The 71,553-nt window shown below is 44.4% G+C and overlaps 1 protein-coding gene and 1 long non-coding RNA gene across 2 annotated transcripts in view; one reads left to right on the top strand and one right to left on the bottom strand.

Moving 5' to 3' along the window:
- The window catches only part of LOC138159041 (uncharacterized), a 26,942-nt gene extending 4,046 nt beyond the window's left edge, over positions 1-22,896 (bottom strand). The window contains exons 1-2 of the long non-coding RNA XR_011167780.1: positions 22,619-22,896; positions 22,217-22,340 (exon numbers count right to left, since the gene is read on the bottom strand). This is a non-coding gene — a long non-coding RNA (uncharacterized lncRNA). The remainder of the gene's footprint in view (positions 1-22,216; positions 22,341-22,618) is intronic.
- A 2,918-nt stretch (positions 22,897-25,814) lies between these two features.
- On the top strand, positions 25,815-51,869 carry LFNG (LFNG O-fucosylpeptide 3-beta-N-acetylglucosaminyltransferase). The gene is made up of 8 exons (XM_069084786.1): positions 25,815-26,590; positions 42,608-42,656; positions 44,284-44,383; positions 44,852-45,005; positions 45,538-45,623; positions 46,542-46,707; positions 48,363-48,448; positions 49,702-51,869. Exons 1-8 carry the CDS (start codon positions 26,099-26,101, stop codon positions 49,766-49,768), a joined length of 1,200 nt encoding a protein of 399 aa, XP_068940887.1. The 5' UTR covers positions 25,815-26,098; the 3' UTR covers positions 49,769-51,869.
- Positions 51,870-71,553: the final 19,684 nt, after the last annotated feature.

Genomic DNA, 71,553 nt, shown 5'->3' with positions numbered 1-71,553 from the left:
AAACACTCAACCCCGCGCCCCCTCAAACCCATTCCTAATTATGTGGGGAAAATACATTCACTCATTCATTCATCACCTGATCCAATCAGTCAGCAACACAAGCATTTATTAAGGACCTACTAAGTGCCAGGCATTGAGCTAAAATCTAGGGATTGTTATTTGTCCTTCATTCTTGAAGAGGACCGTGACATCAGGAAGGTGATGCCATGACATGCAGATAAATTGTATATAAGTGAGGCAGTGCTGTGCAAGGTCAGTAGCCTCACTTTCTCCTCCAGAACCATCTGGGTCCAGTGACAAGATGTGGATCAGGACAACTGGAAACAGCCCTGGAGCGCTGTGCGTGAAATATCAGAAAGAGTGCACATTCTGCCTCAGAAGCTTCCTGGACGAGCCTATGCCTCAGTTTCCTCATCTGTAAAATAAGGGGGTTAGATCAGATGCCCTGGAGGATGCAAACTGGGAATACAAAGAAAGGTAAAATCCACAATCTCTGTCCTCAAGGACCTAACGTTGCGATGGGGAAGACGACATGCCCACAGCTATGCATGTACAGGATCATGTACAATGAAAACGGGAAGGAAGATACTGTAAGCTTGGGGCTTAGGAGGGGGACTGGGAAAGTCCTCTTGCAGAAGGCAGGATTTGAGGTAAGTCTTGAAGGAAGCCTGGGAAACCAGGAGGCAGAGGTGAAAAGGGAGAGAAGACAGAAAAGAGACACAGAATTCAATAGTTAGATCAATAGATGGGAGATGGAGTTTGTCAGCCTTGAAGAATAAGGATAATTGACCTATCCATGATCAAATCAATTCTGCCAGTTTTTCCTAGAAGAGGTGTGTCAGTCCATTCAGCTATTTATCCATGGCCCCACTCACTGTCCCCATAACTTTCCAAACCAAAGTACCATCTCTACCTTATATCTGTTACTTCCCCCATTTGAATATAAGATCCCTGAGGGCAGGAATGGTCTTTGCTTTTATATTTGTATCCCCCAGCACTTGGCACCCAGTTTTTAATAGATGCTTTTTCATTCTTTCTTTCATTTGGACCTTAGCACTATGGGGTATTCAAAGAAGACTAGCCCCTCTAGTGAGAGGGCTGGCCAAGCCCTTTTCAGGGCTGCCCATCCACCTTTGGTGTCCACCTTCCAACTCTCACCTGTGACTCCAAGAAGCTGTAGAATGAGGCTACACCTCAGCAAACAATCTCTGCAGATAGGCTAAATCAGGTTGAGGGTAACAGATAGGCCTCAAACCTGTTGGTGAGTTGGGGGGGGGGGGGGGGGTGTCTATCCCAAGCATGTAAAGACTTCCACAGTGGGTTGGGAGGATGAGAACAATTTGTTCCAATGGCCAAGAAGGCAACTGAAGCAGGGACCTAGAGTTTGGTCGGACATTGAAAATGCCAAGATCTTCCACTGCATCCTGGGCCATCACCAATTGTCTTGACTTTTGTCCTGCCACTGGACTTAGATGACTCAGGAAGAATAAGTGATGTCATTTTGGTTCTGTTTGAGGATGAAGGCCAACAGCCAACTAACCAATCTTTTCCACGCAAATAGCATGGAAGATAAATCATCCTCTTTCCTCAGCTATTAAAGCTTTCACCCAACTTCTTGAAGGTGAGCAATGAGAGCCAGGGTAGTTGGATCAATGGAAATAGATTTCTTTTTTTTTTCCCCCCCTTTGGAGGCAATTGGAGTTAAGTGACTTGCCCAAGGTCACCCAGCTAGTAAGTGTCTATGGCTGGATTTGAATTCAGGTCCTCCTGGGAAGGTACTCTATCTGCTGTGCCACCTAGCTGCCCCTGGAAACAGATTTCTAAAACTCCTTGAGTGTGTTTGTGCAACTCTGACTCACTTAAATCCAATTGACCTATGAGTCAAGACATCATGCCATGATATCATTGGTCCTCTTTGAGGACCACAGGGTATGTTTCATCTGGGTGAGGAAAAGTCTTGGGGGAGGGACAGTTTAAGTACCTAAAGGGCTGTTATGTGGAACATCCCCTGTTCCCTGAAATGGCCCTCCGATGGAATGCTTTCAAAACCCTTTTCCATCCTGGGACGTCTTCTTGCCTATCAGTATCCTTTCTCCAAGTGAGCCGAGTGTGATCTGTGTTTAACAACTGGCTCTCTCCAAAAGAAAATAAGTAAGTTTGACACACTTTAAAGTCTAAACTGCATTTAGATTTCCTCCATCACTTCCTTAATTTTAGAAAACCAACAAAACAATAAATCAAGCCCAGATTTGTATCATTCACTGACTTAGAAGACATAAATGTGCATTGGATTTGTTCTTATTGGTATCGAAAAGCAGAACAAGAATTAATGGATATAAACTGATATAAGCGACTGAGGCAAATATAGATTCAAAGTAAAGAAAAACTTACTTTAACACTTAGAACTAGGCAAAAATGTACTGGGCTTCCTTGGGAAGGAGTGGGAGCCCCCTCACTAGAGATCTCCAGACAAAGGCTGGAGGACTTCCAGTTGGGTGTGTTGTTCAGTAGAAGACATTCCCTTGCAGGTCTGGGTTGAACTGGATAGAACGCTGAGGTCCCTTCCACCTATAAGATTCTGGGATTCTGTGAGGAGTAAATCAGTTTGAGTCTTTCAGAGCCCTCATCATCAGATACCAATCATCCCCCCAAAGGTGTTACCAATGAGGGCTGGGATGTTTTTCTACCCATCCTTCAAGGCTCAGCGAGGGCCCCCATTCTCAGCAATGCTCCAGCCCACAGTAACTTCTGTAGTCGTGATCCTCTGTCTTTCTCTAGTAGTTACCTCTTCTTTGACACTTAGACTATGCCAAGTCCTATTATTAAGTATCATCTTAGGTGCATGTACTGTTTCTCAAACTAGAATGGCAGATCCTTGAGTACAGGCCTGGTCACTTTAGGTCTTTCTTTGTTCTGTATCAAAGACTCAACCAAAGAGCATTCAGTATGCATTTGCTGTTTGCACCAGGCACTTTGCTAAGCACTGAAAATAGGCACAAGCATCCTCTGCCAATACCGAGGTTACGTGCTAGTGTGGGAGAGGTGTAAATAATGTATACAGAATCGATGGAAGATAGCACACCCAAATATTTATTGGTGATACAATATACATACTTACAACAGTTATTAGACACACAGGATTCTTATCTGATGTGTCATTGTATTTGTTTTTATGTATCTTTCATGCATAGCTGTCCTGTCTCCATGAATAGATTATACATACCTCAAAATCAGGAGCTATGTATTTACCTTGCTGTCATTGCAATTATACACATTGTGTTTTTCCTAAATGTTGAACCATCTCTGAAGTGACTGACCTCAGGACAGAAGATGTTGCATACAATTAACTCCTCCTTGTCTAATATCACTAACTCTGGGATGGGCCATCCATTGTAGCATAATCCTTGTCCAGAGGTTCTAAAATAGCTCTAAATAGCTGAGCACCCAAACCCTTTCAGAGAGAGCTTCAGTGGAAACTGTCCTTACTGATTTAGAGTCTGAGAATTTGTGTTTGAATTTTGACACTACCTCTTAGCTGTGTGACTCTAGACAACACTTAACCTGTCTGCATCTCAATTTCCTCATCTGTAAAATGAGGGGGTCAGACTAGATTCCAGCTCTAAATCTATGCTTCGATGAACCCACGATCTAGCACTCAATTATATTCTATTTGGATTATTTCTTTTGGGTTTCTCCAACTAGACTAAAGTCCTTAGGAGTTTGGTCCTCTCCGTATATCTCAGAACACTGAGCTCACAGCTAATAAACAGTTTAAGTGCTTAGCAGATATCAAATATTTATTTATTTGGGGAAAATAGTATTTTATTTTTTCCAATTATATGTAAAAATATTTTTTCAACATTCATTTTAAATAAAATTTTTAGTTCTAAATTTTTTCTTTCTCCCTCCCTTGCCCTTCCCCCTCGCCAAGACAGCAAACAATCTGATATGTTATACATGTGCAATCATGTAAACATATTTCACATTAATCATTTAGTGAAAGAAGAAACAGAACAAAAGGCAAAAGCCATGAAAAAAAAATTGAAAATAGTATGCTTCAATCTGTGTTCAGACTCCATAGTTCTTTCTCTGGCTGTGGATAGATAGCATTTTCAATCATGACTCCTTTGGAATTGTCTTGGATCATTGCATTGCTACCCAATATTAGCAAATATTTGTTCATTCAATTCAACAAACATTTGTTAAATACCTACTATGTGCCAGGCACTGGGGGACCCACAAAGACAGAAATTATGGTAGATAATCTGCCATTTTGGTAGCCTGGTTTAGCAAAGCCAGGTGGGAGCTGGTTTGGGAGTCTGGAGAGACTTGGATTTAAATCCCAGCCCTGACTCTTAGTAGTTGTGTGACATCAAGGAAGTCCTTTCATCTCTCTGAGCCTCAGTTTCTTCATCTGAAAAGTGGTGAATAATAGTACTGAATGAATAATAATAGAATAATAATAGAAGTGTTATTATGAAGGAAGCATTTTTCAAACTTTTTTGTTGTACAAAATTTTTATACATTCCTCAAATTGTTGTTTGTTGTTTTTCAGTCATTTTTGACTCTGTTACTCCATTTGAGGTTTTCTGGAGTGGTGTGCCATTTCCTCCTCCAGCTCATTTGACAGATGAGGAAACTGAGACAAACAAGGTTAAGTGACTTGCTCAGGGTCACACAACTATATAATAAGTTATTAGAACTAAAGGGCACCTAAGAGGTCATCTTGTCCAATCTCATTCCATCCTTTTTTTTTTTTTTTACAGATAAGGAACCCAAGGTACAACAAGAAGTGACTTGTCCAAGACATACAGGCTATAGCAGAGTCAATGTTTGAACCCAGATCCTCTAATTCCAAATCTAGTGCTCTTCCTCTGAACCCCCCTGCCTTCCTTTTAAGTCAACTGGTATTAAAGAGGTCAAGGTCACAGGTCTATCTGTGTGTGTGATCCAATTGACTTTGACCCATGGCTACAGATCATAACTTCACCCTAAACAACCATTTTGTAAATATATGTCTAGCCTTGATTCTGCCACTAATTTGCTGTGTCTTTGTGCCAGTCACTTCTTTGGAACTCTGCTTCCTGCTTAGGGGAACCAGTGTGAGTGACTCTTTGTAACTTTGCATCACTACCAGAAAAACAACTCAAAAACATTCATCCTCCCTTCTATGCATGGGTCCCTAAGTGTCTTGGTAAACAGAGGCTGGGTTGTTAGCCTCAAAGTTGTTTTTATGGATGGACTTTGCAATCTCTTCAAGACCTTTAAGAAACTTTCTTTTGGTTTACAGGTGTTTCCTGGTTGATTCTCAGGTGTAGTTTGGACCTTAGTAACCATGCCTCCCAGGTTACACCAGACCCATCCAACTTTATCCTTTATTCCAAATAGACTGGTAAGAAAATTCTCCCATAGGGCCTTGCAGGGCAGAGGCAAAAAAGGTCACCTAATACAATCCTATTATCTGAGGGTACCTGTCCCCAAACTCTTCCGCCAGTCTGAGGTGTCCTTCTGTGGGACTTGCAGTGTCCTCCAAGGTACCTGTTAAAATACAATACCTGAAAAGGGGTCTCCTATGAAGACTTCAGGAGAAAATTTGCCAGATCCATCAGCCAGTAACTGTACTTTAAACACATTGGTGTTCAAGACCAGTTCAAAATCTTAGAGGGGATGGTACACAGGTTGGGGATTTTTTTCTCTTAAATATTAGGGAGGAGGTAGGGCAGGAAGTGGTAGTTTAAGGTCCTGGACAGAAGGCTGTTTCAGTGTGTATGTGTGTGTGTGTGAATGTATACATATGTATACATACACATATGTGTACACAGAAAGAGATACATGTGTTTTAAGTGTGTGTATACTATTCTTTTAACCAAAACATTTGAATGAGTTTGTATCTGTGGGTTGACTCATCTCATTAATACCTTTCATACTACAAATAATGAATCATTACCATGGGGGGAGGGGGAGTGGGGAAGTCTGGGCAGCTGAACTCTGGGGGCAGGGAAGTAGCAATTTATTTCCACATATAATTTATTCAGTACCTACTATATGTAAGATATTTTGCTAGGGAATACAAAGATAACTAAAACCTAATCTCTGTCTTCAAGAAGCTTACATGCTACAATGAGCAATAGTTCTAAGGAATGTATGAGTTTCTCCCTTATCCTAAAGGTAGATAAAGGCAGGGAAACCATCATTACGGGGTTTGCTTTACTTTATGTTCTTATTATATCCTTTTTCCTGTCCCAGATCTCACTCCCTTAGACCCAGGCTTCATCTCCCAAGGGTATAATTGAATAATTTGATCTATTTATTATACTCACAGTTTAATGGCTGAAGGCAACAAACATTTCTTAGCATCTTCCTTTTAGGTCCTAGGTTTCCCTCGAGCATTATCATAAGGGCTTTCAAAAGTCAGTATTGTTTCATTATTCTATTGTATTTTTATTAGTTTTCATTTGATATTTAGATCATCTGAGATCTTTGTGATCTGCCTTCCTCTTCTAGTGCAGAGGGTGGATAGGCGGCAGCTAGATGGTACAGTCGACAGAACTCTGGGCTTGGAATCAGGAAGACTCATCTTCATGAATTCAAATCCAGCCTCAGACATAGCTACATGACCCTGGGCAAGTCACTTAACCCTGTTTGCCCCAGTTTCCTCATCTGTAAAATAAGCTGTAGAAGGAAATGGCAATATCTTCACCAAGAAAACCCCAAATGTGATCATGGAGAGTCAGACATGACTGAAACAAGTTAATAATTAGTGCAAAGGCCAACCCGTCTTCTCCTCATCCTATGAGATTCCTGATAACATGTTTCCTGAAAATCCTCCAGAGAGGATTCAGCCAATATCCAGGAGATCTTCTCCTATTTCATTCCATATTACATGCCAAAGAAACACTCAGGGTGTTCATCTGTATTATCAGTCAGTTAATAAACATCCTTTAAGTACACACTATGTGCTAGGCACTGTGCTAAGTGCTGGCAAAACAAAAAGGGCAAAAGATGCCTGCTCACAGTCTGATGGGGAAGACAACATGAAACAACTATGTACAAATATATAGACAGGATGAACTGGTGATAATCAATAGAGAAAAGGTACTGTTGACTTGGTGGTGGGTTTCATTCTTCTTTTTGTTTTTGGTACTATTAACTTATATAAATTAAATAAGGCTAGGAAAGAGAATGGACCTGTGATTTCACTGATATAGGAACTCCCAAATAAGAAAACTCCAAGATAAGTAAAATGATAAAAAATATATAAACTCATGCAAATCAGGTTGACATAAAGTCAATCATAAACATTTAGATGTATCATTTAGAGTCTGAAGAAATATGAAAGTTGTCTATTCCAACCCTGTCATTATATAGATAAGGAAACTAAGGACTAGAGGAAGTCACTGCTCAAGGTCAAACAACTAAGAAGTAATGGAGTCCAGGTCTTCTGACTCCAACATTTTGTCCACAGTTTCTGGCATCATACAGGGCACCATAAGACACATACTGTCTCTGAAGTTGAGGATTTATTAAGAGCAATGGAGAGGTATATGGTGTATGTCAACTGGTAGCAATACATTAAAGACAAAAAGCAATGATAATCCAGATAAAAAAGAAGATAGACATTAAATTTTTGCATCTATTCATCTATATCTTTTCCTTTTTGTTTGTTTGTCCATTGGATTTGTTGAGCTCTGAAATAGAAACATTAAAGTCCTCTATAATTATCATAGTAAAAAGTAAAAGAATAGAAGATGAGCTGTGAAAGGGAGAGGTAACCAATGGACAGTTGCATACTCCACTGATATTCTCTATGTAACAATAACAACTGCTACTGGGTTCAGGGTACTGTAGAAAACACCTTCTTCATTTCTACTATCAGACCCCTCTCAGTTCTGAATCCACATATGGTAGACTGGGTTTAGTCCTAGGGGAAGCTGACTCCAAAAAAAATATGATTACACTTTTTCTTAAATTATTTTTGTCTATTTACATTGCTATCTCAGGTCCCCAAGAAGAATCACTCAAAGCTTAGGTTTGGCTCATGTTTAGAATCTCTCCAAAGTGAAGGAATAGAAAGGAACCCCTATAAAATATAAATGGTATAGGTGTAGGTCAGCTATTTATTTCCTCCACACAAAAGAAATGTTTTCCTGACACAAATACACATTAACAAAGACTTAAATAAGGAGCAGGAACTTATTTATAACTACTTATATTTTCTCCTAGGAATATGAGACTTAAACATCAAATACAATAGTTTGCAGGACTCTTGAATAGGCATTTTGAAACCTATAACTCTGTACTGTCTTCTTCTAGGTTTATGTCTTCCATCAAGCTATGCCAGGGTTTGAGCTCATCTTCCTGATAGTGGTCATATTCTTCCTTTTTTTCTTTTAAATAGTATTTTATTTTTTCCAATTACATCTAAAGACAATTTTAACTTTTTGCAATAAAGTTTTGAGTTCCTTTTTTTCTTTCTCCTTCTCTCCTCTCCCTCTTCCCTAAGAGGGTAAGCAACTGGATATAGGTTACATAGGTGCAATCATGTAAAATGTATTTCCACATTAGTCATGTAGCATAAGAAGAAACTGAGCAAAAGGAAAAGACCACTCCAAAAAGTGAAAATAGTATGCTTCAATCTGCATTCAGACTCCATCAGTTTTTTCTCTGGATATAGATAGCATTTTCCATAACAAGTCTTTTGGAATTGTCTTGGATCATTGTATTGCTGAGAAGAGCTAGGTCATTTATAGTTGATCATTGCACAATGTTTCTGTTACTGTGCACAATGTTCTCCTGGTTCTGATCACTTCACTTTACATCAGTTCATGTAAGTCTTTCCAGGTTTTTCTGAAATCCATCTGCTTGTCAGTTCTTATTATAGCACAATAGTATTCCATTATATTCATATACCACAACTTGTTCAATCATTCCCCAGTTGATGGACATCCCTTCAATATCCAATTCTTTGCAGTGGTCATCTGCATAAGCAATGTAGGAATTGCTGGGGGCTCCAAATGAAGTATAACAAGCATCATTGAAAAATCCAATAACTCTCAAGGTAACTTCTCTTTTTTTTTTAAATGGTAGCTACTCTTGAAATACCCATCTGAGCATCTCTGTTCTATCACATGTGATTAGGGAAAGAAACACATTATAGGAGAGGCAGACAGACACTTGCCTTTCCAAGGCCTTGCTCTTAGGAATAGTGACCCTTTCTGATGCCCACTCCTCCAAGAAGAGGCTCAAAGTATCCTAACTTGAAGGACAGAGAGAAGGGGTGAGTGAGAAGGAGGGAAATTTGTCTCTCTTTTTAAATTGATGCAGTGCCCTCCAAAGGACCACTCAGGGTATACTGCATCATTCCAAACCACCAATTACTTCAACACTGAGCCATAGGTATCCCCATAAATTGCCATGGGAGCTTTGCAGACCTCCACTGAATGACTGTTGCAGTTTCAGCTCCAAACATGTTCCATGGGATGCTCTCCAATATAACCCCTGCTACCTCTAAATACCAAGAGAAGTAGTAGAAGGCCCCATGAACATTGAGTGGACCTCTTGAGGCAAACTTATGGAAGGGCATGGACAAGAGTCCTACAAGATGAATAGGCATAGATGGGTTATAAGCAGCATCATTGGAAGGAATACACAACTTAGTGAGATCACAGATGCAGCAGAGTATTATGAATGCAACTTTCAAAAAAATGTTCTAAGTATTATTACAAATGACTCTGCAATCTCTAAAAATATCACAGGTTGGGAAAGGTCCAGATCATGGAGCACTACTGAGGAGGTAGTTATGGGGGCGAGGGAACGGGTGGTCACAGGAGGTTACCATGGCAACAAGGGCTATTTGAAGATGGGAAAGGCTAAAGATGAGTACTTCCTACTTTACCATTTTGCCAACTTCTGTCCCATTTAACCATAGACTCAATACCTGTTTTTGCAGGTGCATGAAGACAACTAACTGGTCAGTCATGGTAAAACAGCTATTTCAGAGGAAAAGGTGCTGACCCAGAGACCAAAAGACAAGGTGTGTCATCATGACCTTGCCACTACTTCTGTGTATGATTTGAGTAAGTTCCCTCTGGTTTCTGGGCCTCAGTTTCCTCATCTGTGAAATGAAGAAGTTGGTCCTGAGGTTCCTTCTAGAAGATTGCCCACCCAGTTGGGCGATTCTTTATTTAGCAAGAGCCATCCCCAGAACCCTCCCCACCACTTCCCTCCCCTCCTTTCCCTTCCTCTGGGCACACTGAATCCAGGCCTCAGAACAATGAACTGGAGCAGCCCCAAAACCAGTCCTGCCAAAAGTTTTGGTTCTGAAACTCCCTTTACTTACTCTCTCTCTCTCTCTCTCTCTCTCTCTCTCTCTCTCTCTCTCTCTCTCTCTGCCTCTCTCTCTGTCTCTTGCTGTCTCTCTGTCTCTCTCTGCCTCTCTCCTTACAAGAAACTTTCCTAGCCCTATCTCACACACTCTTCCCCACCATCAAAAATACAGAGAACAAAATAAAGACACAGAGATACACATAAAGATCTATATGCACACAAGCACTAAAAGATATAAACACATACAATATACATATACACAAATACAGACAGTGACATGATTATGGGAATTTACATTTACAAACACAAACAAAAATACAGGAATACACACATATACATAAAGGGACACCCTCTCCACCCACCCACCCCACACAGACACACATATGCCATACAAGGGGAAGGGTAAGAATTAAAGCAGCATCCTTAGGAGCAGATCATAATAATAACTAGTGTTTACATATTGCCTTAAGGGTTTACAAAGTACTTTCCTCACAACTGTGTAAGGTAAAAGTATTATTAGCAACTCATTTTATAGATGAGGAAATTTAGGAATCTGAAAAGTAAGGAACTCACCAAGGGCCACACAGCTTTCAGGGCTGGCATTTGAACCCAGGCCTGTAAACAAATACAGGGCTCATCGCACTATACTACAGCTGCCTTGCTGAGATTAGCGACATCAGGTATGCAGGACAGACCCATGTGGATTCAGTTCTTCCCAAGTATCTTTCCTCCCAATTTCTACTGCATAGATTCCCTTGCAAGGAAGTTTTCCAGCAAATTTCCCAGTCTCATCCCTTGGTCAAACCTAAGATTCTCCTCCCTTGTAGATTCTCTTTGGCCATAGTAGCCATCCCCTATGTAACCTTTGAAGGGGACCGTGTTAACAGGAGCTGACCATCCCATGGCTTTTAAGTAATCCATGAAACATACAGTGCTTTAAAGAATAGGAATGGTTATTCCCATTTGACAGATGAGGAAGCTGAGGCCCAGAAGGTGAATAAATGAAAAAGTATTTATTAAGCTTTTAGTATGTATCAAGCACTGTGTTAAGCCCTGATGCTACAAATAAAACATTAAGACAGTCCCTGCTCTCAAGGGTTATGATTGAGGGAGACAACACATATGGGAGGGGGCAGACCAAGGGCAGGGGGAAACACCTGGGGATCCTCGAGGCACAGCAGAAGAGCAGAGGGTGGGCAGCTAGGTAGCACAGTGAATAGAGCACTGGCCCTGGAGTCAGGAGGACCTGAGTTCAAATATGGCCTCAGACACTTAACACTTGCTAGCTGTGTGACCTTGGGCAAGTCACTAAACCCCAATTGCCCTGCCTTACCCCTCCAAAAAAAAGGCAAAAAAAAAAAAGTATAAAAAAAGGGGCAGCTAGGTGGCACAGTGAATAGAGTACTAACCCTGGAATCTGGAGGACCTGAGTTCAAGTCCAGCCTCAGGCACTTAACACTTACTAGCTGTGTGATCGTGGGCAAGTCACTTAACCCCAATTGCCCTTGACTTCCCCCCTCAAAAAAAAAAAGAGCAGAGGGTAAGGCACGGCCACCACTCCTGCTTGGAATGCTTGCCCTCCTCATCTCTGCCTCGTGGCTTCCTTGGAACCTCAGCTAAAATCTCACCATCTGCCAAAAGCCCTGCCCAATCTCCCTTGGTGCTAGTGCCTTTTCTCTGAGGTAACCTCCAGTTTATCCTATATGTATCTTGTCTGTACACAGTTATGTGCAAGTTTCCTTCCCCCTTTAGAATGGAAACTCCTTGAGGTCAGGAACCATTTTTGCCTTTCTTTGTATGCCTGATACTTAGTACAGTGTCTGGCACATTGTAGGGGATTCACAAATGCTTGTTGGCTTGACTTGGGGTTGGGAGGAGAGGGTGTAATAGTAAGGCATGTGACAAGGCCCAAGGGTCCTCAAGTTTCAGTGGTAGGACAGATGGCAGGGCCTGGTGGTCTTCCATCTTTACGAAAAGATTGTGGACAGTGATATCTTCGGTGAGTAGCCATGCCTGCCATGCAGCCAGGGACAGCTGGGACTTAGTCATTAGCCATGGGAAGTGGGGAGTGGGCCCATGGCCAGAGTGGAGTGGGTACTTAAGGCTGCCTCCTTCAGGGGATAGGGATGGGGAAGGGGATGGCATCTAGCTGAGGAAATGGAAGAGGGCATTAGCAGGAAGGATGGGGAGAAGGAGAGATCCTGGGGCTGAAGGGGGTACAGATTCTATACAATGGATAAGTGAACCAGAGAAATTCAATTATTTGCCCAGGGTCAAAAACAAATAATCAGCAAAGTGAGAGGTATAGGCGTGGTGGCTTCACTTTCAGCCTGGTACTCTTTTCACCATTCTGAATAATAGAAATGTTTTCCCTTCTCTTTTATTCCCATCCACAAGATCTCCAAGTCTCTTTTCTAGGCTGAATCAGTGGCCTGATCCCAATCTTGATCCTACACCACAGCCCCTGGGAATGGGGAAGGGGGCGGGCAGGGAAGGGAAGAGGGGAAGCTGCTATCTCACCATCAGCTCAGCATTTCCTGCTGTCTCTTGTGGAGAAACAGCTCACCAGCACACAGGGTAGGAGCCAGAGCCAGAGATGACCTCTCATCCCAGACCTGCTGAGGCCTCTCAGGACTAAAGTACTGAGGCCTCTCCCCCTAGAAGGAGGATATAGCTTGTCCTCTACCTTCTGATCTCAGCCTTCCCTAGCTGGGCTTGTTCCTGATTCCCTGACCTTGAATCCAGGATCATTTCCCTTCTGACAAGACTGGGCATCCAGTTGGGCATTCCAAGGCTACTAATATTCTGGGAGGGGGATTAGGTAAGGCATGGTTTTATTGCATCATCAGACCGTAACCTCTCTCTCCAACCTTATTAAGCAGCATTGATGTCATCCGTGCTATAGTCAGAGACACCTATAGAAAGACACCCTTTGGGATATATCCGAATCAATTCCAAATTTTCCCCATTCTGTTACTTGCTATCTACATGACCTCGGGCAAGTCAATTTTCTTCTCTGGGCTTGTTTCCTCTGCTATAAAACAAGGGATTGAGCAAATGGCTTTTAGTTTTAGGACATTTCTACAGTGATTTAAGGTTTGCAAAGTGGTCAATTCTCAGCCAACCGGTAAGGTAGGTAGTACAAAGTGCAATTTTACAATTTTTAATATTAAATAACTAATAGTTGTTATACTGAATTTCCTCCTGTACTGTATTACTGCTCCTCCTCGCCTTCTTGTAATTCACTACTCTCTGGGCCCCACTTTTCCTCATCCATAAAGGTCAGGGATTGCTAACCTTTTCTGTGTCCGGGATGCCTTATTAGAAAAACATTTTTAAATATATAAGATAAAATACAGATGATTACAAAGGAAACCAAAGGTCAGTAAAAATAAGGATGTCTTTTTTCCCATATGTGTGCACAGACTCCAAATTAAGAACTCCTAGTCCAGTGGTGGATGGGGCTTTTTGACTGAGGCCAAGTTTTACAGAACAAATCCTTTTATTAAGGGGATTTGTTCTGTGAAGTTTGGATTCAGTCAAAGGGCCACACTTGAGGACCTGGAGGGCCACATGTGGCATTGAGGCAACAGGTTTCCCACCCCTGCCTTGGTCTATGAACTCCCTAAAGTCCTCTCCATCTCTAATGAAACCCGAGCAAAACAGCCTCAGAAGTGGGGTGCTCTGGAAGCCACAAAAAAATAGAAGTGTCCATATCTGACTAACCTCTTGGCTTTTCTTCCCATTCTTCCACTGATTCCTTTGTTTCCCCAAATCCTTACATAGCAATCTCCTGCTCTAGTCCCCTGTCTGGGGCCAGGCATCTGCACTGGATCTCTGCATCCCCTCATTTCCTATTCTCTTTCTCTTCCCACCAGGATAACCCTCAACTCTCTACAATGGAATTTCAGAACTGGAAGAGATCATCTAGTCCCCCCCCACCCCATTTTAGAGAAGATAAAACTGAGCCCAAAAGAGAAATGACTTGTTCCAGGTCATACAGATATGGGGATTTCTAGCAGCAGATTGGGGATTTCTAACTCCAGATGCAAGACTGATTCCACTATACCTCCAATGGTATCAAATGTCAGTGTCTCTGGCTGGAACAGAGCTCATTGAGGGGGGGGAAGCAATGTGGCATCTAATTGGAGGGGCCAGGGGATATGACCAAAGCTTATTCTCCACCTCCTACTCACCCCCTCCCCTTTTAAATTCTTAGACCTCAAGGAGTCACCACGGAATTCCATTCTCCTGACAGCAAAGAAATCAAATCGTTCTCGCCAGAACCCAGTTTCCCCACAAGAATGTTTGGTTGGCCTTTGTCATTGCAGAAAGAGCGGGGCTGATCCATTAACGGGTTTAACTCATTTATTGTCAGGACCCTATGCTTCCCACCACCCACCATCCTCCCAGACTCTGTTCCTGCCACTCAAGCTATTTCATCCCCCTTCATTCCCTCCCACTCTCCTCGTCTTTGCTGTTAAGCCTCCTTGGCCATGACTTTTCCTAACACTCACCTGTCCACTACTTCTCCACAGGCAGCTGAGTCTGAAAAGACCGTGGGAGAGGAGAGACACAGGTTATCCTGACGATATCTCTGTGGCACCTTGGGCAAATCTCTTGACCTCTCTGAGTATCAGCTGCTTCATCTATGAAATGGAGGTAGTCACACATCCTCCAAACAGTCACAAAGGTTGTTTCTGGAGGATAGTCTTGAGAAAATATTATGATAGCTCACATTTACAGAGAGGCTGAAACTCTACAAAGCACCTTAAAACAATACTGAGGTTGTTTATTTTCCCCATTTTACAGATAAAGAAACTGAAGAGAGAGGTTCAGTAACATCAGATCATGGGACTGTTGAGTTGGAAGGAATCTTAAGGGCCATCTAGTCCAGCCTTTTTACATCATGGCCCCCTCTCATTAGCTATTTCTGCCATTTTAAGGAAAGTGACCAGGCCATTCATATTAACTCCTTTATTTCTCCCTGAGCTCTGTATCTAACTCTCCAAGTGGCCCACAAAAGTACATTCTCCCCCTCTCACTTTTTGATAGCTTCTTTTATGAGTTGCATAGAATATGTGTGTGTCTGTATCTATCTATTGAGAGAGAGAGAGAGGAGAGAGAGAGAGAGAGAAGAGAGAGAGAGAGGAGAGAGAAGAGAGAGAGAAGAGAGAGAAGAGAGAGAGAGGAGAGAGAAGAGAGACAGAGAGAGAGAAAAAGAGACAGAGAGAGAGAGAGAGGAGAGAGAGAGGAGAGAGAGAAGAGAGGAGAGAGAGGAGAGAGAGAGAGAGAGAGAGAGAGAGAGAAAGAAAGAGCGAGAGAGAGAGAGAGAGAGAGAGAGAGAGAGAGAGAGTGCAAGAGCGCTTCTTCAGGGCAAGGATTATCTTCTTGCTTCTATTGGTAGCCCTAGTGCTTAGTACAATGCCTGACTCATGGTAGACATTTAACAAATGCTTGTTGACTGATTAGCATGCAGTAGTTGCTTAATAAAAGTTTGTTGATGGACTAACTAGATAGACAGCATCCTTCTTATTAGCACATCCACAGGCTGGGTCAGTAACACTCAGTGGGAACCTGGCTTCTAATTGAATTCTGCCACTGACTTCCTGTTGAGAACTTCAGCAAGTCATTTCATTCTTTTCCACAGTTTCCTCTCCTGTAAGACAGAGGTGCTAATAATACTTGTATTTCTCAAGGTTGTTTCTAAGAAGAGTATTTTGTAAATGTTTAAGGCAGCTAATAAACATATGTTTTATTATCACCTGCCTAACTCCTGAAGACTTTGACTATACCACTTAATTTCTAGCCTCTCTTTCTTCATCTGTGAAATGGGAATAATTATACTATTCTCTGCTTACCTCACGGGGTAAGGATCTGAGAGAATGAATTTGTTCACTCAACAAACACTCATTAAGTACCTAATATGTTCATGTAGTGAGTTTAGTGCTGAAGGAGAAAAAAAAAGTTTAGGCAAAACATGATCCATGCCCTCATGAAAACTGTAGACTGATGTAAGTGGAATAAGACACAAATGCAGATAATTATAACATACAGCTTTTGTTATTGTTGTTTAGTTGTTTTTTTCAGCTGTGTCTGACTCTTTGTGACCCTTTTTGGGGGGTTTCTTGGCAAAGATGCTGGAGAGGTTTGGCATTTCCTTCTCCAGCTCACTATACAGATAAGGAAACTGAGGCAAAGAAGGTTAAGTGATTTGCCCAGGGTCAGTCTCAGGCTGGATTTGAACTCAGGTCTTCCTGAATGCAAGCCCATCACTCTATCCACTGTGCCATCTACCTCTTAAGTGTATTAGATAGGTATAAACAAAGTATTATGTGAAATGCAAAGGTGAAGATCATTCCTAACTGGGGAGATCAGGGAAGGCTTCATGAAGGAAGTGGCATTGTGAGCTGGGCTTCGAAGAACAAGCAAGTATTCAACAGGTGAAGGAGGAGAGAGGGATGACATTCTTGGCTAGGGAATGCCACAAACAAAGACATGGAGGTGGGAAGGCTTATAGTGGAGGGACCAAAAGTTTGGATGGAGTACACAGAGGGCAGTAACATGAACAAAGTCTTCAAGTCTGGAAGGGTAGGGCAGGACCAGTTTGTGGAGGACTTTGGATACCCCAGCCAGACCTTGAACTTACTCAGGAGGCAGTAGGGACCCACTGAATACTTTTGAGCAGAGGATCAACATAACCAGACCCAGGAATATTTTTAATTGACAACTTGAAAAATGATTTCAAGGGGAGAGAAAATGGAGACCGGAAGACTTGTTAGGAAGCTAAGCTATTTCAATAATAAGAACAACAGAAGCTAGCATTTTATATGATGCTTGTTATATGCCAGGCCCTGTGCTGAGGACTTTACAAATATTATCTTGTTTGGTCTTTATAACAGCCCTGAGAGGGAGATGCTATTATGATCCTCACTTTGCAGAAAAGGAAGCTGAGGTTAGGGGGCATGCCCAAATTCACTAAGATAAGTATCTGAGGCTAGATTTGAACTTCAGTCTTCCTGCATTTATCCACTGAGATGCCCAATTACTATTAAGTCCTAATTAGGGCTCTTATTACAATAGTGTCAGTGGTGTTTGTGAGGGGTTGTTAATGTTAGTGTTATTAGGGTTCCAATGGGACAATGTATATGACCTTGGACAAATCATTTCAAGTCCCTGGACCTTGGTCTCCTAGGTTTACATCTATAAGATGACAGGGTTGGGTTTGATGGCCTCTGAGAGCCTTTCTAGTTCTTGATTCTATGACCTTGTGATTCTATGAATTGGTGGATCTGACTTTGAAATCTACCAGATGTAAGTCTTGGATCTCTAGGTCCTAGGGTGAGAATGTTGGCAGAGGTGTAGGGGGCGGGGTAGGGCGATACCTCCAAAATCAGCACCTAGCTGGTTCCCAGGATGGCTCCTCCTCTCCCATCTCCTCCTTCCTCCTTCTCCTCATCTCTTCTGTCTGCCTCTGAATCCTCCTCCCGTCCCTGCAGCTTGCCTGGAGTTGGGCTCAGAAAGAAATGGAAATGGAGCATCAGTAAGGTCTTGCCCCTTTTATTAGTAGTCTTCCGACGAGATTTGGGGGTGGTTGGTATATTTGGTTCCAGTGTGGCTGGAAGATTAGCTATGGTTTTGAGTTACTCAGACTCCTCCAAGTCTGCCTACAATGGGGATAATACTGAAAAAAACCAGCCCCTATGGAGAGAAGTGGAGGCGGATTTATTGCAGGAGGTGAGGTCATGAGAGATTTCTCACTTTGGGTCTGAGGATAGGGCCATCTGCTCTGTGATCCGCCTGCCTGGTGCTGGGGGGGGGCCTCTGCCTGCAATTAACTCTCAGCTATCCACATGCAATTTTCCACTGAAGGAGGGAAGCCAAGAAATGCTTTTTTAAATAAAAAAAAAGTGAGTGACCCCCATACTTCATCCTCCTACCCCAGAGGATTAATTGACTGTCTAGCTGCTCCAAGGCCCAAAATCTGATCTTAATAATAGCTAGCTTTTTATAGTACTTTAAGGTTTTTGAAGCATTTTACATGTTATCTCATTTTATCCTCAAAACAGGTCAGTGAGGTAGATTCTGCTGCCATCTCCATTTTACGGATGAGGAAACTGAGGCTGAAAGACATTAAGTAACTTGCCCAGCAATACCTAGTAAGTCACTGCAGCGGGAGCACTCTGGTCTTTTTGACTGCAACTTCTGTATTCTTTCTACTCCACCACTACCTAGCTGACCTTTGACTATTTAGGCAAAAGGAATTGACTTCCTTCCCTTAGGCTGGCTCCCACCATTGAGCAGCACTCTCTTTCCCCTCTGCAGGGCTGTGGGGTAAGCATTAAGATAGGCTTAAGTGAATTCTTTTCCCAGACTAGACCAACCTAGCCCATCCTGCTGCCCTGGGAAACCCCCAAATACCTACTCATTATTTCTGATGCCTCTCCCTGGAGAAACCACCTGGGGCTAAGAGTTTTTTCCCCTCCACAATACTCTGAGTAAAAAGATAAGAATTTTTAGAAGTGAAACCTTTAATTCACACACGAACCTATGGGAAGGGTCAGTAGCCAGCCCTAGGGCCCTGACCCTTCATCTTCTCACAGGTCTCTGGGCGTTGCCAAGTAGACCACTTCACCTGTTTCCTCTGAAGCAATGTACAAATTGTCTTTTTCTCTCCACTAGCTCCTTCTGTGACTAAAGAGGAAACAGGCCTCAGATGCACCCTCTACTGGTATCTCCCTCCTGCCCACAAGCTCTCACTTTCCTCCTTTGGCCTGCATCTGACAAGAGACAGAGGAAGTATGGGAACCTTTTAGGTAGAATCATTTCATTCATTGTCTGCACGACACTGTGCTAAGCACCAGGCAGGCAGGTAGGGTGACCTGGAGTTCGTGAACTGGTATTATAGAAAATTAAAGAGTACATGGTCCTTGCCTTCAGAAATCGTCTGATCAAAAGAGGAAAGATGGACTGATCAGACATGGAAACAAAGACGCTTAGAAAACATTATTTCACCAAATGCAATTAAATATAATTTAATTATTTTTTTAGTTAACAAGCATTCTTTTTTCCACTTTTCCCTTACTTGCAATTGGAGAGAGAGAGAGAGAGAGAAACAAATCAAGTTCAGCAAACATTTATTAGATGCTTATTTGAAAATCAGGCATTATGCTAAGCACTGGGAATACAAATATAAATAAAGATAGTCCCTGCACTCACAACATACTTATATGCTATGAAGATACATGTAAAAAAAGGAAAGTAAGGAGAAAGTGATTTCATGGCATCATGATGAAAAAAGAAGTCCAGAGAGTCAAGCAAAGCTCAGAGAAGAATAAAAAAGTGAATGTGGGCTTGGGCTTGTTCCTTACAGTAGAGGTTCTATGAGGGACTGAACAATTAGGAGAAGGGTCCCAAAGAAGAGGAGGGATCTTCCAAGGTGAGAAAGAGGCTGGGGCAGGGTGGTTAAGGCAGAAATCTTGCAGAATGAGGTGAAAGTCAAATAAAATCATCCTAACAAATATTTGTAGTCAAGCAGAGCAAATTCCCACATTTGCTGTGCCCAAAAAAAGACATCTCATTCAATGCAATTAAATATAAAGCCAACCATATCCATGAATATGAGTAACTGAGGGATCAGAGTTGGTAGGGGTAGATCTGGGAAAACTTCCTAGAGTTCAGGGCCAGGTTTTGTAGTAAGGCAAGTGGCCATGTGGTATGTCAGAAAAATGGCTAAACTCGAGTTAGGAGACCTGGCTTTAAATCTTGGCTCTGATCAAGGACTCCGAGATCAAGGACAAATTTCAAATTTCTGTTTCCTTGCCTATAACATAGGGGGTAATGAGGTTTAAAGTCCCTGTCTCTCAAGGTTATTGAGAAGGAAGTGCTTTGTAAACATTCAAGTGCTGCCACATGTATGTGAGGAGTGATTATCCCAGGTGGGAGAACCACAGACTGGTGACCAAAAGGAGGGAGCCAAAATCAGTACAGTTGATAAGAAGGGCCTCCTCCCACCTAGTTCCTTCTCCATGGCCACTTCATCTCTATGAGTGATTTCATGCTTTGCTGCCTCCCTGAATTCCCTGGGTTCAGTATGATTCTATACTGAATCATAGAATCACTGGGCTGGAAAGTACCCAAGAGATCATCTCATCCAACCCCCTCATTTTACAGGTGAGGAAACTGAAGCCTCAATAGGGGAAGTGACCTAAGAGGCGGCATGATATAATATAGAGAGGCTTAAGCTTGGAGTTATAACTGAGTTCAAATTCAGGATGTGATGTTTAACCAACTTCGTGGTCATGGACAACTTAGCCTTTTTGAATCTCTGTTCCCTAATCTATAAAATGGAAGTGATATGTGTAGGACTTAACTAACATAGTTACTGTAAAGAAAATACTACATAAATGTCATAAGATCATGGGTTCAGACCTAAGAGGGACCATAAAGGTCATCTATCCTAACCCCCTCATTTTAAAGATAAGGAAACTGAGTCCCAAGGATCACTGACCAAGCTAGGCAGGCAGAAAAGCTAGTCTTGCTGAAACAGCCAAGTCACCCCAAGGAAGCAAAAGGAATCAGCAAGGGCAAGGTAAGTCAAACTATTGCCACTACCTTGGCTACCTAGCAATAGCTCAGGAGCTCAACAGCCCCAGGAATAGCAGCCCCTCCCCCCATAGCCATGGATCAAGGGAGCAAGTTTTTTTGTGGAGACGAAACCTAGCAACTTCCTCTCTAGATGCTACAGCAGCACTCTACCCCCAACTCTGGAAAATAAACTTCTAGCCAATCAGCTACTTGGCACCCTCAGATGGGTCTTCTTCAGAAACAGATATGGTTTTGTCAATACAAATTTCATTTTAAAAAGACACATAACCCGCTGCTTCGGACCTTGGGATCTTTCCATCTGACTTGCAATTGAAATATACATACATGTTATCACCCCCTCAGAATATGAGTTCCCTTGAGACCTTGTACCCCCATTGCTTAGCAATCCTCTGCCCAGAGAGGATCTCAATAAATGTTTTTTTTTATCCATTCATTCATCAAATCGTAGGATCACAGATCTCAAACTTCAAGGGATCTCAGAGACCACCTAGTTCAAACCACCTCATTTTACAAGTGAGGAAACTGAGGCTTAGAGAGATTTAAGTGAATGGTAAGGAGCAGAACTAGGATTTGAGGCCAGCCTACCTTCCACAATTAGAGGAGCTTCTGCTAACCCAACCCAGTGCTATATCCATTATATCAAGAACACTCTCTTTCCCATAAATTCCTGCTATAAAGTCTGCATTATACAATCTGACATTTGTTCCTATGCTGTGCCTTCTGTTCTTCTCTAATTATTACCTCTGCATTATTCTTGCCTTTCCAAATAGACTATAAAATCTTAAAGGGCAGAGCCTGTCTAATGTTTGCCTTGTTCCCCCTGTAATATCTATTATAGTTCTGGGTACACTGCCATGAGTAGTCCAAGAAAGCTTCACGAAGGAGGAGGGGCTTCAGCTGGGCTTGGAAGGGTGGAGAGACTTTCCAAAGGTGCATTTGTATACACTTCTAAGGTTGTCTTGGCACTGAGTGGCCTGGGTCTGGGAAATTCTGTTTTGTATACAGCTATAGTCTAATTCTTGAAATCCACCCATCCCTCAGGTCCCAGGTCTTCAAGAAACAGAACTTAGAAATCTAGCCCTGGTTTCTTGGGCTTGTGAGTCCTGGGGCCAGAAATCTGCTTCCCCTTAATATTCATTCTGGACTCCACAGGACACAGATTTGCCATTTCATTGCTGCAGGTCCTGGCATAGGGAAGAGAATGCCAAGTAGGTAACACCTGAACTAACCCTGGCCCTCTCAGTCACACTACACAGCTGGCTACTCCTCTCCATCCACTTACCTCTTGGTTATTTCCAAGACTTAGAGTGGGTACAGGCAGTGAAGGCCAGACTACCCACTAGCAAAAACTTGTAAGCTCTTCTTAGAAAAAGGTTCTCTCTTCTTCCCCATATTGAGAGGTAGGACTGAGAAAAAAGGAAGAAAAAGAAAACATAGATGATGGGTTCTGGCAGCAGAAGGGAGAAACCCCATGAGGCAAAGGTCCCACACATCCTTGGGCCATATGGGGGCAGCCTGACCAGTTTTACTTAGTTTGGTTTCAATAAGGTTGCTTTTGTTTCCCACCCTCTGGACAGAAGGCAAACCCTAACTAAATGCCTTCCCTCTTTCTCCCCCATCCAGCTGTTTTCCACACATTCCTATCAGAGACACACTCTGAGAGCTGGCCTGTCAGACTTCTCACCTAAGCCTCCTCTGGCCAGTCCCCTCCTCAGCCCCAGCACCTTTCAGGTCCTGTTTCAAAGCTCCATTCTGCCTGCCCTGCCCCCCCAGGACAAATGTCCCCCACACCAAGAAGTAGGAAAGGGAACATGGGAGGTGGGGCACACTTCACAGCAGGGGAACTCATTCTGTGTTCTGACACCCAGTTGAGAGGAGGGGCTGAGAATTACTGTTCCCTCAGCATCTGGCCCCACAGCTGCCACACATCAGGAAGAAAAAGAGGGAAGCTAATGGGAAGAGGAGAGAAGGGTCATTTAACTTGAGAGCCACTAATATTGCTATATCATCAGTATTGATATTATTGATTGTTGTCATAACAGTTACTGATAGCATACAAAAATGCCTTCTGTCTGATAGAATAAGTGGGTCCCAAGAATTTCAAGAACTTAAAGGGAGAAAAGAAAGCCTTATTCTCAGCATTTCATTATTTAGTGGAAAGACTACAAATTTGGGCTCCAGTCCTGGTGTTGTCAATTACTAACTGTGTGATTTTAAGGAAAAAAAAGTCAACCAATTGATAGATAAGAATTTACTGAGTTAGGTGCAAGGGGAAGAGGAAGAGGAGGAGGAGGAGGAATAAGAAGGAGGAGGAGGAGGAGAAGGAAAAGGAGAAGAAGAAAAGGAGGATGAGAAGGAGAAGGAGGGGAAGGGGAAGGAGAAGGAGAAGGAGGAAAGAAGGAAGGAAGGAAGGAAGGAAGGAAGGAAAGAAGGAAGGAAGGAAGGAAGGAAGGAAGGAAGGAAGGAAGGAAGGGAGGGAGGAAGGGAGGAAGGGAAGGAGAAAGGAAGGAAGAAAGAAAAAAAGCTGAAGGAGGTTAGAGAATCTAAGAAGCAGAAAGGAAGAGAGATTACATTCCAGGAATAGGAGACAATCTGTGCAAACACAGAAATAGAAGATGGTCCAGTCTGGATGGACTATAGAGTTCATGAAGGTAGTAATGTACAATTAAGTCTGGGCAGGTAGACTGGAGCCAGGTTGTGAAGGGCTTTAAATGCCAAATAGAAAAGTTTGTATTTGATCCTAGAGGCAATAATGAGACAAGTTCTGAGCAAGAGACCATAGAATCAAATTTCTAGCAACAGTGACACTCCTGAGTTGGAACCAGATAAAAATGTTATTTGGAAATATTTGACAAAATAAAAATACAATAAAACAGCTAAAATCAGTATGTGGTTTTCTAGGTCAATATGTGGTAGGCATATATGTGTTTGATGTCACTGCTCTAGAGAACCTCAGATCTCCTTCATTTTACATATGAGGAAACTGAGACCTAAGGAAGTAAAATGACTTTTTTAAGGTCAAATGAGAGCAGAGGTCAGAAGCAAGAGTGACATAGACAGACCTGTGCTTTAGGAATTTCACTTGGGCAGTTGGGTAGAGCATGGATTGGAGAGGAGAGAAACTGAAAAGGGAAAAAGCCATTTTATTTCTGTGAGATTCAGTTTCTTCATCTGTAAAATGGGGGTAATAATCCTTTTCTCATCAACTTCAAAGGATAACTGAGGAAAGAGTGATATAAATGTAAGTTGTGATTATCACTGATATTTTTAGTCAGGTGGAAAGGGTTAGGAAATGAGCAAAGGCTGAAGCCAAGGTTAGGTTCCTTGTAGCCACTCAGTTCTCAAGGTCTAAGGCAATCATATTTTGCAAACCAGAAGGAGAAGGAGGAGGTCTGACCAAAACAAAGAAAACAACAGCAGATGCATATGCCTGTTGCAAAGCCCCATTAAAAGTACACTTTATTTTTCTTTGGGATTGGGACTTCCAATTTCCCAAGGCTCTAGATTCAGCTAAGCAGGCATGGAATTGTGAGTCCAGAGATCTAGCCAGGGGTGAAGAGAGGGGATCTACAGGATAGTTCTCTAGCCCCCCGATGAGGGAGGGAGGAGAGAGGGCTCAACATTAAGAATCCCTAGAAGAAAGAGGAGTGGAAAAGGAGCTGGAGAATTCATCTGGAATGTAAAACCAGAGGCTTGAGTTTTATTCCCTGTGCCGCTATTTGTTCTCAATCACTTTCCCCATGGGAGTCTTCTTCCTCGTGTCTCTGTGTTTCCTATCTACTATATGTTGTTTTCCCCATAGAAGCCAATCTCCCTGAAAGCAAGGAATATTGCCATTTTTACTCTGTATGCCAACGCCGCACAAGGCTATTGTATGCACTCAGGAAGCAATATGAAGGTGTCAGGTTAATTTGTAAAAGTGTCTCTCTTTGTCCGAGCCCGGGGAGGCCATCAACCTAAGGTGTTTTGCCGCGTCCGAAGGTCAACTCCTACTTTTTCTATCCTTGTCCGAGACGCTGGTGTTTAACGGCTCGGGGCAGCTGTGATGTAAGAGTACCACAGTTGAAGTCAGAAGCCTGGAGTTCCTTGTCCTGCCTCTCCTTTCCAACTGTGTTACCTTCTTGAGCTACCATTTCCTCATCTGTGAGATGGTGCCAACTAACATTTCTGATATCGTGTCACCCTCATATGGGGTGTCCTGAGGATCCAATAAGGTCACCTGTGGAAAGCCAGCGTTCTGTAAATGTGGATCCTTGTCCTCGTTTTCCCATTGAATCTGAGAATCTCATGGTTGGAAGGAACTCTAGGCTGGGTCGTTTTGCCCAGTTTGAGCCGGAATCTCCTCTACACCACTAGGGACGTAAAAGGGTGCAGAAAGGAGAAGCTGTGTGTGCTCCAGCTGGGGAAAGGGCGATGGCGCAGAACACGAACTCTGTCCACTTCTCAATTCTGTCTCCTGTAACAAGTCAGAGAATGAGGCTCTTAGATTCCGAGACAGAAGACCGACAGAGGTGGGAAGGGGGAGGAGGGAAAGGGGAAGGAGGAACAGTGGGAGGGGAAGAAAAGGGGAGAAAAAAAGAGAGTGTGTGTGAAAAAGCGTGCGTGTGTGTATGGTGTGCAAAGAGGGCGGGAGGCACCGGGGGCCACACAGCTGCTCCAGCCGCTTCTCCCAGACCCCTGCTGAGGACCCACGTGGGACGGGGGGGGGGGGGGGGGTGGAGGAGGGAGGGACCGAACTCGACCTGGGGGCGGAGCCCCAGCGATGCGCCCCACACACCCCAGCAGACGCAGTGTTGGCTTTGCTGGGAAAGAGGCGGGACCCAAGCCATAGCCCACCACTCCCCCGAGAGGCGGAGCCAGAGGAGAGGAAGTATTAAATAAGGGGGTTCTGCCTGCGGCTGGCGGCTAAATAAGCTGCTGCAGACGAGGCCAGAGGCTGAGACAGCTAGGGCTAGGCGCTGGCCAGGGAAGCTAAGGTAGGGATCCTAGAGCTGGAGGACAGGCGTTCCGGCAGTCCCTGAGAGGCTCCCTGCGTTGTCATCGCCCCATCCCCTCCTTCTGCCAAGCTACAGCGGAGACTGGGGAACTAGATCGCCCTCGGGGAGCCCCTCCAGTTGTGTGCGCACACCAAGCCAGCTGTGTACTGAGCGGAGGCGGCTGGAAGATGCTCAAGGGCTGCGGCCGCCGCTTGCTCCTGTCCTTGGTCGGAGCCCTGCTCGCCTGCCTCTTGGTGTTGACGGTGGATCAGAGGCAGCAGCTGCGGCAGCGGTTGCCGCCGACAACGGCGGAGGAGCTCCCGGGGGGCGAAATAGGGCGTCGAGCCCTGCAGAGCCTGGCTGGTCCCGGCGAACACAAGGGGCAGGGACCACCGCCCCCGCCTCAGCCTCAGGAGGAGCCGGCCGCCTCGAGGGCGGGGGCGTCTGGCCCCTCCGGCGATGTCCGCAGCTTCTCTGAGTATTTCGGCCAGCTGAGCCGAGCTAGGAGGGACTTGGGGCCCCTGCCTGGGGCAGCCCCGGCGCGCGACAGCGTCCCCAGGCCCCAGATGGAGCAGCTCTTCCCTAGAGACGTCTTCATCGCAGTCAAGACCACCAAGAAGTTCCACAGATCCCGACTGGACCTGCTGATGGACACCTGGATCTCCAGGAATAAAGAGATGGTGAGTTGGACAAGAGAGATTCCGGCACTTTCCTTGGACCCCCAAACATCTGAATAAGGGCACCACACCCTCCAATCATTCTCCCCCATCCCCAAAGAAAAACATCTGGTAGAAGAGCGCCATGCTCTCTCTTCATTGCTCAAAGTGCAGGAAGCGGGGAAACACCTTGTTCAAAGCAAGGGGAAATCTTGCCTCTCCCAAACACCTAAACATCCAAGGGAAGCAATTTGATTCCATTTTTCTTCTTATGGGAGTCATATTTTTCTTTTCTCCCCTCTCCATTCCCTACCAAAAAAAAAAAAAAAAGACTAAAAGGGAATAGTTTTCTCCCCTCTCCACAAAATCTGTAGCCCAGGGTTGGTGTATCAAATCTCCCTTCAACATCCCCTATCTCAGGCATGAGGGACGATATGAGGCCCCAGAGGCATAAGGCCCGGCCTTCCGTCTGGCAAAGGTAAACGGGCCTCAGTGCCAAACTATGCCAGGGATGCGCCGAGTCAAGTGCCGGGACCTGTTGGCGAGTGTCTGCCCGCCCGCCCGCAGGGCCCGTCTCCTTCCCCGCTCCACCCCCGGACACCGCCCCCCCCCCCTTCCAGCCAGACACACTTCAAGCCTCTGCCGCCCGCCCCCGCCGCTGCTGCACCCGGCTAGTGTGTCTCCCTAATTCCTTGGGGAGGGAGTCCTGGCGTTAGTGCTGCTGAGGGGTTTGAATGAGATGCAATCTCGGGAGCACAGCTTTTCTCTTGGTAGAGGGGGATGTTGGCGCAGAGGGGTGGCTCTCACCTCAAGCGACCGCCCACGCACATGGGAGATAGTGCTTTTATCGCAGGTGGTTTTGTTGATGCCGTTTGTCTTCCCCCCGGGCTTTTGCCCCAATATCTACCCCGACACTGATGGAAAAACAGAGGGCCTTCCCCAAGGACCCCAGCTAATAGGCTTGGAGGAAAATCTGGTCCTCCACCCCACCAACTTAGCCTTCCCCCGACTCTGCCTCACCCTCAGGGTGGCCCGAGTGCCCTGAGGAAGGTCAGCTTAGTCCCCAGACTTGGAAACTGCCGGCAGGCAGCCAAGACAGCGGAATGAATGAAGAGCTGGAAGACCTCAGCCACCTCTTCCCACCCCCTAGAGGCCGCATAAGGGAGGGCAAGACAAAAGCCCCAGCGAACCCTTTTCCTTTGGTCGCCTAGGGGCACCTCAGGCGTGGATGGGGAGTCCCATTTGGGCAAAGTGATCATAGCCCGGGCCTAGATTCTTGTTCATCGCTTCCCCTACCCCTAAGAGTGCACTTGAGTTCCATGAATCGTGTGTGTGTGTGTGTGTGTGTGTGTGTGTGTGTGTGGAAATTCGTACTGCCTGAGCTTAAAGATTCCCCCCCCCCCCCGCTTTTTTTTCATTCTCTTGAAGTAAAGCCTCAAACCTATGATTGAGCTTGTAAATTGTTCTCTAACGGCTGGAAATCTGGCAGAGTTTGTCATGATTCGCTTGGGGGCGGGGGGCGGGGGGCGGGGGCCGAGACAGCAGAGTATAAGCCAGGGTCTGAGTACTGGACCTGAGTCTGATGTGTCGATGCACTTGCCAGGTATATAACCATGGTTAAGTAGCTTCACTTTTCTCCGTTCTCAATTGCCTCCTCTATAAAATGGTGATAATCATACCTGCCCTTTCTACTGTGCTGGCCTGCTTTCACAAATATACTGAGACGTTAGAGAAAGGCTTCCTAATGTTAGCACTGTGTAAATTTTAGCTATTGTTAGTGTTTCTCTTGGTACTCTGTCTCGGCTATTGAGAGCTTTGAATTGGGTCCTAAAAACCCCCAGGGGACTGTCTCTCTCTTTGGCAGATGAGGATGGGGCTCACAACCCTAAGATTTCTGGTGACCCCAGGACAGACTCCTTGCCCCCTGTGACAGCCCACCAGGGTGGGGAGCAGAACCAGGCCCTGGTGGCAAAATAACATCCACCTAACTGCTGCTGCCACAGGGCCATTAATTAAGCTGTGTGACCCTGGACACATCTTTTGGCTTCTTTAGGCCTTCAAGTCAAGTCCCTTCCAAAGCTGAAATTTCTAAACTCTAGCCACAATGGTGGGTTGGGGTGTTTGTGTGTGTGTGTGTGTGGGGGGGGGAGGGATTCAGTGGTCCTGTCAAAGTTTGATACACTCATTTCTACATGAGCAAATCAGGACCAGAGAACAGGAGTGACTTTGAGTAGGTTGCAGCACCAAGATTTGAACTCCACATACCTCTTTGAGAGAAATCAGTTAAAGAAGTAGAGGAATGGTGATGGGACAAATCACAGAATTACACAATTTAAAAGATGGAAGTCTTATCTCCTATAACAACCAACCAGGGGCTTCTAGCCCTTGCTCGGAGAACCTCAAAAAGAGTCAGTTCCCCCCCCCTTTGGGGATGGCAGACCCTGAATGGTCTGACTTAGCCTTTCTTACAGTGCCATAGCTGTCATTTTCCCACCAGAGCTTTCCTTGGGAGAGTCAGGAGTCCCCCAGCTCTCCACACCAGAAGAGGACAAACTACTGCCTCTTCCCTTTCCCCTTCTCCTAAACTAAAATAGATTGACAGATGGGAATAGTGGCATCAGAACACGGCTTTCCAGAAAGTATCGTTTGTGTCAATTAGCATGTACTAGGAAGAGTGGGAGAGGGTGACCTGGAGCCTGGTCATGTGTGTATGTGTCTATATTTTTAAACGTGCATATTATTTCTGAACCATCCCTCAGCCCCTGTTGCTTCATCCCCTGAAATGGGCTTAGGATGGGGAAAAGGGAAGGGTTTATGAACACAGCCTTCACTCCTGTGGGCACTTAGTGCCTAGTCTTTGGTCATCCTGAGAATGCCTTGGTCCCTTTTCTCAAGGACTGAAGCTTTCTTGAGGGGTGGGTATATGAGTGGGGGGGCAAGAGAATGCAGTTTTTTTGTTTCCTCTGTCCTGGCTGTTTGGATTCCCAGAGTCCCCAGGCTCAGCTCTCACGCTGTCCCCCCTGGGCAAGTTAACAAAGCCTCTTTCTCTGGGCGCAGAGAAAAGGCGTCCTGCCTTCTTGTGTGCCGCTTGCCATGGGAACCCGGGAGCTCCGAGCCCCAGTGTCCCGGTCAGGTTGCCTAGAGATAAGGGGGCCTGGCAGGCCTGGGAGGGGGGCAGTTGGCGTTCCCAGCATCCCCGCTGGGCCCCACTGAGTGACAACCCTTGTGAGACCACTTGAACTTGAGGGACAGGCGTTTGGGGGAGAGTTGAAGCTGTCAGAATCCCCCAGGCTGGCCTGAGAGGAGAGCGTGGGCCAGAGGGTGGGAATCATCCTGGCTCTCCTCACTGACCTGGCCTCCAAGCCAAGAACAGTGACCTGGGGAGGGGGGGGATGATGGCAGTGGGGGGTGATTAGGGAGGAAGGAGGGGTTCCAGGAAAGGGCTGACAGGCTGCTTTTGTTCCCCTAGCTTCTCAAAGAAGGGACAGCAGGCATCCTCTCTCAGCCTGGGAAATGGGGATCCCTCAGGCTCAAAGGAAAGGGCTGAGGTCTGGATTGTAGATGTGTGGATACTGCCTTCACACAGGTACCCAATAGCCCCTCCCTTTCAGATCAGAACATGGAGTCATTTACCTAGTCCTACCCTATCCAGTCAATTGGCCAAGTGTTACAGCTTCTAATCCAGTCACCCCTTCACTCTAGAATCTTCAGTGGGTTCTCCATTGCCTAGTAAATAAAATATAAACTTCTGATGTTGGAAGTGCTTCACAGACTGGCTCCAGTCAGCTTTTGCAACCTTGAAACACTACGTAAACTTGAGACATTACTCGTAACCTGTTCCCTCTTCTTACCCTGAATGCTATTGTCTGCCTGGTCTCACTCCATCTCCTATGCCTGAAATGGATTCTTCTCTTGCACAAACACCCTTCTACATCGGGGGTCCCATCTCCTTCATCAAGCCTTCTCTAATATTCTCTTTCTTCCCTATCCTTCCACCTTAGTCCCAGCTACAGTGATCTCTCCTACCTAGAATTTCTCCTGGCATTTCACCAGGGTCTTTCCTTGGTATTTCTTGGTCTCCCTTATAGCAGAGTCTTTGTGTGTAGGCTGGATTCCCCTCTGAAGCCACCCCTTTATCCCACCATGAAACTATAAGCTATTTGAGAGTAGGTCTATATTTTATCTAATTTTATAGTCCATGGACTAGTTCACTGTCTTGCCACAGAGCTCCTACAGCACTTACTAAATGTTTGTTAATGGATTATACGGTGTCCCATAGGATGAGGAAATTGAGGCCCAAGAATATTAATTCGTTGGCCCAGGGTCACACTGGAGCTTATTTGCCATATTTCCAGTCCCTGGGGGATGGATCGGTCCTAGTATTATTTTGAGGAAGGGGCTTTTCACAGAGGTGATTCGGGGATGCTCTGAGAGGGGCTGAAGCATCCAAGTTGGAGAGGAAGTGGGCAGGCCCAAGCAAGCATCATCAGTTTTGCTTTCTGCATGATTCTACCACGGAAGCATAGGTTAGCCCCCTCACCCTTCCTGTTCTGCTCAAAGAGCTTTGGCCCTGCTAATTTAGGTAACAGGCTCTCATCTAAATAATGGCAAAGGGACCTGATGATGATGGTGATGATGAGTGTGTGTGTGTGTAAGCTTCCCCTTTCCTCACCCCCCCCCCAAATCCAATACTTACTGTAAAATCTGCCAAATGGCCTAACATCCGGGGGGTTTGTCTGGCCTACTTGAAGGAGGTGGCCTCCTGTCCTCATGTAGCATTCAGACAGACAGGCAGGGAAGGGAGAAAATGCAAAACATCTCCTTATCTCTCCTCTTTGGAGAGAGAGTTCCTATATATTGGGTTTGGTGCTTAAACAAAAGGAAGGGAGAGTGAAGGATTTTCAGTGGAAGAACAAGGCTAAATATAAACCCTAGGAAGGAAGGGTGAATTCTGAGCTGGCCCAGGTGTACCAGACTACATTTTTTAAAAATAGCTCCAGGTGCTTAGGTCCCTGCACAATCAACGATCAATACTCCTTGGGGAGGGGGGTTTGCACTGAGAGCAGCTGTATTCTTGCTTCAGGGAAGAACAAGGTCAAGGGTAGCAGAGAACAAGGATGTGTAAGAGAATGAATGCTGTTCTATGGTTACTGATGAGAACCCAGAGGCAAGATGCCAGTATCCCAGAATTGTCCGGGGCCAATGATTGGCTGGTTTGCCATGGGGAAGTCAATCACCATCTGTGTGTCACACCCTATTCCCTCCCCCCCTCCCCCAAGAAATCTCCTTTCGGGGAAGGTCAGGATTTTTGCCTTTGAAGATCATCAGATGAAAGCCTTATTGGCTTCCACAGAACAGAAAGAGAAGATGACTTTCCCTGCTGGTTAGAGGGGAAGGACCATAGCTGGCTGGCTGGCCTTCCTTCCGGAGCACACGCTTCACTTCCCCAGCCAGCCTGGCAGCTCTTTGCGTTTGTCCTGGTGCCTTGGCCCCTGGCCCCATCCTGAGGGCTAACGACTTGGCTTGATTTAGCTTAGTTTAGGCAGAATTCACCTCCCCCCCCTCACTTGGCAATGACTCCGCCTCTTCCTTCGTAAAGCTCAGCTACTGTGCACACAGCAAACTGGAGATAGAATTGTAAGCTCTGGATCTTCCCAAGTTGGAGGCTCAGACCCAGCTCCAGGGGCTGCCTGAGCCAGGGTCTATGAGGGGTGGGGAGCCACATGTGGCCTCCAGGCCTGTGATAAAGTAAGCCAAGACTCACATTCTGGTGTTCCTAACTCCAAGCCTAACATAATCTATCCACTTCACCACCTTACTGCTCCCAGGGGATATCAGCTGATGGGGCCTTTAGTCAGAAGCCCAGGGGGGTTGCTACTGGCTAACTCAGCAGAAATGGTGATAAGAGTTAGCATACAGCCAATAGGAAGTAAAGAGACTTCTTGGGCTCCTGAGTTGCTGGTAGTCTCCCTAGAGAGATAATTAATCAGGTTTGGAAATTACTAAGGTCCCTGACTTTTCTGAATGATGGTTAGGTGGGGGCATCGTAGCTGGAGGTAAGTGAACCCATTCATTATGGGGGGATAGGGGGAAGGTGCTCATTGGCTTTGACCTCCAGCAGGCAGAATGCTATATATTGAGAAGGGTGCTTGGCAATGGAGAAGAATGGTTTCCTCTCCCCTTCTGAAGCCACATGTTGATAAGTGGCTTTTGCAAGGACCAGGCTGGAGGGAATACTGTCATTTCCTGATGATGACATTCGGTCAGACTTTTCCCTCCAAAAGAATGGTAGGGGACAGTCCAAGTGAGAGACAAGCAATGTTGAGGACTAGAGGAAACGTACCCTGTGCAGAGAAACTGGGGGGCGGGGGTATCAGCCTGGAGAAGACAAGGCTGCAGGAAGAATGACAGCTTGTTCTCCTGAGGGCAAAGCCAGAAAAAAAAAAAAATAAGCTTGTAAAACCTATTTATTCGAGGCATCAGGAAGAACTTCCTAGTCTAAGCACTGGGGCAGGTTTCAGAAAGCAGTGAAGGAACAATAAATTATATCTGGTTAGTCTAATACAATAGTCCTGCCAGGAGGACCAAGGCTTTCCAAAGTTGGGGGAAGAGGGGAAGCACCATCTGGACAGTGGGGAAATATGAGTTTTGAATTCTGGAACTTGCCATTTAACTACCTTTATGACTGTCAGCAAGTACGGAGCCTCAGTTACTTCACCTGTAAAATGGGAAAAATATTCATAATGGGGACCTTGAAATCAGAAAGAACTGAGTTCAAATCTTGCCTTCAGACCCACAGTGGTTCTGTGTTAAGTTCTTGGCACCCTCAGGCAATTCTGTGAGACTATACAGACAAGTCAAAGGATCGGTGGGAGGAATTTCCACACTGGGAGCTCTTCACACAAATGAAATCACAGATCCAGATTGTCTTCCCCAGCCCCCACCCCAAATACTTGTGATATCTATTTCGTAGTTGCTAGAGAAATTTGAGTTGTTATATGCCCACACTTCAGAAAAGTCCAGAATCCAGCTTTAGTTCTTTGTTCCCATACCTCTTTTTGCCAGCTTGGAAGCAGTATGTTGTGGTGAGAGAACCACATCATCATTATGCAGAGACATTAAGTAGTTTGTCCATTGTCACTGTGGCAGATAGCAGTCAAGATCCCAAACCATCTTTTGGCTCCAGATACATTGTTTATTGATCATTAGATGGGACCTCAGAGCCTGCCTAGACCAACTCCTCCACTTCATAGATGACACAGAGACCTGTGCAGGTTAAGTGACTCATCCATGGCCCCACGGTAGTAAATGGGAGAGCTGGGCTTTGAACCCAGGTGTCCTGACTTTAAAACATGTTGTTCTTTCCAAGTGACAACTCTTCCCTTCAGGAGTGCAATTGAGGAGCAGGGTGGGAGAGAGACCCCATCCCCACATATACATTAAATCAATGAGGGCAGGAGGAAGGAGCTAACTTCCTGTTAGGCCATGCTAATTCATCAATATCTCCTGTCCTGGGACCAGACTAGTACTTGAGTCAGAGGCCCTAAAGACATCTTGACAGGGAAGAGAAAGCTGGGTAAGCCCCTGTCTACCCACATTGAGTGACAGACTTCCCTTTCCTGTCTTCAGAACTGCCTTGCTAAGTTAGCATCTAAAGATCTAGCAGCCTTCAAGACTGGTTGTATTCTCAGAGACCAAGGGGTACATCTGGGGTCCCACAGAGCATGTGGTTTCCACCATAGACTAGTCTGGGAGTGAGGATAGGATGGAGACTGAATGTTCTTCCTTTAAGTGGGATGGGATATCATCTAGGGACAGGGGTGATGTCTTTGGATGTGGGGCTGTAAACAGACAGCATCAAATGCTTTTAACACAGACTCCATTAATAAATTCTGGTTGATCTGAATTATCCCCTGGGAGCTCCAAGAGCCAAATATTCAGCCCCAAAGAATAGAGAATCTTACATCAGTGCAGGTAGTAGAAAGATATCTGGAGACCTAACTCTCACTAATTTGTTGTGCCACCCTGACCAAGTCATTTCCCTCTCTCTTTGCTTTGGTTATCTTGTGAAAAAGAAGGGTTTGGGCTAACTTCTTTTAAGGTGCCTTAAATTCTGATCTCTTCATTTGGCATAGGCCCCAAATAGTCATAGATGGGAGGGGAGGGGGGTTGATACATTTCTGGATAACAGATCCATATGGCTCTAACCTCAGTTTCCTCATTTGTAAAATGAGGGGTTTGGACTAGATCAGTAGTCCCAAGGGTTTTTTTCTTCCTCCAACTCCCTTAGTGAAAAGATGTAATGTGAACCCCCTAGGTAATTTAACATAATGATCATAATATTCTTTACAATTATGTATTACTTCATTTTTAGCATAAATCTCTTGGACCATTATGAGAATGTCCATGGGGTTTCAAGAACCATTACATGGGAAGCATTGGACTGGATGAATCCTTAGATGATCCCTTCTCGTCTTTGCAATTCCATATCTTTGTGGGAGAAATCCACTTGTATTGGGTGTTTTGGGAATATTCTGTTAGGACTGCTTTCTGGGGAGGGAGGAAGATGAAGGAGGACATTTTGTCAACTTAAAGATTGATGTCAAAGGAGACGATCAAACCTGGATTTGGCTTCAGAACTTCTGGCTTTGACTCCCAATTCTGCTGCTGGCCAGTCACAGGATAATAATAACAACAACATTTATGTAGTACTGAGACTGTGTTAAAGCACTTTACAGTTATTACCTCACTTAATCCTTGGGAAATAGGTGCTATTCTTTTCCAAATTTTACAGATAAGGAAACTGAGGCAGGCCGGTTAAGTGACTTGCCCAGGGTCACACAGCTAGTATCTGAAGACAAATTTGATCTCGGGTCTTCCTGACTCCAGGTCCAGCACTCTATTCACCTAGCCACCTCAGGATCACAGAATGATAAATTCAAGAGTTGGAAGCTAGATTAGATAAACAACAGAGATTTATTAAGCACCTACTATATACCATACTATACCTACTATATATCTGTGCTAGGTGATGGAGATTTTTTTTTAAATTGATCCAGAGAATATCCCTTCTTAGCTCTTCATCAGAATCTTATTTGTACCAAAGGGCAAACCCAAGGAAAGACAATTCAATTGCCCTTAGCCTGAGAAAGGCTTAGGCTAACTGCTATTAATTATAGCCATCAAGCATCCAACACCTTCCTCTTTTCCCTACTCCACCCCCAAGTTTTCAATGAAAAAGCCAGTTCTTCTAAAGTTAATACAAGGGAGGGCAGGCCTCAGCCCCAGGATTTGGGGAGAAGGGTCTGTTCCCTCTTCCTGAACCAGGGCATGCAAGGGCCACAGCATTGGCTGGTGTCTCCCCCCCACCACCTCCCCACTCCTCCACCTTCCTCTGGCAACCCCAAATCTAGAGGGAGACTGCCACCATGGGGGCCTCCTTCGCTGTGGCTACAATTGTTCCAAACCAGAATTTGGCATCCTGTCTTTCTTTCAATTGCAGCTTGTTGAACAATGCTGCTTCCTGTGTGTCTCTCCCACCCCCACCCCCCAACAGACAATACGAGCCAGGCAAGGCAGCCAGAAGTCCCCCGGGGTCTCTTTTCAGGGACGGGTTCCTCAGTGGTCCATTCAAAAAGCATGGAATGAAAGGAGTGGGCAGGGAAGGAAGTGTAACAGGTAAGCTTAAGGGGGCCCTATCCCAACCCTGCCGATGCAGGAGTCCTAACTTTCTGAGTGAGGAAGGAGATGAAGGAGGAAAGTCAGATAATGCCTAGTTTCCCTATGGATGAAAGATGCATCTCTGGAATGGAATGGGGGAGGAGGATGTGGTTAATACTGATCAGATTAGTCTCCTTAGGGAAGGAAGGGGGGAGTGTTGATGGCTTAGGTTTGGAGGTTCAGGGGAGCTAAGGGCCTTAAGATTCCCAGAAGTTCTCTGTGGGGTACCTCACATACCTCACTGATAGTGTACCTTTGGGAAATGATTTAGAGAAAACTTCTAAATTATATACTTTAGAGCTGAAAGAACATTTCTGCCTTGGTACCCCCATTTTACTGATGAAGAAAACTTGAGACCCAGACCGATAAATCAAGTCACTGAGAACAATGGTATTTTTATAGTGTTTTCTTTCTCAATGGGGACATGGAAAGGTGAGGAGATAAGGTAGGAGGAGGAGAAAGCTGATTTTCATTCATTGGAAAAATAAAAATTTAATTAAAAAAAAAAGACATTTTCTACAGGCCTTTGCAATTTTCAGAGCTCTCCAATAACCATCGTCTCCTTCCGTCTCACTTACTGTTATATCTGGTGGGTGGAGAAGGGTGGAAGAAATATTGTCCCCATTTTTGCAGATAAGGAAACTTAAAGGGAAAAGAGATCAAGTCATTTGCCTATTGTTATGGAACCAGTGAATGGTGGAACCTAAACCCCAAGGTTGGGCAGCTAGGGATAAAATGGATGGAACTCTGAGCCTGGAGTCAGGAAGACTCATCATCCAGACCTCAAATCTGTTCTCAGACAAATAATTACTAGCTGTGTGACCCTGGGCAAGTCACAACCCTTTTTACCTCAGTTTCCCCATCTGTCAAATGAGCTGGAGAAGGGGAGATGGCCAACTACTTCAGTATCTTTACCAAGAAAAACCCAAATGGGGTTACTGAAGAATCAATCACAACTGAAATGACTGAACAAGAACATAATTAACCCAGATGTGCCACCCCGTTGGCATATTCATTCCAGTGTCTCATTTAGTGGCCAGGACAATGCTGCCTCTTATTACTGTACCTTCCCATCTTCCCTGCTGTACAAAAGCTGAGAGGGTGGGTTTAGGGGAGAGTGGAGAAGAATTTATTCAGCAGAAGAGCTACAGACTGGTGTAATAGTCGAAAGACCAGAGTCTGAATCCTTCCTCCCCTTCAAATTTATTGATGTGATCCCAACATCCCATAATTAAAAGACATTTAATTACCCTGAACTGGACTAGGCCACTCAGTTCTAAGTCCTATGATGCTATACAATGTGAGCCAATCATTTAAAAAAAAAATAAAACAAAAGTAAAGGAGAGGGACCTAAATGGTTTGGATTAGAATTGCTTCTCTTGGCTGGCTTCCTACTGCCCAGAGCCCGGAAAGAACCGGGGGTGGAGAGGAGGGGAGTGAGTGGGGTTGGTGAGGAACCTGCAAGCCCAAGATAGGCCCAGAAAGGTGACACCCAGGGCTCTGGACTGACGGTACCCTTCCTGCCCTGAGCAGTAGGAGACAGGCGGGCAGGCTGCAACTTTCCGGAGTTTCTTTTCAGGCGGGTTGTGTGGCCCTTTCCTGTTGGGAGGTTGGGGGGGGGGGGAGTGGTGGTGTGGTAAAGCTCTCTGTTTAGAGTGGTGGGGGCCCAGACTGGCTGGTGAGAGCCACAGTGGCTGGACGGAGTGGTTGTGGTGTGCTTTGTGTGTATGGGGGGGGTGGCTTGTTAGAATAAAGGTGACTTTAAAGTCCTCTGTAGCTGGGAAGATCCAGTTTTTTAGGGGAATGACTTCAGTAGCACTCTGAACCTCTTGATCTAATTAGAAAGTATTTTCCTTTTTTATTATTAGTATTATTATAGCCTGGGCTGGGTACCTTGATGAGACTCATCCCCTTTTGTTGCCCTCCCACTCAATTCCTCAATGTGTAAGAGATGGTTTGATAGCGTGCATGCATGCTTGGGGAAAGGCAGGATACCGAGGGGGTGAGGGGAGAGAAGATTGCCTCCTATCTGCTCCTAAAGAGGCGGACCGAGGGGGGGGGGAGTTTCCCAGACTCCTAGGGAGCAGCCTGGATTTTTTGACTCAAATTCCCCATCTCCCCCAACAACCCAGGCTAGACTGATGATGGAGGGAGGGCAATAAGGTTCAGGAGAGGACCAGGTAACAACAGAATAAGGATTTTTCAAAAGCTGACTTCTGGAGCCCAAGGGTCTTAACCAATTTGGGGGAAAGGTTGGGGAGCAGAGAAGAGTGGACAGCTACTGTTCTACTTATGTATGGCTTTGGAAGGGCACAAGAACTGCAGAGAAGCAGAAGGAACATTCCTTTCTGATGAACCACACATCCCCTAGGGCAGGAGACTTGATTCTCTTAATCTCTACATGACTGGAACCAGGGCTCCATAAGAAGCCCCATTTTTGTTGACACAAAATGAGCCTGCAGTGAAGTTTCTTCTTGCCACCCTGTCAGTGTTGGGGAGGAGCCCCGGGGGAGGGAACATTGTCAGCAGCTGGGCCTTGTTTCTTTTACCTTGGGCCTTCCATTTTAGGATTTTTTGAACCTTAAATAATCTTGAGATAGCTAGGTAGCTGTGGGTAGTGTTGGACTTGGAATCAGGAGGATTTGAGTTTGAATCCTGACTCAGACACTAGCTGTATCACCCCTCAAGAGGTCACTGAACCGCTACCTGCCTCAGTTTCCTCATCTGTAAAATGGGGGTAATAATAGCATCTACCTTCCAAGGTTGTGGTGAAGATGCTAGGAGACAACATAAGTAAACCTTAAAGGGTTTTGTGAACACTAAATAAGGCATTGACTTGCCCAAGATTATTCAGGTAAATAAACATTAGCCAATAAACATTTAAGCACCTACTGTGTGCTAAGCGCTATGCTAAGTGCTTCCTAGAAAATAATAGTGTAGTAAGAAAATAAAGGTAAGGTTGTAACCCTGGGATAGCAGTGGGTAGGGCACCAGTTCTCCAGTCCAGAAGACCTGAGTTAAAATACAAACTTGGACATTTACTAGTTGTGTGACCCCAAGCCTCAGTTTGCCTCAGTTTCCTCATACGTAAAATGAACTGGAGAAGGGAACAGCAAACCACTCTAGTATCTTTGCCCAAAAAAAACCCCAAAGGGGGTCACAGAGAGTCAGATACTACTTTAAAAAAGACTGAACAGCAACATTTAACAATAGCATCAGGATTCAAACCCAGGACTTTCCACTGGATTCTTTGGAGGCAGTCAGGAATGGTTTGAAAATTGTTGTGATTTTTTTCCCCCAGCCCCACGTGCAAATTGCCCACACCGAACCCTCCCCAATGTCTAATACTTTCGTCCTTCACTGTCACCTCAGAGCTTGCTATCATCACACTAATACTCCAACTCCAGTAATCAGTCAATAAACATTTATTAAGCTTTATCAGCAACTTGCCAGGAACGCACTAAGCTGGGTGCTTTGTAAACTTTAAAGCAATATGGAAACCAACTGTCTACATCTTGAACAAGGTCGGTACCTTGGTAATCGTCATTTTCTGGCATTAAGAATGTGTACATTTATTTATGTTGAAAAGCACCCTTTGTGCAGCTTTAGTTCAGGCAGGTGCCTGCCTTGCCTACTTCTGATCTTGGCTCTGCCTGTTCTGGGTGCCCTGCCCTTCTGGGCCCCAGGGGCCCCTTCATCCCTCCTCTGCCCACCTGGAAGATAGCTCCTCTCCTCTTTCCTTCCTTGCCCTCAGGTTGCCCCCCCCCAAAAAAAAATCCCATTGTTTTCCTTCCAAACCAGTAAGGCCCCCAGCCTTGGTGTGGCTGAACACACATCTCCCTCCCCTTCAGCCTGCCGGGCTTCCCCTTCCTCCCTCCAGGATGGCTATTTATCTCCCAGAAAAGCCTCTTGCGGCCTCCCCAGGGACCTAAGCAAACAATTTTAGCCTTTCTCTCTGCCCCCTTTCTTCCAGTTAACCAACCCAGCTGTATGCTAATGGTGGGGCAAACTATTGCTACTTAACTCTCCTGGACTGAGTAAAAGTTGGGGTGGGGGTGTGATGGACCCTGGTACATTGTTACGGCCCCCCTCCCCTCCCTCTTGCTTGCATAGCACCCCCTCCCCCTCCGGACAAAGCAGAGCCCTGGACAATAGCCTTGTAATTCATCGTTCTAAGGATCCCTGCACTGCCCCGTTCTCCTTTGTCTGGGTTTTTTTCTCTGCCCCCATTGTCCCAAGTTGGGTTTTTTGCTGGGGCTTGGCAGCTGACCAGGGACGCTTTTCTCCTTCTCTCCGGGCCCTTTGTCCAGCTTCTGATTGAGATTTTTTTTTTCTTCCCACAACCAAAGCCTCCTTTCCTTCCACCCTCCCCCAAACTCTCCTCAAAGCATCTCCCCCCCCCCCTTGCACTGAGGAAGGGAGCCCCACCCGGGACAACCACCAGATGCTGGGAATTAGCTATGTAAATAAGGGAGTGTTGGCGGGGCAGGTGGCGCAGGTACCCAGTGGGGGCAGGCAAGGAAGGGCCTTTGGCCGGGCTCCAAGCTGCCGGGGCGAGGGAGGACTGAGTGAGTTACCTGGCCCGGGTGGGAGGAGCAGGCCGGGCGTCCGTGCGTGTGTGCACAGGTGCAGGCGGGCCAGCCAGGTTGAGCTCGTGCCGGAGATGAAGCAGCTGCCAGGCATGACCTTCGGTTGCTCAGCAGATGGGTGTGGGGAGGTGGCTTTGGGGCCCTCTCTTCCTAGGGGAGGGAAGAAGGTAAGCTCTGGACCTCGCTGCTGGCAGGTAGGAAAGAGTCAGGCATCGCCCTCATCTCTGAAGAATAGAAAAGGCCGAAAGTCGGGGTCATTTATACAGACACAAAGAGTTTAGAGCCCAAATCCACTTTTTTTAAGGCAATTATTAGAAGTAAGACTATTTGGTTTCTCTGAACACTTTCAGGTTAGAAGTCCTAACTGTTCCTACTTCTGAATGCCCCCTTGTGACGACCAGAAATTGATTTGGTTGTGGGAAGAAAAAAAAAATCTCAATCACTCTTCTGGTCCAATCGCAGACAACAGCCCCAAGGCACCCGGTTTTTATGTGGGGGAAACTGAGTCAAGGCTAGATCTCAGATAGCCTCTTAACCCCAGGATTCCTTCAATTAAACCTTGCTGTCCCTATTTCAACAAATATTTATTTAGTACTCTCAGTATGCTGAGTGGAGGAGAGGGGGTGGGGAGAAAGGATGTCGCAGTGGATCTAGTTTCTCATCTTAAAAATGTGCTTATCTAACTCAGGATTGTGGTTAGGATCTAGGGAGATAATTATGTGTAAAGCCTTTTGCAAATTTGAATGGAATAGGGATAGGGAGGGAGGGGGTCAGGGACCTGTGGTTTCATTTCATTGCTACCACTTAGGGTTTTTGAGAATTTACCTATTAAATGATTTGCTTTGGGGCAGGGATCGAAATACAGCCAGTATGTCAAACGTAGGATTTGAACCCAGATCTTTAAGACTCTAACATCTATTCTGTATCCATTAAGTGGCCTCTGCTCAAACCTAAAGCCTGTCTGAATGTGAGCTTTTGTTATTACAGTGTATAGGCATTTTGCATTGAAATGATTGTGCCCAGTCCAGATAACAGAGGTTCAGTTCCTGCCCTCTCGGAGAGAAGTTTCTAGTCTAGTTAGGGAGATTTGAAACAGTTCAAAAAACCAAGGGAAGCATATATAAGTTTGAGATAAGTTATAGTGTCAGTATTCTAGCTTTCAGAGAAGGGGGAGACAATGCCAGCTAGGGCAGTCAACAAAGGCTTCCTGGAGGAGGTGGTAAGCAGAACTTAAAAGGTCAGGAAACTGAGATCAAATCCAGTCTCAGACACTTAGTAGCTTTGTGATCCTGGACAAGTCACTTATCTCCTATTAGCCTCAGTTCCTCATCTGCAAAATGGGGGCACAGTGAAGAAGGAAATGTCAAACGTTCCAGTATCTTTGCCGAGTAAACCCCATGGACTTTCATGGGGTCACAGAGTCCTACAACAACCCCAACAACACAGATTTAGACAGGTGGGAGGCTATGATTCTTGCATCCCTGCAGGAGTTTCTATGAGCCCCTAATAACAGGGCTTCCTCTAAGTTTCCTAAGATGGTAAAGAACTAGCCGTTCCTAATTCTGAGCACATTGATGCCTTAGAGCTCTTGAGAGGAAGAGCTGAAGGTCTGAGTGGGCTGTACCCAGGGCTCAGTAATATGCAGTAGCTGAAACCTCTCCCTCTCCCTCCCAAAACAGAGCTTTGGGAACCAGGAATGTGGCTCATGGAGATGTTTTCTTCTTTCTTGCAGACTTTCATCTTCACAGATGGGGAGGATGTAGTCCTGAAGCAGCATACAGGTAAATCTCCCGTCCCCGACCATTTGTTTTCCTTTTTGGGGAAGAGAATCTCGGCCATTGCAGTCCCTTTCCCATCCGCTGAGGAAGAGTTGGGAAAGGGACTTCCTGAGGAACTCAGGGGGCTCTGGTTGGGAGGGCACCAAAGGAGGGAGCCAGGCTGGAGTGCGGATGTTTGGGGAAGCAGGGAAGATTCTGAACCTCTTACACAGAGAAGGACGTAACCCCAATAACTGGTCCCGGGGAGCATACACCTTCTTTACATAGTCTCCCTGTTCCAAGAACCTGCCCTGGTCAGTCTAAAGTTCTTTCTGGTTTCCTCCCCCGGAGTAGAGATTCTCTACTGGAGGGGTGGGGGTGGGGGCGACTGGAGAGATGAGAAGAGGTTTACTCATTGAGTGTTTATTCAGCAGCCCCGCCCCTCCAGTCTGGGTCAGGTCTCCCCATTCTTCTCATGTAAATGATTCCCTTTCAGGCCTTGAATTAATTCCTTTTGAGAGGGCCCAGCAAGTAACAGGTGGCTAGTGCTGAGAAAATGCAGACTGAATAGGGGAGGGCCGGGCTCTGGCTCCCACAGCCCTCCCGGAGCCTCCTGGCCCTCTTCTCTACCCTTTCCCTGGGAACAGTCCTCCATAGCGCCTTCCCTCCTGGGGGTCGGGGTCCCCTGGCTCTCTCTTCCCTCCCAATCTTCAACCCGTCTTTTGAGTCAAAGGAAACCTACTTGCACAGGGCATGTGAGAAAGGGGATCTAGGTACAGCCTTCTACCTATGACTTTCTCCAGGCTGTGCTTGTCCGTGACACCACCTAGAACCGATTAGCTAGCAGTTAAAATCCAGCCTCTGATACTTACTAACATTGTAGACTAGTCACAACCTCTCTTGGCCTCAGTTTTCTCAGTGTAAAATAAGGATCATAATAGCACCTACCCCCCATGGTGATCATGAACATCAAATGAGATAATGTTTGTAAAATGCATTTAAAGCAATACTTTAGCACATAGTAGGTACTTTAAAAATATTTACTCCCTTCTCCTGGCTGTTTTTGTTGTCAGTCATGTCCGACTCTTTATGACTCCATTTGGGGTTTTCTCGGCAAAGATGCTGGAGTGGTTTGCCACTTCCTTCCATTTTCTACTGGCTATATGTTCAGCAAAAATCTATGACATTATGTCCTGATTAGAGAATCTTAGAATGTTGGAGCTGGGAGGGGCCTTAAGAGATCATCTGATTCCCCACTTGTACTCCCACCCTAATCCCCTTATAACTCCTGAGACTCTAATTCCTCTCCTTCCCTTCTCCTTCCAACCCCCACCCACAAATCTTTAATATCTTGCCTAGACATATCCAGGCTCCTGGGTTGGCTATGTAGTTCCCAAGATTGCTGATCCTTGGTATAGTGTGGTAGAAATAGCCCAGGGCAGGGGGGTCCACAAAACTTGGAATCCAGTCTTGAAACCCAAACTAATTTGCTGTGTGTGTCTTTGAGCAAATAGTATCCCTTCTGGGTCTCAGTCTCCTCGTCTGTAAAAAGACAACACTACTTGCCCTGTCTCAGTGAGGCATTGAAATATATTAAGTGTGCCTCAAAGGCATCAGGAATCATTACTCACAGATGTCTCCTTTCTCACAGGCAATGTCATCAATACCAACTGTTCTGCAGCCCACAGCCGCCAGGCCTTATCTTGCAAGATGGCTGTGGAATATGACAAGTTCATTGAGTCAGGAAGGAAGTAAGTGACATTTAAGAACTCCTTGAATTCCTTGTTACCTTATCCTCTCTTTCCCCATCCCCATTTTGTAGAAGAGAAAACTGAGGCCCAATGAATAAAGCCATTTGTTCATTATTATAAAACTAGCGAGTTAGAAAACCTCGGTCTCTTCTGTCATATCTCCTCACTTCGAGTACTTTCCTCTTTAAAATGTAGGCCCTTTGTGACAAGGGCACCAAACACAAGACTGTGGATGGTCGGGTTCAGTTCAGTCCCACTGCTAGAGGACATTCCTAGGAATAGCCCCTTCCTGTGTCTGACAGGTGAGGGATGGCTTCTCATATATTATATCGTAGGGGAAAGGGAGATTCTGAGGTTGTGCTAAGGACAAATCTAAGAATATTTGGTCACCTTCTTGGTCCTCTCCCTGACCCCCAGTCTGCCCACTTAGAATCTCTGTAACCATCCCTCCTTCTGTATTTCCTTCAGGTGGTTCTGCCATGTAGATGATGACAATTATGTTAATGTCCCAACTCTCGTCAAACTGCTGTCCAGCTACCCTCACACTCAAGATGTCTACATTGGCAAGCCCAGTTTGGACCGGCCCATCCAGGCCACAGAGAGGATCAGTGAGAACAAGATGGTAAGTAACAGCACCGGCTTGTGACAAATGTCACTTACCACCGACTGGAGTCAGGAGGACCTGAGTTCAAATCTGGCCTCAGACACTTAACTAGCCATGTGACCTTGGGCAGGTCACTTAACCCCAAATGCCCTCCAAAAAGCAAAAAAAAAAAATGGTAAGCAATCAGGGCCAGGGAAGCCCATTGTCAAGATGGAGGCTTAGGGGTGAAGATGAGATCATAGACTCAGAATCATAGAAGACCTTAGACTATTAGACCATCCAGTCTGACCTCCTTTTACAGGTGGTAAAGTTGAGACCCAGGCCTAAAAGTAAAGTGGCAAATATGGTTACTTGCTCAAGGTCACATGACCAAACCATAGCTTAGAACCCAATTTTTGCTGTTTTTTGTTCTTTTAAATGATGCTAGGTCTGGTACATCCCTTACTAGAACATATTAGGAGGACGAAGTGTCTCCATTGCCCCAGCTTAGAAGGACCACTCTCAGGTTTTTAAATAACACAGAAATGACATTGGTGTATCTTCCTTACAGCGTCCTGTCCACTTCTGGTTTGCAACGGGTGGGGCTGGCTTCTGCATTAGCCGTGGACTGGCCTTGAAGATGAGTCCCTGGGCAAGGTAAGATGTCTACAAATTTCATTTTTCTTCAGCACCCAGAATGAGTGAGTGGCTTGGGACAAGGTCTTGCCGTTCTTTTTCAAGTTGCATCTTTAAACAGCATATCTTCTTCTATCTCTGTCTTTAAACTCCTGTTACATATTTCTGAGCCATTCAGCTTAGAAAGAGACCCAAGAACAAAGCTGGGAAAATTCTATTTGCCTTTAGTTTGTATACTTCAGTGGATTCGAGAGAGATGCTGATGAAACCCAAGGCATACCCTTGAACCTGTTTTGGTGGTGGTAGTATTAATAATTTTAATGAACCTATAAAATATACATTTTAAAAATAGATTTCCAGAGTACATCTTAATTTTTTTTTTCAGAAACTATTTGAAATAGTGGGAAAAGCCCTAGACTTGGAGCCAAGAAACACTTGAGTTCAAACCTCAGCTTAGGCATTTAGTCTCTGTGCCTCAGAGACTATAATCTATAAAATGGTGATAATAATGATTGCACTGCTTACTTTCACAGGATTCCTAAGAGGATCAAATGTGTAGAAAATTTTTCAGATCTTTAAAACACCTTGTAAACTGAAGTTATGTCCTGTGATCTTGTTAGAAATTATAGAAATTGTTGATTAGCCAAGATCAAAGTCCTAAAAAGTCAGTCTTTGTTATTGGTCCTTAGTGCATCAGAGGAGAGTGTGAATGACCGTGGATAGTCTGACCCATCTGCATCGGAATTTTTGTTTTACATAACAGTGAATTATATTCTTTCCACCATCCTAAGAACAGTCAGTTACATTAGGCCCACCTAGGATGATTACATTCCTCTTGCTCAGCCTTCTCTTGGGGCTCCCTCAGTCTCTGGGAATTCAGACTAGGGGAGAAACAAGGGAGATGACCCTCCACATTCATCTCATCTCTTCTTCCTTCAGTGGGGGCCACTTCATGAACACAGCAGAGAAGATCCGACTGCCTGACGATTGTACCATTGGCTACATTATTGAATCTGTGTTGGGTGTGAGGCTCATTCGAAGCAACCTGTTCCATTCCCACCTGGAGAACCTTCAGCAGGTGCCCAAGTCAGAGCTCCATAAACAGGTATTTGCTCCATGATTCTTAATTAACCCACCAACTCCTAAAGGTCATGAGAGGGTCAGAAAACAACCCCCCAATCCTAGGCTAGCAGATTTATGTCTGGAATGTGCCTTAGGACAGCTAATCCAATCAAGCCTCCCTTTCCCCTCCATTTGATAGATGAAGAACCTAGAGAGACCTAGAAAGGTTGTGACTTGCCTGAAATCACAAAAGTAGGAAGTAAAGACAAGACATAAGGTACCCCAAGAGTCCAACAGCCTACCCCAGCCCCAAAGGTTTTAGTGGGTGACTGGCCACTGTGCTAAGCCTTGGGATATAAATACAAGCAAAGAAGAAAGTCAGTCTTTGGCCTTAAGAAGCTTACATCCTAATTAGAGAAGGCAACATAAAAAAGGAATAGAAAAAATGGGGCTGGGAGAGGCAAAGGCATCCATACAAAAGAGCATGGAGCCCCAGATAGCCAAGGCCATGAGTACAAAGTTTATATTTCTCCCATATTCCTCCTGAATGCCTCATGGCATCTATCATAAGGCTAGGGTACTGATAATGGGTACTGATTTGTTTGCTTTGTAAACTAAAGAGATCACACCTAAGTGTGAAGAACTGTTTGATAATTAATAGGGTATAAGAGCTGGACCTGGGATTTCATTGGTATAGGGAACTCCCCAAGTTAGAAAGCTGCCTTTGCCAACACAAGTCTCTGCATTTTATAACCTTAGAGAATTACCTAGGTTGCTAAGAAATTAAGTAGCTTACCCTATGTCACAAAGTCAGTATGTGTGTGTCAGATGTAGGACTTGAACCTAAGATCCCCCTGGGTCTGAGGCCTGCTTTTTTTCGACTATGCCTGACTATCACAGTCATGATTGTGAATACTATCATTAAGAACAGAAACTTTAGAGGTGGAAAAGGCCTTAAAAATTATCTAGTCCTGGAATCCATGAACTCGGTTTTTAAAAAACTTTTTGATAACTATATAGAAATATAGTTACATAGTATATATCATAATATAACATATTATTATGTTATAATATATATGATAGCCATTTCAATATAATTAACTGGTTTTAAAAAATATTTTGATTATATTTCAATAATATATTACATATATTATATATTGCAATATATTATCATATGTTACAATATATTATCTATAGCATATAACTATTTCAATATAATTAGCTGTGTTTAAAAATATTTTGATAACTATATTTCAATATAGTTATATATTGTATATAATATAATGCATCATATTATATATCATTATATTTATATATGATATATTCTAACAATTTCAGGGCGGCTAGGTGGCACAGTGAGTAAAGGGCCGGCCCTGGAGACAGGAGGTCCTGAGTTCAGTTCCGGCAACTATATTTCAATATAATTAGCTAGTGTTGTCCTATGGGTTTCATTTTATGCATCTTCAGATGCTATTCTGAGAAGCTTCCAAAGGAGCCGATGGCACACAGAAAAGGACTAGAATTCTAGTCCGGCCCACTTTTATAGAGCAATCAGTTATATGCTGGGCATTAAGGATCCAAATGCCAAAATTGTCTAGACAGTCACTCCCCTCAAGGAGCTTACATTCTATGGGCATCATCCTTAGCCCTAAAACTGCTGATCTGGCTGTTGATCATTCCTCTCCTTCTGGTCATTAGGTGACACTAAGCTATGGGATGTTTGAAAACAAGAGGAATTCCATCCATATGAAAGGTGCATTTTCTGTGGAGGCTGATCCATCCAGGTGAGACACAGGCCCCCAAGCTGGGCCTTCCCCCTGCCTACTCACTGGATGCCCAGGAAGGGTCTTCTGAGTTGCTGAAGCACAGATCTCAAGACCATACAATGTACAGTCCTCTCAAAGTCATACGGACATCCACCTGACAATCATCTCACCTGCCAGACACCCAAAAGCCTTTATCATACTTTTTGGGCTAGAAGATGTCAGACTCAAAATAAGGGAAAATTTCCCAAGAGTTGCCCCCAAAGTGTAGTGACCCGCCTAAGGAGAAATGTAGTGGCTAGTTCCTTGTCACTGGAAGTCTTTTAAGGGGAGGTTGGGTGGATGGCTACTTTTAGAGACTATAGTGGGAATTCTTGCTTACCTTAGAGGTTGCCATCAGATGGTCTTTGAGACCCCATTCAACTTCCAGAATCTCAGCACCTCACTTTTTGGTTTAGAAATATATATATTGACATTGTTTGCTGCTGGTTTTGAAAGCTTCTGCATCAGAGAGAGGGCACTGGGAGAAGATACATTCTTTAATCTAAGAATGATTTTTTGATGAGCTCATGCTTTTAGGTTTCATACCCCAAGGGTTGGGGGCCGCTGAAGGCATCTCTAAAGCTTTTGCCCCCCAAAGACTTCTGTGCACAAAATTTTTCATTATGGAGACCTCCAGTTTCTTCAAGCCCAGGGAGTGTTTTGTTGTTTTTTTTTTTTTGTTAACTAAAAAAATACTATTTATTTTAATTTTTTTAATGTTTTATACCAAGTCTGAGAGAGCTGCCTGGGGTACTGAGAGCTTGTCAGTCAACAAGCATTTATAAAGCACTTACTGAGTACCAGGCACTGTATTAAGTAATGGAGATTTTGAAAGAAGGGCAAAATCACAGTCTTTTCCTTCAAAGAGCTCACATTGGAATGAAGGAGACAACATGTAACCAACTATGTAGACAAGATAGGTGCAAAATATGTGGAAGGTAATCCCATAAGAAGGGAGATAGTGGAAGGGAAGATTATGTTGCCAGTGAGCAGCGTAAGTCAGAGGTGGCCTGGAACTCAGTCCTTTCTGACTCAGAAGCCAGCTCTCATCCAGGAAGCCATACAGCCTTGCCACTTGACTTCCAAATCCTGGGCCTGTGGACTTATGCTCTTTTTCGTGGTGGGGAAACAGAAAATTATATATAAGCAGCCCCTTCATGGTGGCTGCATCACGATCAGTATCCATATTCTCAGGACTGACCCTTGCTTTTCTCTCTCCTCTCATTTCGCAGGTTCCGCTCTATCCACTGCTTGCTGTACCCGGACACTCCGTGGTGTCCTCGTAATGTGGTCTACTAGGAGACTTCGCGTCTGTCCTTTAACCCTCGTCCCTGAGTTCCCCTGGTATCCAAAGGGCTCGTGGGACCTGCGTCGTGTTCTTGTCCTTGCTGTGCCCGTCAAGCACAGTATGTGGGTGTGTGTGTTTGTGTAATAGGCTGCTGTGTGGCCCGTGGTTACTGAGCTGGGGTGGGGAAGGAGGCAGGGAAGCAAGGAGTGTCTCTCTGGACCCTGCCTCCACCTCTGTCTTCTCATCCTGGAGGAAGAGGAGACCCTAAAGCCTGGAAGAAAACAAAGAAGAGTCAGGCAGAGGAGGTATTTCCATCGGTGAACCTGATGTACTTCCCAATGGCAGTGCTGGAAGTTGTCCCAAGATGGCCCTGGAGCTGTGTTTGTCTTTTTCCTGTGTCAGCTGCTTTCTCTCCAATGGGACCAATTTTTCTCTGGTGCTGCTGTCTTTAAGTCACTCCTGGGTGACTTTCCTAACCCTTGACCACCATTCCTACAACCATCTGAATCATCTCTTCTCCTCCTTCTTCTTGTTTCATATTCCAGGCTCCAGATCCTAGCCAGATGAAGGTTCTTATCTGTAAGAGGTCAATTGGGGTGGGAGGTAGATGAAGGGACTAGAAGATGAGGGGGGAAGAGGGGTGAGCAAGGGGGATTGAAAAGACTTCTGAATGTCTGTCCTGATTTGGGAGGATGGGGTATTAGGTGTTGCTGGAAGTGAGGGGAGAAGCAGATCCCTTTTACCTGAGACCTTCAATCTTTTGGGAAGTGGCATATTTGGAAAAGAGGAGATAGAAAAAGTGTGAGTGAGTGAGTGTGCATGTGTGCTCATGGGAGGGCTGTGGCCTCCTCTCAGGACCCCAAGTTCACTGAAGGGAGACAAGGCCTGGAGCAGAGGGGCAGAGGAAGAGGAAAGCCCAGAATCATTTGCTCCATCCTTTGGGGCTTACTATTATTGACTGAACTATTTTCAGTCCCAGATAGCTATGCAGTATTTATATGCAATTAACCATCATCGGTTAATTGAAGAGAAATAGAGAAATGTATAATGGTATTTTGTTATTGTTCTAAGGGCTGAGAGGGTTAGAGTAGAGAGAGACAGATGGGCATATGCCAGGATGCATGTCAGTCATTCTGTCTTGGGGTTGAATGTCTCCCTTCAGGACCAGGTGTCTGCTGGCTATACCTTTGGGAAACTTTTCTTAATGGGAAGGGGCTAGAAATGCCCTGTAACTTCCCTATGGCTTCTATCGAGTAGCAAATGGCCTTTGAATTCACATTTTGAAGTGAGTTAAGCAGTGCTTAGGTCCAGGGAAAAGACAAGGTCAGAAGTCCAGAATGAGAGCCCTCTTGGCTGTGGATTCAGCCATCATCCCAAGCTGTGAGGAGCCACTGGGGCCCTCCACTACTCCAGGGCACCTGACCACCTCCTGGGGCTAGGGGTAAGCTGCGTCTTGCTGTGCCTAATGTAGCTCCTGGAATGGGGCCCTCCATCTTTGGCCCTGCGTTTGGGGGCCTCAGGCTAATATCTGAGTGCTCCTGGGTGGCTGAGCCCTGAATCTTTGCTTTGTCTCCTTCCAATAACTGGGCAGAGTCAGAGCTGAATATTCCCTATCTGAGGTTGAGTGAATTGGCCCATACTGGGCGCATCTGTAAATATTGTACTTGAACAGTATTTTTTTTACTGTTATCTTTTAAAAGAGAAAAAAAAGAAAAAGAAAAGTAGGTTTGTTTTTTTGTTGTTGTGGTTGTTGCGTGTGTTTTTACCTTTTCTGTGGATCGGAAAAAAACAAAAGCCAAACTTCTGATAATCTTGTTTTTAAAATGAAATTGGAATATCATGTAACTTTCTACTTATTTATATGTTCCAGTATCTGGAATCTATCTGTTCTTTTTCCTTCTTAGTCCCTTTTCTGTTTGTTTGTATGTATTGGTTTTGTTGGATTATCGTTGTTGTTTATTGTTTTTTTTTTTTTTTTTTTTTTTTACAAAAGCATAGGGAAAAAAGGGGAAAAAAAGTTCTCAGGGAATTAAACCTTATTGTTACTACCATGGTCACCCTGTGGTACCCAGAATTCTTTGCTTTCAATAAAGCAGCTTTATTTGCTGATAACAGATATGTGATGTGGTCTTATATGCTGATGTTTACTCACTTATTTGTATTTCTAAAGCTTTCTTCACAATAGTCCTTTGAAGTAGACCATACAGGTACATATATTCCCATTATATAGATTAGAATACTTGAGGCTTATGAAAACTGATTTATGGCAGGTCCGTCAGTTAATAAATGGCACACCTGAGACTTGAACCCTAATCAGCTGAAATATCATATACACGCTAGACCGGGAGCCTACATCTACATATGCAGCTGAGGCTTTGTACATTCAGATTCCTCATCTTAGTTTTGACCTGGCAATAAAATCTGAGTTGAAGGGACCTCAGTAGCCATTAAGTATAACCATAACCCAGAAGAAAAAGCCCTTCTATAACATAACCTGAGAAGTGGTCATGGAGACTCTGTTGGAACACCTTCAAGGATGGAAGACCCAATACTTCACAAGGCAGTCAGACAGTCTGCCCTTGGCGACACACCCACACCCACACTCGGGTCCCCCCCCCCCCCCCCGCCCCTGACCTTGCTTGTAACTTTTACTCATGGCTCTTGGTACTACCTTCTGAAACCAAACCAAACAAGTCTAATGCCCCTTATATGCTGACAACCTTCAATATACTTGAATGTGACTTATGTCCACTATGAGTCTTCTCTTCAAGCTAAGCATCCCTTTTACCGTCAATGGTCTCCCTATGATATATAGGGTATTGTCCTCAAAATTGAGCACTTGATTAGACTGTGGGTACTTACCATATAAGAGAGCCATTGCAGGGGCAGATAGGTGGGGAAGTGAATAGAGCACCAGCCCTGGAGTCAGGAAGACCTGAGTTCAAATTTGACCTTAGACACTTAAAACTAGCTGTGTGACCTTGGGCAAGTCACTTAATCCCAATTACCCTGCCCTCCCCCTCCAAAAAAAAGGAAGCCATTGCATCTCTGAGCTGGGTGGTAGCAAATTGTGCCTGTGACCTTGGTCACAGAGAATGGTAATTGCATGGAAAAATCCTGCAATTCTAAGTTCTGTGATTGGGATAAATCAAACATCTCTTGATCCAGGAGGTAAATAGATAAGAGAGTCCTGTGGAAAGCTAAGTACTGAATTGGATTACATTAATGCACTTGTGAGCTTGATGTCTTATTGTATATGACAGGGTTGAGAAAAACATGGCGCCATCAACAACTCTAACCAGTTGTTGCGTGGTCTGTGTCAATGCTGTGGCATCGCGAATTAGGAGTTACGGCTCGTGTCTGTATGGAGGATAAAGGAAGGGAGAGCAGAACGGGAAAGAACTGAAGCTGGAACAAGGGAGAGGCACTCCGTGGTTTCTCTTAATTAGGCAGCATGGAGTGGGGGGGCTGATTTGAGATTTCTTAAATGTTTTTATTCTTTTCTGAGAACAGCATTTGAGGAGAGTAGAGGTAGTGGGTATAGAAGTCAATGGAAATGAAAAATCTTGCCCTAGGGGAATACTCATCATCAATTTGTAAAACTTTGGGTGCTACAGGAAGAAAATTCTTGAAAGCAGTCTTTGGTCCTTCCCCTAATCCCCATAGTGGAGGTTCCACCAGAGTTTTGTCCACAGATGCACATGATGGTGAGGGAGGAGGTAAATGCTGCTTCTACCCCTCTTCCCCACACTTATACCCCAGGCAGACGGGTCTGGGTACCTGTATTTCGCCCCAGGGATCAATGGCTATGGCAAGAGCTATTAACTACAGGGTGACCCATGTCTCAGGTTCTCTGTCTCTTCTAACACTGTACCACCACTTAATCGAATGTTCCCCCAGATGCAAGAATTCCCTGGCTCTTCTCTGAGCAGAGAGGGTCTCTTTAAATCCATGTCCTCTGACTTCAAATTAAACCCCCTTTCCATGTTCCCTAACTTCTTCCCCTTTGAGTTTGGCTAAAACAGGGATGGTTTCCTCCGAGTACCATTTTTTTTTTCCTTTTTGGAGTGGGAAAGGTAGGGCAATTGGGGTTAAGTGGCTTGCCCGAGGTCACATGGCTAGTTTTTTTGTGGTAAGTGTCTGAGGCCGAATTTGAACTCGGGTCCTCCTGACTCCAGGACCAGTGCTCTGTTCACTGCCCCACCTAGCTACCCCCAAGTACCATTTTCATAGCAAGGAGGATGAAGAAAAAAATTGTGTCATAATCCTCCAGGGAATATATACACTGAGGAACTATCCCTGTATGGAGACATGAAAAGAGCAGATCGAGAAGAAACACAAGAATACCACTCTCTAGAGCTAATTTTTCTAAACCATGGACTTCATTTCTCTTGCCTTTGGAGGTTGGAGGCCAACTTAATGTTATGAGAAGCAACAGCCCTGATTATTGGATATCTTTTAATACAACTACCCTATAAATGTATCTGTTCTTTTCAATGAACTCAAAATATCAAAATAAAACAAGGTGAAACTTTAAAAAAAATGTCCTGGGAAATTTCAGCCCAGTCAAACTTCTCTGGTCTGGATTAATTGGAAGGGAAGGTCAGGTTAAATGGGTGAAAAATCAGAATACTATAATACTATAATCTAGTATTTTTCCTTTTTTATTATTTTTATTTATATATTTATATTATTTTTATTCTGAACTTAGCAAATAAAATTAACATTTTCATTTACACGGAAGAACAGAAAAAGAGTATTGCACGTGAACCAGTGAAACAATGAAATCTATTGTGTACAGTTTGCTTATCTTTTTAAAAACATCAACTTTAAAACTGCAACTTTCAAAGCTATCCTACTGGTCTGTGATTCCTTCTGTTCTCTTCTGCACTTTTTTAAAATATGCTAGAGTACAGTGGTTTTAATAGTAATATCATTTTACTTTCATGTATAAGCATTTAATAAAACTAGCCGAACAGTTGCCAAGGAAAAATCCTTGGAGATCTGTTATAATGAATAGATAAGAATCATCATATAATTGGCACATTTGTATGCAGAGTAGGATTTATTGTATTTAGGGGATTGAAAAGTTGTTAAAGAATGTCAAGTTCCAGGGCATCTGAACTGGGGTCTGTGAACTTTTTTAAAGTCTTTTTTAAATATAAAAATTTTGATAAATGTATTTCAGTATGATTGGCATCCTTTGTAATCCTTTGTATTTTATTTATGCATTTAAAAACATTCTTCTGAGAATGGATCTATCCATGGACTTCCCTCAGACTGGCAAAGGAGTACATCACACACACACACACAGAGTTAAGAATTGATGCCCTATTCCAATCCCTTCATTTTACAGAGCTGGGCACTGCAACCCCAAAAGGGGGATTTGCAATTTGCCCAAGCCCACATCATTAATGGCAGGTTTGAAAGTGTTCAGTTTCGTATTTTCTTGTGTTGATTATTTCTTCCCACCCAAGTAGATCAATGTATCCTCTTCACAACTTTGTGAATTGGTACAAATTCATCAGCTGATGGCTACCTTTCTAAGGAACCTCTCTTTAGCTAGGTTAGTGAAAGGTTCTTCCCCTTCCAGGTTCAAAGAAACAGGTACTGGACAAAGGGCTCTAAACTAGGTGCCATACATACATAAGTGAATGACCTTCTCTGCCCAAAAGAGGTTTACAATCTCCTTTGGGGGAAAAAGTGACAATAAAGAGATCTTTGTCTCCAGAGGCCAGTGAAGAAGCCAAAAGCATTTAGCTTCACTAAGAGCCTGAGGCTACCATACAAACAACCAACAACAAAAAACCAGTTCTGCCCTCAAGGAACTTAAATTCTTAACAGGTTAAAATAACATATAAAAAGGAGGTAAAAAGCTAGGTGGGGGGCTGGGAGGAAGGGCATAGTAACATGTACAGAGATAAGTCAATGGAAAACATACAGAGTGATGCTGGAGAATGGGAGGGGGAATCAGGAAAGACCTTGCATATGAGGTAGCAATTGAGTTTAATCTTGAAGGAACCTAGAATTAAAATATTTAAAAAGGTAGCTAGAGAGGTGAAGATGAAGGTGTAAGGGAAGACTGTGAGCTAAGACTGTCCACAGACCAGATTGTTGAACAGAAAAGGCGTTGCTACTCTTTAGAGGTCCCCAGAAATCCCCAGTTATCACCACCAAAGACTGATAAATCAGTCCATCCATCCTCCCCATCCCATCCTCCCCTCCCAACCCAGAGGGATTGGGTTGACAGTCAGCTAATTCTATTTCCAGGAAGTCAAGGTCATTAACATGGCAAACCTGACTCGAAGTAAAACCACCAATTTAGGATTTGTGAAAACTTGTTGGAATGAAGTTTACCTTTGATAGTCAAACCTTTCTTTTTAGTAATTAGAAGTGTGGAGAAGCCTGTCAAGAAAATGTTGAGGGGGCGGGTGGGTGGCTCAGTGAATAGAGCACCAGCCCTGGAATCTGGAGTTCAAATGTGGCCTCAGACGCTTAATACAAAAACTAGCCATGTGACCTTGGGCAAGTCACTTAACCTCAATTGTCCCTCCAAAAAGAAAAAAAAAAGATGGGAGTCGCTGTACTAAGAACAGTAAGGAAGACAGTTTCACTGGATCCTGAAGTAAAAAAAAAAAACTGTCAAGGAAGAAAAGGTTAAGAGGAAAAACTGGTCTAGATCTAAGGGCAGCCTTGTTTTCAGAAAATTCATTGATATGCCAATTAAGGCTAGGTCCTGGGAAGACTGTCTCCCTGAGGAATTAGAAACCCTGAATTCCAGGCCTGATTCTGTTGTTGCAGTCTAGCGGTGCTGGGAACCCTGAAATGCAAGGGGTAGGGCTCTGGTCTGCCTTGAAAGAATTTGACAACTCAAGCCTTCAAGTCCAAGTAGCAAGTTTTATTTGGGAAGCCAATACAAGCAGACCAGACTCCTAATGAGTGTGGATATTTGGTAAGGAAAAGACTGGTACTTTTATATGTAAAAAGATTGTGGGAAGATTTGGATGGTATCTAGGTGTGTCAACTAACCTGGTATGATCTGGAGGTAACAGAGAATGAAGGGTTGAAATGGGTAGACGATAACAGAAAATGTAAGGTTGGACTGGGTCAGACATTTGAAAGGATTATACTGGGATAAGCCCAATGCCTAAGGGGAGAATGCCAGGGATCTGGGTTCAGTAACTGGATTCCTGAAATTCTTAGGAAAGTCCAGATCCCATACCCTGTCACTGCCAATAAGGAACTATGACAAACAATTTCACCTTTTTGGCCTCAGTTTCTTTTTCTAGAAAATAAAGGCCTGGACTAAATAACCCCTAAGGCCTCCAGGTGCAAAATTTGGGGATTCTATGATGTTTCCTTCTTTATCAGGGCAAGTCTCTAGGAACCTCTAGAAAATATTCCTAAATTCACACTCAGCCTAGTAGAATTCCACCATTCTTTCTGTCTGCCTAGTTTGATCAGAGAACTCTATAGTAAAGGTTGGAACTCATTGGCCAAAGGTTAGTGGTCACCTCACCAGATTCTAGGAGTTTAATTACCATTCTGTTGGCACAGTGTCTGGTGCATGCAAGTATTTAATATATACTTTTGACTGATCTCTAAATAGATGGTTCTCAGTTCTATGTGTGTGGGGTACAGGGACCCCCAAAAATCCCCTACCCAGAAAAATAAAAGTCATAGGTATTTTGAGGAAGGAACAGGAAGTTTATTCAGTTCTCTGAGAAGAGGGCATCCCTTCCACCAGTATGAGGTGTATTACAAAAGACCAAAAAAGAATTTATACCCTAACGAAGTCATCTGCCCACCACCGCCCCTACCCCCCTTCTCCCATTGACTGGGAAGTGGCCTTTCAGTCTTGGAGGGAAATCTAACCCAATGGCAGATAACAAAGAAGCCCACCACTATCTCCTATTGGGGAGGCGGGACAGGGAGCCAAGGTATTGTTCACATCTTCATAAAGCAAGAGAGGGAAAAAAAAGATCACAAGCAAGTGTGGAGGTCGAAAGACTCCTGAAGGGGCCTAATGCTGACAAAACAAGGGTGGAGGTTGAAAGATCCTTGAAGGGGGCTTAATGATGATGTGGCAGTAGTAAAGAAGGGGGGAACAGTGAAACCAAAATTCCGGCTTGCTCCCACAAAACTTATGGGCTGAGAAGTTTCACCTTTCCCCATTCATATGTATCCAACATCCTGAATTCCAGGCCTGTTGGGCTGTGTATTGTATATTTTAAACTGGGTGTCCTTTCTGGAAAAGTAAGCATCTCAAACTTAACTTGACCAAAACAGCACTCATTATCTTTCTCCCCCTTCTCCTCCCTGCCCCACCCCAACTCCTTCTTTTGAACTTCCCTATTTTTGTAGAGAGCATGGCCACCTTTCCAGTTACCTGACTTTGACATCTTAAGTCATGTTCAATTCTTCACTCTTCCCTTCCCCAAGAATAGCCAATCTCTTGCTAAGTCCCCTTCTTCCTTTCTCTCCTTACTGATGCAACAGCAATAAAGATTGGCTGATTGATAAAGATCTCTGATTTCAGTTAAGTATTTGATTTTAATAAGTGAGGCTTTTATTGAGTTGATGCTACTGGGAAATGGGAGCCATTCCTTTTAGGGTTTGACAGGGATTGTGGAGGAGAAAGAGGAGCTGAAAGAGCTTATGGTGAGGAGACCTGGGTTCAATAATAAAATAATAATGGTTATTAGGCCATTATCACTTCTTGCCTAGACAATTACAATAGCCCCCTAATCACTCTCTGTCTTTTTTTTTTTTTGCTTTTTTGGGGGGGGAGGGGAGGTAAGGCAATTGGGGTTAAGTGACTTTACCAAGGTCACACTGCTAGTTTTGTGTTAAGTGTCTGAAGCCGGATTTGAATTCAGGTCCTCCTGAATCCAGGGCCCATGCTCTATTCACTGATCACTCTCTATCTTAAATCTTTCCTCTCTCCTATCCATCTTCCACACAGCTGCCAAAATGATTCTTCCTAAAGCACAATTCTGATCATGTTGTTCCCTGCTCAGACATCTTTTGTGGCTCCCTATTGCCTCGAGAATCAAGTACAAACTTTTCTGCTTGCATTTAAAACCCTTTGAGGTTTATAAAGTGGCTTTCCCATAACAACTCTGTGAGGCAGTTACAATATTACAAACCCCTCTTTACAGGTAAGGAAACCGAGGCTCAGAAAATTTAAAGTATTAACCCCAGTGAGGGCTCCAAACTTCTTGCTGATATGAACTCATGAGACTGCAATTTTCTTTTTTTTTTCTTCTAAAAACCCATTTCTGGGTGGCTAGGTGGCACAGTGAATAGAACACCAACCCTGGAGTCAGAAGGACCTGAGTTCAAATTTGACCTCAGATGCTTAACGCTTACTAGCTGTGTGACCTTGGGCAAGTCACTTAACCCCAATTGCCCTGCTTCCCCCCCCAAAAAAAAGAAAAAAAAACATTACTACCTTTTGGTTTTATATCATTTTCATTTCCTAATGAAGGGATATCCCTCTTCTTTCCCCACCTAGAGAGCCATAGCAGAAACAGACTGGCAAACAAGGGGAGTGGGGAAAAGGAGAGGGGTGGAGAGAGACCAAGGGAGGGGAAGAGAGGGAGATAAGGGAGAAGGGAGAAGAAAAGCAGACCTAGAGGTCAACCAAGTCAGACAGTATATGCAGTCTTCAACCACTCTAGTTGGCCACCTCTGCAAAGAAAAGAAAAAGAGGAATGGGAGAGCCCAATTTTCCAACCTTAGACACAAATGCCCTGCCCAGGCCCTGAGGGCTCCTTTCTCTACATTTGGGTAAATCCAAATACCACAGACACCCAGCTTGAATAGTTGAATTTAAGAGGCCCTGCTTCAGGAAGAGATCTGTACTTAAAAAATAAGACAGTTTATCTCTGATTTCAGTTAAGTATTTGATTTTAATAAGTGAGGCTTTTATTGAGTTGATGCTACTGGGAAATGGGAGCCATTCCTTTTAGGGTTTGACAGGGATTGTGGAGGAGAAAGAGGAGCTGAAAGAGCTTATGGTGAGGAGACCTGGGTTCAAGTCTTTCCTGTGCCTCTCACTAGCTCTGTGACTTGGGCAAGTGACCTCCCTGTTCCAGGCCTCAGTTTCCTCTCCTGTCAAATAAAAGGAATGGTTTCTAGGAGCTCTCTAAGGTCCCTTCCTGCTCTGACACTCTGTCATCCGGAGTAAGATGGAAAGGAAACTTTCATATAAATAAAAATCACATGTCATCATCATCAGAAAACAATTTTTCTGTAGCGCAGAATGAAAGAATACTGTCAGACAAAAGAACAAAAACTCTAAATTGCTTCTAGAAGATGTCGTAATTAAAACTTTCCACTAACCCTGTTCCCTTCCGACTGACCCTGTTCCCTTCCTTTGACCTCTGAGTTTTCCCCACTTCCTATTACTTGAGGAGAAGGCCACCCCCACCCCCTGCTTGGGCCACAGACAGAATGAAACATCTCCTTGCAGCAAACACACACCCACACACTCAAATTCCCATGAAAAGTCAAATAGAGGGGGCCAGAGGAGAGAGAAAAATAGACAGAGAGAATGACGCAGAGAAAAAGAAAGAGACAGAGACAGCGAGAGACAGAGATAGAGAGGCAGACCGAGAGATGGAGATGGAGAGACAGATTGAGACAAAGAGATGGACAGAGATACAGACACAGAAAGAGAGAGAGAAATAGAGAGAGAGAGAGAGAGAGAGAGAGAGATGGAGACAGAAATAAAGAGAGACAGAGAGGGATGGAGACAGAAATAAAGAGAGACAGAGAGGGATGGAGACAGAAATAAAGAGAGACAGAGAGGGATACACAGAGAGGCAGAGAGATTGAGACAGATGGAAATAGAGATAGAGAGACACACTGAGACAAAGAGAGAGGCAGATAGAGATTGAGACAAACAGAGAGACAGAGAAATACAAAGAGAGAGAAAATCTATTACCTTCATTTTAGATCCCACCTCCCATCCTTCGAGAATCACAGAAGTTAGAGACCTCAGTGACACTCAATCACGAAACAAATTCCCACTATAAAATAGCTGTCCCATCTCTACTTGAAGACCTTTGAGGAGAGAGATCTCACCACCTCTCTGGCAGGCCATTCCACTTTGGGGCAGCTCTAACTGTTCGGAAGATTTTCCTGACATCAAGCCATGATTAGTTTCTTTGCCACTGGCACCCATTGCCTTCTAGGCTAGAAGACAGTGGATAGAGCCCTGGGCCTGAAGTTAGGAAGACCTGAGTTCAAATCTAGCCTCAGATACTTACTAGCTGTGTGATCCAGGGCAGGTCAGTTTCCTTAACTGTAAAATGGAGATAATAAGAGCGCCTAGTTAGCAGGGTTGTGAGATAATATTTATTTAAAAAAAAAAAAGACAGCAGGGTGCCTGGCATATAGTAAGAGCCATATAAATCTATTCTCTTCTTTCCGTTTTGGGATTAAACAGAACAAAGTCAATCCCTCCTTTAAATGATAACCCTCCAATCTCTTCACCATCCTGGTTGTTTCCTTTTGCCACTCTCCCGATGATCAATACCTTTTTTAAACCATGATGCCCTGAGCTGAACACACTACTACAGGGGTCCAACAAGCTCATGAAGCAGTGGGACCGCCATTTCCCCCTTCTTGGGAGCTGTACCCTTCTGAATACAGCTGTAACATCTGATTAATTTTGGGGACTGCCACATCACTGAGGACTCAATGAGCTTGAGGTCCACTGAAGTTCCCAGATCTTTTTCAGGATAGCTGTTATCTAACTATGCCTCCCCTGTCTTGTACTAGGGAAATTGATTTTTTTTCATACCCAAGCAAGGGCAAGATTTATACTGATCTCAATTAAATTTCATCCTATTACATTCAGCCCAGTGCTTTAACCCATCAAAATCTTTTTGGATGGTGACTCTTCTTTCTACCTAGATTATACCAGGAATTGATTAGAGGGCAGGTCTCCTGGTGGGCAAGTACATTTTAGGGACTGAGAGGAGGAGAAACAAGGGGTAAGGACTTGCAAAGAAAATTACTTAATTAAAAAGGCGAAGGGCAGCTAGGTCAGGCAGTGGATAGAGGACAAACTTTGGAGTCAGGAGGACTTGACTCCAAATCCAGCCTTAGATGCTTACTAGCTGTGTGACCCTGGGCAAGTCACTTAACCCCAGACTGCCTCCTCCCTCCCCCACCCCAAAAAAACTTGCCCAGAACTACATCAAAGCCCCTTGGGTTCATTTGGGGACTGGCAGCTGTATTGTGACAGCCGGATTTGGACCTTTACTGCCTGGTGCTTAGTAAGATTTAAATGAATGAAAAAATAGATGAATTAATGAATGTATTGAAAAAAAAAATTAACTTCCTACTATGTGCCAGGTGCTGGGGATACAAAACCAAAGTGAGATTCTTCTAGGGGGAAGACAATAAATCTAGGGGAGTGCTGACCAGGGAAGGGGGTTTGGAGTCACCTTGAACTTTGAAAGGTGAGCTTTTGCCTGGATTCAGACCACCACCTCACACCTGGTCATCTCCACACCGACCACCTTCCCCCTCTTTCCTCATTAGAAGTTTCTTAAAGACAAGGACTGTCTTTCTTGCTTGTATTTGCACATTGTGCATGCACAGTACCCGGCATGTTGTAAGGGCTTTATAAATACTCTTAACATCTATTTATTTGACCTACCTTGGGGTTGCAATATTATGCACAGATAAAGAAGTAGAAAATACAAACAAGGAATAAAATACAGGGAGGAAGAGGAGAGCCGGAACCACTTAGGGGGTGTGGGTGGGAGTGGGGGTGTCAGAAAGGCTTAGGGAGCATTGGAGTTGATCCTTGAAGGAAGCTAGGAATTCCAAGAGGAGGAGGTGAGGCAGGAGAACATTCCAGGCATGGGAAAAGGCTGCTCACAAAGCTCTTTCCTCAGAATGGTGTCATATGTCAGAAGGACTTAATAAAAGTTTGTTGTATTTAAATGAATTGTATTAGGAACATGTGAGCATAAATTTAAAACTACCAGGGGCCTGTGAGAAGTCTGGACAATACCGAGCCCTTGTCTTAGAGATGAGGACACTGACGCTGGTGTAGTTAATAACAATCTGAACAGCTGAACCCAAGCCTTCTTCCCCAAATGCAGAGCTAGTGCCTTTGTATTCATTACAGAGAAGGAGGAGCCAGGTTGTGACTTTTCTATGTCACGCATATAGCTAGTCAAAGACAGAATACAAATTTAATCTAGATTTTTTGGCTCTAACAACAACAACATTTTTCTTTTTCTTTCTTTGTGTGTGTGTGTGTGTGGGGGGGGGGCAATCAGGGTTAAGTGACTTGCCCATGGTCACACAGCTGGTAAGTATCTGAGGCCACATTTGAACTCAGGTCCTCCTGTCTCCAGGGCCAGTGTTCTATCCACTGCCACCTTGCTGCCCCTAACAACATTTTTCTATCTTTTTAGAACCTTAAAATAACCCTGGGAGGGTAGATGCTCCAAGTATTCCATTGTATAGATAATTAAACTAAGGTTGCTAGAGGTGATAGATTGGATGTCAGAGAGAGACAGAATTTGAACCCTGATCTCTCATCTCCAAGTTCTGTCCTCTCTTTACTTTGTAGCCCTGCTTCTCTCCAAGTATACCAAGGGCTGTCTTTTAGAAAGGATTAGATTTGTTTTATTTGACCCCAGAGAGTCAAACCTGGGGCAGTGGGTAGGAGCTGTAAAGGCTTGAAGTCAGGGACATGTTAGAGCTATCCAAAAGTGGAGTGGGGTGCCTTGAGAGGCTTGCTCCTCCGTGGGGGTCTTCAGGCAGACTCTGGCCCAGCCTTGGTCCAGTGATGCTACAATGGGGATTCCTTTCAGGGCTGCTGAGTTCTGTCCAATTCTGTGAGTCTTTGCCCATTCTATCTCACCACGCTACCTTATAAATTCTGCCTTCCCACCCACCCCCTAACCCCCCTCATCAGAAGCACAAGTGTAGGCCTGTCCTTTCCCTGCTTGGCTCCTGTACTCCTCTCCTCTCCCCTCTCCCCAGGCTGCCCTTGTCTGACTTCTCTTGGGAATGAGCCCAATCCTGGAGTCAGGAGACCTATGCTCAAGGATGACTAACTTCATGGCCCTGGGCAAGGACCACAACCTCAGGGACCCTCAGTTTCCTCATCCGGAAAATGGGGCTAATAACTGCCCTACCTCCTTCACAGAGCTGTAAGAAAAGAACTTTGTAAGGCTCAAAGTCTCCATAAGTGTGGGTTACTATTAAGCCTGTATCCAGAGGTATGCTAGTTGTTGTAGCTGTTGTTATTTGATGCCATGACATGCAAGTGCATTGGATTTAAGTGAGGCAGGGCTGTGCAAAGTCACTGGCCTCACTTTGTCCTCCACAGCCATCCGGGTCCAGTGGCTAGATGCAGATCAGGAAGACTGGAGATGGCCATGCTAGGATTGGGAGTGATACAAAGTCCATATGTGACATGGTTTCACCCCTCACAAAGCTTACAGTCTAGTAGAGAGATGATACACATGCAAATAATTCCAAAATAATAAATATAATATAAATAAAATAATTATAATATGAATACAACCTAGGATCATAGCTTTGGAACTGGAAAGAACGTTAGATGGAAGTCATGAAGTCTATTTCTTTCTCATTTTTCAGATGAAGAAAGAACAGAGAAGTTAAGTGACTTGCGTATTATCACCCAAAGGAGGTGGGAAGTTAAAGTGTTGAGTACATCAGAGAGGTGCAAACAGAGTACTGTGTGAGCTGGGGTGTGAAAAAGGCCAGGCTGCAGAGAGGGTGGAGGAACAGGAAAGGCTATATGGAGGAGTTAGGTTTAAAATGAAATAGCAGAATTCAACATCTGGAAGAGGTGAGAAGGAGAGTATTCCAAGCCATGAAAACCATGTGGAATTTCAACTCTGTCCCACCAAAATGGTGTGCTGGTAAATGTTTAACAAACAGGTCTCCAGAGCCCCCAAAATGTGTGCATGGATACATTAATGAGCCTTATTAACTTTTCTCCATCAATTTCTTAAATCTAGACCATCAATGAGACAAATCAAGTTCTGATTTGTGGTGTTTGACACTTTCCACGGTTCAGCTCACCCTAAAAATATCATCATCAGCTCTGTGAGATGGTTAGAGCATTCCTGACTAACCCTGTATCAATGAATCAATCAACAAACATTTGTTAAGCACATGAATATACATATAAGTAGATATAAAATATTCACACAAGTGTTGGGGGCACAGTCTGGGAGGAGGAAAGCCAGTGGCAATTGGATGGGAAGCAGGATCAGGAAAGGCTTCATGTAGAAAGGGTCATTGGACCTGAGATTTGAAGTAGTTTAGGCATTCTAAGGAGCAGAGATCAGGAGTACTCTCCAGGCAGAGGGGATGGCCAGTGAAAAGACCGAGACCAGAGAGAGAATAGATTGCAGATGAATCAGTCAATAACTTTCAGTATCAGGGGCATCTATGATGGAAGGTAGAGATTGGAAAGGGACTGGTTCCTCTGGACTCATCACTGTAGAATTATTAGATGTCAGAACTGGAAGGGATCTCCCTCATCTTACAAAAGAGTAAACTGAGGCAGGAGTAAGCAACCTGGCCAAAATCCCACATCAATTTAGCAGCAAAGACTGAACCCATGATCTCCTATTCACTTTAATCTAAGCTCTGCCCCTTGGCAATAGAGGATGTAAAGCTGAATGAGAACTTGGAAAAGACAGGGTAGAGCCATGGGAAAATCCCTGGTTTCAAAGTCAGATGTTTTGGGTTCAAATCATACATGACCTTGGGCAAGCCAAGGAGTATTTGCTAAGGCCCTACTGTGTTCTGGGTACTGCAGTACAGTAGAACTAGAAATTTGGCCACAAGGTGGGCCAGATTTGAAACAGGGACTAAAACAGTCAGAATGGTTTCCGCTTTCCCCAAACCTTAATCTACGGGGCTGTGCTTGATAATCAAATCAGTCCCATTGAAGCTGAGGTAGAAAGGGTACCTTAGGTTGGTGATAAGGAGGCCCTTGAGCTTCGGTCTTGATATGCTAACTAAAGCAACCTTCATAGGGCAGGAAAGAATTCAACTGTGAAAAGGCTGGTCTTTTCCGGGCACCAGAGCGGCTGGGTTTTATCAGTACTGGTAATTCAAAGAACAGCAAAAATAGTTCCTGCCCTCAGGGAGTTTATAATCTAACCAGAGAGACAAAGCAATCAAAAGAGTATGTACAAACAAAATATAAACAATATAAATTGGGGATCACCTCAGGGAGAAGGCATTAAGGGGGACCTGGAAAAGTTTCTTGCAGAAGTAATTTCCCTTCATCCAGCCTCAGTTTCCTCATTTGTAGGAAAGTAACAGGATCACAGATTTAGAGCTAACAAGAGACCTCAGAGATCGCCTAACCCAGCTCCACTATATTTAAATTTTATTTTTTTTTCTCTCCCTCTCTCTGACTCTCCAAGAGAACTTTCTTTTAAAACCTGCACAATACATATGTTAAGTCCAGCAAAACAAATTCCCACACAGACCATGTCCAAATACACATATCTCATTCTGGATTTTAAATCCATCCCCTCTCTGGCAGGAGGTGGGTGGTGTGATTCATCTTCAGTCCTCTGCTCTTAATGGCTTATCACTGCATTGATCAGAGCTCTGAAGTCTTTCAGAAGTTGTTTTTCTCTATAATTGAACGTTATCAATCATTCTCCTAGTTCTGCTTACTTCACTCTGCATCAGATCATAGAGGCTGTCTCACCTTCCTCTGAAACTGGCTATTTTGTCATTTGTTACAGTAGTACAATAATATTCCACTACATTCATATAGCATGATTTATTTAGCCACTACCCAATAAGTAGGCACCCCTTTAATTTCCAGTGTGGGGCTATGATGTAGGAGCTACTATTTATACACATGTCAATTCTATGAATTGGGGGGCCACTAGATGACCCAGTGGAGAGACTATCGGACCCATAATCGTAAGTACCCAAGTTGAAATGCAGTTTCAGACAAGTGACCTCAGAGAAGTAACTCGATAAGTCCAGTTGAGAGAGAGAGACACACACACACAGACAGACAGACGGACAGAGATAGAGAGACAGAGAGAGAGAAAGAGACAGAGAGAAACAGAGAGAGAGAGAGAGACAGAGATAGAGAGAGACAGAGACAGAGAGAGAGGGCGCTAGAATTAAAGACAGAAAGAGAAAAGATTTGAGGCTTTGTAATTCACAAATGGGTGCAAATTCTATGGATGAAGTAACTGAGACCTAGAGGTTAATATGTGTGAATAAGCATTACTGAATCCCCAGACCTCAGACTTCAGAGCTAGTGCTCTTTCCATATTGCTTTCTCTAAGGGTTCCTTTCAGCTTTAAAGCCTTCAGTCCTATGATCCACTCTTTTATTGTTGTTGGCTTCACTGGAGATTTTTATTTTATTTTTTAATAATATTTCATTTTTTCCCCAGTTACATGTAAAGACAATTTGTAACATTCATTTAACAAATTTTTGAGTTCCAAATTTTCTCTCTCCCTCCCTCATCTTCCCCCTCTCTGAGATAATAATCAATTTGAAATAGATTAGACAATGTTCAGTCATGCAAAATATATTTTGATTCACTCCTCAACAATGTATCTCTAGTCTTTTAGGGACACTTTTGTTCTTTTAAGTCAATTGATGAACATTTATTAAGTGTCTATGGTGTGCAAGTCACTCCCTGCCTTCAAGGAGCTAACTGTCTAATGGGGGAATACAAAATGCAAACAACTATGCACAGTCTTTGTGCAGGATAAATTGGAAATAATCAGTGGAGAGAAGGCACTTGAATTAAGAGGGCTTGAGAAAGGCTAAAGAAGTTGTAACCTGAAGACAGTCAGGGAGGGAGAGGGAGAGCTTTCCAGGAATAGGGAAGAGTCAGAGAAAATGTCCAGCATAAGGAGACCTTGTGACAGGAACAGCAAGGAGGCTGGTGTTACTGTCACAGGTGAAGACCACGTGGGAGTTATAAAGTGTAAGAAAACTGGGAAGGTGTGGTGGGATGGGTGCAGGTTATAGACAACTTTGAATGCCAGAGGATTTTATATTTGATCTTGGAAGTGATAGGGAGTCCCTGGAGTTGAGACTGGGAGTTGAGCTGATCATTCCAGACACTGAACTAAATCCTTGTTAGGATCTGATTTAGACCTTCTGTCTCAGGGCACTTAGCCCGTGATGGTGACCGTGCTGGATGCCCCCTTAGCACGGTCAAGGTCACTGTGCAAGGTTACCACAGCTGCTGCTTGGAAACCGGAAGAAAAGGCCCAGTGTGCCCCTCCCTCCGCTCCCTCCTCTTGTGGGTGATAAAACACGGTGCCAGGGGCGGTTGCTTGCAGGGTTTCCGTTGGAGGAAGAGAATGCTTCAGAACATCTAGTCCTGCTGAAGATGTGGCCTTAGATAAGGCTCCGGGTGGTGCCCGCTGACCTTTTCCCCTGCTGTGCGCGTGGGGGGAGGAAGTGGGAGGTGGGAGGGAGGGGAAAGGTGGTGCTGGCTGCTGCCGATGAGTGTATCAGGCCAAGGGGGCAGCAAGGGGGAGCCGAGGCAGACTTCTTTGGTGCAGGGCCCCCTCTGCCCCAATCCAAAACACTGGGCACTTTAACCACTCCACCCCAATGCCCTCATGCCCAGACTTCTCTCTGTCTGCTTCTGACACTGGAAAAGTGCCTTTCATACCTCAAGCCATCCTCATTCCTCCCAAATGTGGAAATGACTGGCTGAAGTGTCGGTACAGTGTGTGGGTGAGGGAAGGAGATGCTGAGGGGGCCAGCTTTGTCAAGGGCAGCCAGAACTCCAGAACTGAAGACTAGGCCCTACCTGGGTAACTAAATTAGGGTCAACAACACTGGGAGCTCCCTCCCTAATGCTCTGCCTTTGTAAGCTTATTATACATTATTTGCCTTGGCTCACTTTGGCTCCCTGTTGCCTCTAGGGTCATATGCAAACTCTTCTTGTATTTAAAACCTTTCACAATCTGCTTCCATCTTACTGTTCTGGACATCACTCTCCTTTATCCACTCAATGGTGGAGCCAAACTAGCTCCCAAAGGTAAGTGTGCATTTCTCTGGGACATCTGTAAAATGAGGGGTTAGACTAGATACGGGCAACTGGGTGGCATAGTGCATAGTGTGCTGGGTCTGGAGTCAAGAAGACCTGAGTTCAAATCTGGCCTCAGATACTTAGTGGGTGTGTGTGATCCTGGACAGGTCACCTCACTCTGTTTGCCTCAGTTTCCTCATCTGTCAAATGAGTTGGAGGAGGAAATGGCAAACCACTCCAGGATTTCTGCCAAGAAAACCCCAAACGGGGCCATGAAGAGTCAGACATGACTGAACAACAACACTTTTTATTGTTATTGTTACTATTATTAGCAGGGATAGGGTCTCTCTGAGACAGATTTGGGCGGGATAAGAATTTCCATACTGCCTGGAATTTAGAATATAGAATTTTAAGGAGTAAGAAGACTGGAAAGGTAGACACACAAGGGGGAAAAGTAAGAATGCAATAAAATGAATTCTCAAAGGTAAGAGAGCATTGAATGCCAAGATCCAGAATTTATTTTATTAGATAAACAAGGAGAAAGTTGTTGAGTAGGTGATCAGCAAGATGATAGTGGTAAGATTACTTGGACAGTGAAGTGGAAGATTGATTGGAGAGGGGATAAAGTGGAAGCAGGAAGGCCAATTAGAAGACTTCCTGATCCCAGGGATGCAGCAGGAAGATGGTGAAATTGCCTTGGTGATGAGCAGGTGGAAATGGCGGGGAGAGCCTACCTCTGGGGTTTGGGATACTGCTCTGTGGGAACCATCAGTATAGCCCAGGGCTTCCTAAAGGTCCTCTGGAGGCCACATGGACCTAGGATCTCATCAGCCCGAGCCTGTTGGACTATAATTGAGAAGTCAGCATGGGAGAGTAGAAAGGCTTTCTTACGAGGAGGAAGGAGAGCTGGTCTCAAGTATCACCTGTGCGACCCTGGACAAGTTACTTCCAGAACCTCCTCAGTAAAATGGTGGGGTTCTCGTCCAGTTCTGACATTCTGTGACTCACGTATTCTTCACCTCCTCCTACTTCTTTTCACAGACCCCTGAAAAGACCTCACACAACCAACTCCTGCCTCATTAGCCCTAATAACACCTTCTGCTAGCATAGCTCTTTTAACTTTTCAAAGTGCTTTTACAATGATTAGCTCATTTGATCCTCAACACTTCTATGAAGTAAGTTAGGAATTATTATCCCCATTTTATAGATGAGAAAAATAAGGCTCAGAGACATTGTATGACTTGCCCAATATCACACAGTTAATTAGTGGCTGAGCAGAAATAGAACCCAGGTCTTTCATTTTTTCAAGTTTGAAGCCCCCCCCCTTTTTGTTTTGGTATAAAATCCCAAATTGTGAGGGCCTAGAGGGCAGAGCCCACATAGAACTTACTCTTCTGTAGGCATATATGCTTATGTTTGTGCATGCACACTCAAACATACATGCATGTGTTAGTATATGTGATTGTACATGTGTGTGCATGGGGGGAGGCATGTCATAGTATGCAAGGAGGCACCCTATTTGAGAACTATTGGAAAAAAAAACTGGAAAACAGTTTGAAAGAAATCAGGCTTAGATCAGCAACTCACACCATACACCACAAGAAACTTTAAATGAGTTACTTATTGAGTATAAAAAAAAATTAAGGAGCAGAAGGAGATACCTTTCATAGCTACAGCTAAAGAATTGGAAATTGAGAGGATGCCCATCAATTAGGGAATGGACAAATAAATAAGTGAAGAATTTTCTTTTTTTTGGAGGGGGGAAGGCAAGACAATTGGGGTTAAGTGACTTGCCCAAGGTCACACAGCTAATAAGTGTTTCAAGTGTCTGAAGCCAAATTTGAACTCAGGTCTTCCTGACTTCAGGGCCAGTGCTCTATTCACTGCACCACCTAGCTGCCCCAAAAATTCTTTTTTTTTTTTTTAAAGCAATTGGGGTTAAGTAACTTGCTCAAGGTTACACGGCCAGTTATTATTTCTGGGTGTGGTGCTGAGTATCTGAGCCCAGATTTGATCCAGGTCATCCCGACACTGGAGCCAGTGCTCTTACTCACTGAGCCATGTGGCTGCCCCTAAGCAATTGGGGTTAAGTAACTTGCTCAAGGTTACACGGCCAGGTGTTTCTGGGTGGGTGCTAAGTATCTGAGCCCGGGATTCGATCTCCAGGTCTTCTCAACACTGGAGTCGGTGCTCTCACTCGCTGTGCTACCTGGCTGCCCCTACCCCAAAAATTCTTAACAAAATAAGGGTTAGAGATGATTCTGAAAGAAAATAGATAATTTCTCTTACATAAAATTCAAATTTTTTTGTATTAATAAAATCAATACATATACAGAGAAACTAGTTAGCCAATGGTTCAGTGGATAAAGCACCAGCACTAGAGTCAGGAAGACCTGAATTTAAATTCAGTCTCAGACACTTATTAGCTGCATAACCCTGGGTAAGTCACTATGTCTCAGTTTCCTCATCTGTAAAATGGGTATAATAATAGCATCTATCTCCCCTCACCCCCCAGGGTTTTGTGAAGCTCAAATGAAAATAATAATTGTAAAGCACTTAGCACAGTCCCTGGTATATACTAAGTGCTATCTAAATTTCAGCTATTATTATAATTATTGACTGTCAAATGGGAAAAATATCTTTGCATCAAATATCATTGACAAAAGTCTGATATTCAAGATATATTGGGAATTGATATAAATATAAAAGACAAAAAGTAATTCCCCTAATGGATAAGTG

The sequence above is a fragment of the Petaurus breviceps genome, unplaced genomic scaffold (assembly GCF_028583685.1).
Source record: "Petaurus breviceps papuanus isolate PSGF00001 unplaced genomic scaffold, PetGlider_PUasm1.0 175, whole genome shotgun sequence".
Taxonomy (NCBI): Eukaryota; Metazoa; Chordata; class Mammalia; order Diprotodontia; family Petauridae; genus Petaurus; species Petaurus breviceps.
Note: the sequence above shows the minus strand (reverse complement) of the source record. Positions and strands in the feature narration are given on the sequence as shown.

Bases quoted from the DNA above. Each gene is read 5' to 3' on its own strand.
- LFNG (XM_069084786.1), top strand. From the start codon at position 26,099: ATGCTCAAGGGCTGCGGCCGCCGCTTGCTCCTGTCCTTGGTCGGAGCC. The intron at 26,591-42,607 runs GTGAGTTGGACA...TCTTTCTTGCAG, and splicing joins TCTCCAGGAATAAAGAGATG to ACTTTCATCTTCACAGATGG. The intron at 48,449-49,701 runs GTGAGACACAGG...CTCATTTCGCAG, and splicing joins GTGGAGGCTGATCCATCCAG to GTTCCGCTCTATCCACTGCT.